The sequence below is a fragment of the Gorilla gorilla genome, chromosome X, assembly GCF_029281585.2.
Source record: "Gorilla gorilla gorilla isolate KB3781 chromosome X, NHGRI_mGorGor1-v2.1_pri, whole genome shotgun sequence".
In the NCBI taxonomy this organism is placed as follows: Eukaryota; Metazoa; Chordata; class Mammalia; order Primates; family Hominidae; genus Gorilla; species Gorilla gorilla.
The window spans coordinates 33,690,105-33,762,193 of record NC_073247.2 but is presented as its reverse complement, the minus strand read 5'-3'; the positions used below and the strand labels follow the sequence as shown (position 1 = coordinate 33,762,193).

General features: G+C 38.5%; 1 pseudogene; it reads right to left on the bottom strand.

Annotated features, from left to right (window-relative positions):
• Nucleotides 1-25,765: 25,765 nt before the first annotated feature.
• LOC101138496 (phosducin-like protein 2) lies at nucleotides 25,766-62,624 on the bottom strand (annotated as a pseudogene).
• Between the last annotated feature and the right edge of the window lie 9,465 nt (nucleotides 62,625-72,089).

The following is a 72,089-nucleotide window of genomic DNA, read 5'->3' as shown; positions in this document are numbered from 1 at the left end:
AGTGGAATTCACTACGTTAGCAAATGAAAACAGATATATACATTTATTCTAATCAATGGCAAAAGGAGAGATAGAATTTCAAAACCCATTAGTGATAAAATCTCATAGTGAACAGAAATAAAGATTCAGCAAAGATGGTAATTCATGCTGACAAGAAGTATTGCCATTGAGGCTGGATCTGAGACATGATGAAGATGCCTCTACTTCTCCTACTATTTAATATTGTACCGGAGGTCCTCATAATATGATACAACAGGGAAAAGAAATAAGAAGTATAAAGACTGTAACAGGAAAGAAGGCAAAATTTCATTATTTTCAAACCATTTACAGAAAATTCAAGAGGATAAACCTATGCTGTAAAACTAGTAAGAGAGTTCAGTCAGATTTCTTGAGATAGGATTAGTATAAAAAATTACTATTGTGCCCATACACCAGTAGCAACCAATTAAATAGGTAAGAAGTAAGATCCTATTCAGTATAGCAACAACAATACAAACCTAGTAAAACTACACAGCCAATCAAATATATACAATATCTTTAAGGAAAAAATATAAAACTTTGTTAAAAGACAAGAAAGATCTAAGTAAATGTAGATACAAGCTACATTATTCAGCTGGAACACTTTTTCCAAATGAATCTATGAATTTATTGCAATACCAAAACTCCCACTGAGATTTTTAATGGAACTGGCCAGATTCTACAATCCTTGTAGAATAGTAAATGGGCAGAAAAGACGTGTTTGTAAAAGGAACTTACCAAACATTAAGACACATTATTAAGTGGCTATAGTAATGAGCATAGCATGCTGTTGGTGCAGGAAGAGACAGGTAGATCAGAATCAGAATGGAGAACATGGAAACAAATGGAAAATTGTTCCAGGAGGAAAATGACATTAAAAATCAATGAAGAAATGATGAGCCATTCAATAAATCATGTTAGGAAAATGACTTTGACATTAAAAATAGACTGCTTTCTCACACCGTTCACAAAAACAATTCCAGATAAATTACATGTTTAGTTTTTTTTTTTTTAAAGAACCTTTAAAATATAAGAAATTGTAGTATATCTTTTTTTTTAAATTGAGATAGAGCCTCACTGTGTTGTCCAGGCTGCAGTGCAGTGGTGCGATCTCGGCTTACTGCAGCCTCCGCCTCCTGGGTTCAAGTGATTCTTGTGCCTCAGCCTCCCAAGTAGCTGGAATTGCAGTTGTGCACCACCACGCCTGGCTAATTGTATTTTTAGTAGAGATGAGGTTTCGCCATGTTGCCCAGGCTGGTCTCGAACTCCTGGCCTCAAGTGATCCGCCTGCCTCAGCCTCCCAAAGTGGTGGAATTACAGGCGTGAGCCACCACACCTGGCTGTAGTATAATATCTTTATGACCATGATGAATGGGAGACTTTAAAAATACAAATCACAAAAAGCACAATATGTAAAAAGAAAACAATATATTTGACTACGTCAATGTAGAGACTTTTGCAAGTCAAAGGACACTACTATATACAAAATTTAAGGAAAAACAACAGATGGGGAGAAACATTTTTACCATATGTGACAAATAATTAGTATCCAAAAATGCATAAAGAACCCCTATACCTCAATAAGAAGAGAAAAAATATGGAACAGAAAAATGGGCAAAGATTGCCCAGGCAATTCAGAAAAGAAATCCAAATATTTAATACATTTTGTGAAAAGAAGTTCATCCTGACTATTAACCAGCAAAATGTCATTTCTTCATTCATTGGAATGACCGAACTTTTAAAGTCTGAAATTACTCAGAATATGAGGAAACAGGTCCTCTGATGTACACTGCTGGTGAGCATGGAAAAGAATTGAAAAGGCTTTGGGTGGCAAAAGTTACAAGTGTAGAATACCTGAACCTTAATGACCTAGAAATTCCACCTTGAGCTACATGCCTTCTATGCTCACACTGGTGTACAAGGATGGAATAAAGATGCTCCTTTCAGGCCTATTTGTGCTAATAAAATATTGGAAACAAATGTCTGTTTAAAGAAGAACAGGCTGGGCATGGTGGCTCCTGCCTGTAATCCCAGCAGTTTGGGAGGCCGAGGCAGGCGGCTCACTTGAGGCCAGGAGTTCGAGACCAGCCTGGCCAACATGGTGAAACCCCCCCTTCTCTACTAAAAATATAAAAATTAGCGAGGTAATCCCAGCTACTCGGGAGGCTGAGGCAGGAACATCGCTTGAATCTGGGAGGCGGAGGTTGCAGTGAGCCGAGATCACGCCACTGCATTCCAGCCTGGGTGACAGAGAGAGAGAAAAAAAAAAGAAGAATAAATAAATAAAATGTGGTCTGTTTACAAAATGGCATAACCAACTGCAGTTAAAGGGAAAAGAAGTAGATATCTTTGTGCAATCAATGTGGTCAGATGCATACTAGCTCCTGGTAATGGTTGCTCTGTGGTAGGGAAGATGATGGGTATAACTGGGGTTGGAGACCCAAGGGGATTGTTTTTTAATCTAAATGTGTGTGTATTTTTTTTAAGAGGATATAATGCATATAATTTTGGTGCAGTGAAAATACTTATGCTTAGGAAAAAAGAGAATGCAAAATGAAAACTAGATTGAATTTAGAAAGTGCTTTTACTTGCTTTGTGTCATTTGAGCTCTACACTGCCTTGAGAAATAGGCACTAGTTGTTTTTATGTTCCAAATGATAAAATGGAAGCTCAGGGTGCACATGACATGGCTAGGGGTTTGTGGATAAGAGAAGATTCCAGGCTTTCTCTTTTTTCCCTCTAGTGCTTATTTTCCTGAAGTTGAGTCAATTGTTGCCGGTAGTGGAGTTGGCGGGGGGGGGGGGGGGGGGGTTCCTTTGTACGCTCAGCTGTTTTCCATGATGACCATTGGGTATGTGAGTAGGGCTGTGCTTACAGGTGGGAATCAAGTTGGGAGGCCCATGTAAGGACCAGACTTCCAACACCCTTTTCTCATCCGCCCGGTTACAGAACAATTGGTGACAAACAGTGGTTGATAAAAGAAACATGCCTGGTTTCCCTTTACACCTTATTTTGTCAGACTTCACAAATTTCAGTATAAATGTGGTAATAATAACTAACATTGGTGAGAGCTGGCAGAGCATACTGGTAGTATTATTTTTTAAGAAGCACGTGCAAGTGCTTAGAGGAAAGAGCAGGGAAAGGAGAGAAGCTGAAACTTATATTTGTAGATGGTAAAAGAAGCTTAGGAAAAGAGAAGCTAGAGTTTCTGGTTACCATGAGCAACTCTTTAAGTTATACATTTCTCACCTTTGAGCCTGATTTTCCTCAGTAGGAGGTTTAAGTTTCTATCAATAAAGGAAATAGTTCTGGAAAGATTCTGCACTTATCAAAGTGTATAGTATTGTAGGCAAAATTATAGCTATGAAAGAATTTTAAGAAATTTTATAATGCATTTAAAATAAAAATAATTTTGACTAATATGTTTTCTATAATTATACATTGTTTTAAAGAAGAACTTTGAACTTTTTTGAATTGAAAGAAAAAGGGCAGAATCTAGTGGATTTAGAGTCTGGTAAAATTTCAATGGACTATATATATATATATATATATACACATATGTTATATTCTCCCTTCTTTGTGAATAAGGCATATATTTTCTCTCAAGGGGTTTGCACTATTAACCTATAAAAATTATTAGACCCAAGAAAGCATTTTAGAGAAAAAATAAATATTGGTATATGAGCTTCTTATAAATGTCTTAATGAAAGATTTTTCATCTGTAACATTTGGCAAGGGGAAGTGGCCAGAAATTCACTTTGAAATGAAAGAAAAACTTGCCAGCTCTGAGTTTTATTAAATATAATTTTATTTCAATCTATGTGACCACTTATGACACATGGAAAAAATGATATATAATCTGTATCATGAGCCAAGACTTGTCAATGAATAATACATGGCACCTTATGAATTTAAAAAGTTATATTTAATAAAAAGAATATAAAAATTTATTTTACAGTGCAGATAACTACTGTATTAGTATCCCACACAAAGTGATTAAAAATATGCCATCTCATGAATACAGTAATGAAAAGTGAGAGAAAAATTGTAAGACATAACCTGGTATAATAATTTGTTCAACAACCTCAAGAACATTCAAATTTTTCATTTATTTGTTTAAAATTATTCACAAACAAGGGATATTGAAGTACATAATGCATGTGAAGTATCTGAGAGGGGAAGTTAGATTTTGCTAACTCATTTGTTAAGATATATTAATTAATTCAATTAACTTTTGTTTTGAGTAGCAATTCTGTTCCTGGGGTGAAACTGGAGGGCAAAAGTGAACAAGATAGAGTCCCATGAGGAGCTGAAAACCTAGCAGGGAAAATTTTTTATAGATACAAGCGATCATAATTCATTGTGATAAATATATATCCTATGGCTTCCCCATTTAAAAGCAAAATAAGCAAAAGTCAACTTTAAAGCATCCATTGTACTTAAAAAGTCCTACTTTCCTTAGATTGGCTTTCCAGACCCTTCTCATAAATCTCTCTCTTCTGAGGTTCTTCTCCAACACCCCACCCTCTCTCCCATGGCTCCTCCCTTTGCTCTGGAGGGAAACACTGTATCTCCCAAGGCTATTTGCTGTATAGCTCCAGGACTAGGATGAGGCAAGTGAAGTGCCCAAGACTCACCATTTTAAAAGTGTTTGCTCTGAGGTGCTGACGATTCTGGGCCAGTTGAACTAGCACAACCTGGAAGCATGTGCTTCTTTTATTTATTTATTTTTCTGGAGACAGGGTCTCACTCTGTCCCCTAGACTGGAGTTCAATGGTGTGATTATAGCTCACTGCAGCCTCGACTTCCTGGGCTCAAGCGATCTTACTGCCTTAGCCTCCCAAGTAGCTAGGACTACAGGTGTGCACCACCGTGACTCTTTTTTGTTTTTTACATTTTTTTCAACTTTTATTTTAAGTTCAGGGGTGCATGCACAGGATGTGCAGGTTTGCTACACAGGTAAGTGTGTGCCATAGTGGTTTGTTGCACAGATAATCCCATCACCTAGGTATTAAGCCCAGTGTCCATTAACTATTATTCCTGATGCTCTCCCTCCTCCCACACTCCCTTCTGACACGCCACAGTGTGTGTTGTTCCCCACCATGGGTCCATGTGTTTTCATCATTCAGCTCCCACTTATAAGTGAGAACATATGGTGTTTGGTTTTCTGTTCCTGCGTTAGTTTGCCGAGGATAATGGCTTCCAACTCCATCCATGTCCTTGCAAAGGACATGATTTGGTTCCTTTTTTATGGCTGCATAGTATTAAATGGTTTATATGTACCACATTTTATTTATCCAGTCTATCATTGATGGGCATTTAGGTTGATTCCATGTCTTTGCTATTGTGAATAGTGCTGCAATGAACATATGCGTGCATGTATCTTTACAATAGAAGGATTTATATTACTTTGGGTATATACCCAGTAATGGAATCGCTGGGTCAAATGGTATTTCTGCCTCTGGGTCTTTGAGGAATTGCCACACTGTCTTCCACAATGATTGAACTACTTTACACTCCCACCAAGAGTGTAAAAGCTTTCCTTTTTCTCTGCAACCTTGCCAGCATCTGTTATTTCTTAACTTTTAATAATAGCCATTCTGACTGGCATGAGATGGTATCTCAATGTGGTTTAGATGTGCATTTCTCTAATGATTAGTGATGTTGAGCTTTTTTTTCATGTTTGTTGGCTGCATGTATGTTTTCTTTTGAGAAGTGTCTGTTCCTGTCCTTTGCCCACTTTTTAATGGGGTTGTTTGTTTTTTCCTTGTAAATTTAAGTTTCTTGTAGACTCTGGATATTAGACCTTTGTCAGATGGATAGATTGCAAAGATTTTCTCTGATTCTGTAGATTGTCTGTTCACTCTGATGCTGTGCAGAAGCTGTTTAGTTTAATTAGATCCTATTTGTCAACTTTTGCTTTTGTTGCAGTTGCTTTTGGTGTTTTCATCATGAAATCTTTGCCCGTGTCTGTGTCCGGAATGATAATGTCTAGATTTTCTTCTAGGGTTTTTACAGTTTTGGGTTTTACATTTCAGTCTTTAATTCATCTTGAGTTACTTTTTGTATATTGTGTAAGGAAGGGGTCCAGTTTCAATTTTCTGCATATGGCTAGCCAGTTCTCACAGCACCATTTATTAAATAGGGAATCCTTTCCTCACTGCTTGTTTTTGTCCGGTTTGTCAAAGATCAGATGGTTGTAGGTGTGCGGTCTTATTTCCGAGTTCTCTGTTCTGTACCATTGGTCTATGTGTCTGTTCTCATACCAGTACCATGCTGTTTTGGTTACTGTAGCCTTGTAATATAGTTTGAAGTTGGGTAGCATGGTGCCTCCAGCTTTGTTCTTTTTGCTTAGGATTGTCTTGGCTATTCAGGCTCTTTTTGGCTCCATATGAATTTTAAATTCTTTTTTCTAATTATGTGAAGAATGTTAATGGTAGTTTAACGGGAATAGTATTGAATCTATAAGTTACTTTGGGCAGTATGGCAATTTTCATGATATTAATTCTTCCTCTCCATGAGCATGGAATGTTTCTCCATTTGTTTATGTCCTCTTTGATTTCTTTGAGCAGTGGTTTGTAGTTCTACATGAAGTCCTTCACTTCCCTTGTTAGCTGTATCCCTAGGTACTTTATTCTCTTTGTAGCAATTGTGAATGGGAGTTCATTCATGATTTGGCTCCCTGCTTGTCTGGTGTTGATATATAGGAATGGTAGTGATTTTTGCACATTGATTTTGTACTCTGAGACTTTGCTAAAGTTACTTATCAGCTTAAGAAGCTTTTGGGCTGAGATGATGGGGTTTTCTAGATATAGTATCATGTCTTCTGCAAACAAAGATAATTTGACTTCCTCTCTTCCTATTTGAATACCTTTATTTCTTTATCTTGCCTGATTGCCCTGGCCAGAACTTCCAATACTATGTTGAATAGGAGTTGTGAGAGAGGGTATCCTTGTCTTGTGCTGCTTTTCAAGGGAAATGCTTCCAGCTTTTGCCCATTCAGTATGATATTGGCTGTGAGTTTGTCATATATGGCTCTTATTATTTTGATGTGTGTTCCTTCAATACCTAGTTTATTGAGGGTTTTTAACTTGAAGGGATACTGAATTTTATTGATGGCCTTTTCTGCATCTATTGAGATAATCATGTGATTTTTGTCTTTGGTTCTGTTTATGTGATGAATTACGTTTATTAGTTAGTATATGTTGAACCAACCTTGCATCCCAGAGATGAAGCCAATTTGGTCATTGTAGGTAAGCTTTTTGATGTGCTGCTGGATTTGGTCTGCCAGTATTTTTGAGGATTTTTGCATCAATGTTAATCAAGGATATTGTCCTGAAGCTTTCTTTTTTTGTTGTATCTCTGCCAGGTTTTGGTATCACGATGATGCTGACCTCATAGAATGAGTTAGGGAGGAGTCTCTTCTTTTCAATTTTTTGTAATAGTTTCAGTAGAAATGGTACCAGCTCTTCTTTGTACCTCTGGTAGAACTCAGTTGTGAATTTGTCTGCTCCTGGGCTTTTCTTGGTTATAGGCTATTTATTACTGCCTCAATTTCAGAGCTCATTATTGGTCTGTTCAGGGATTCAATTTCTTCCTGGTTCAGTCTTGGGAGGGTGTATGTGTCCAGGAATTTATCCATTTATTCTAGATTTTCTAGTTTATGTGTATATAAGTGTTTATGGTATTCTCTGATGGTTGTTTGTATTCCTGTGGGGTCAGTGGTGATATCCCCCTTATTATTTCTGATTGTGTTAATTTGATTCTTCTCTCTTTTCTTCTTTATTACTCTAGCTTGCAGTCTATCTTTTTAATTAAATTTTTCAAAAAACCAGCTCCTGGATTCGTTAATTTTTTTTTTTTAAGAGTTTTTCGTGTCTCTATTGCCTTCAGTTCCACTCTGATCTTGGTTATTTCTTGTCTTCTGCTAGTTTGGGGGTTTGTTTGCTCTTAGTTCTCTAGTTCTTTTAGTTGTGATGCTAGGGTGTCAATTTGAGATCTTTTTAGCTTTTTGATGTGGGCATTTATTGTTATGAATTTCTCTCTTAACACTGCTTTAGCTGCATCCCAGAGATTCTGGTACATTGTCTCTTTGTTCTCATTAGTTTCAAAGAACTTCTTGATGTCCACCTTAATTTAATTATTTACCCAAGAGTCATTCAAAAGCAGCTTGTTCAATTTCCGTGTAGTTGTGTGGTTTTGAGTGAATTTCTTAATCTTGAGTTCTAATTTGATTGCACTGTGGTCTGAGAGACTGTTTGTTATGATTTCAGTTCTTTTGTATTTGTTAAGGAGTGTTTTACTTTCAATTATGTGATCAATTTTAGAGTAAGTGTTATGTGGCGATGAGAAGAATGCATATTCTGTTGTTTTGGGGTGGAGAGTTCTGTAGATATCTATCAGGTCCACTTGATCCAGAGCTGAGTTCAGGTCCTGAATGTCTGTTAATTTTCTGTCTTGATGATCTGTCTAATATTGTCAGTGGGGTGTTAAAGTGTCCCACTGTTACCATGTAGGAGTCTAAGTCTCTGCAGGTTTCTTTTTTTTTCTTTTTTCTTTCTTTCTTTTTTTTTTTTTTTGATACGGAGTTTTTGCTCTTGTCACCCAGGCTGGAGTGCAGTGGCATGATCTTGGCTCACTGCAACCACTGCTTCCTGGGTTCAAGTGATTCTTCTGCCTCAGCCTCCCGAGTAGCTGGGACTACCGGCACCCGCCACCACGCCCAGCTAATTTTTGTATTTTTAGTAGAGACAGGATTTCACCATGTTGGCTGGGATGGTCTCAATCTCCTGAACTTGTGATTCGCCCACCTCGGCCTCCCAAAGTGCTGCGATTACAGGCATGAGCCACCATGCCCGGCCTGTCTCCGTAGGTTTCTAAGAACTTGCTTTATGAATCTGACTGCTCCTGTATTGAGTGTATATATATTTAGGATAGTTAGCTCTTCTTATTGAATTGAACCCTTTACTATTATGTAATGCCCTTCTTTGTCTTTTTTGATCCTTGTTGGTTTTAAGTCTGTTTTGTCAGAAACTAAGATTGCAACTCCTGCTTTTTTCTGTTTTCTATTTGCTTGGTAAATTTTTATCCATCCCTTTATTTTGAGCCTATTTGTGTCTTTGCACGTGAAATGGGTCTTTTGAAGACAGCGTGTCAATGGGTCTTGGCTCATTATCCAGCTTGCCATTCTGTGTCCTTTAATTGGGGTGTTTAGCCCATTTACATTTAAGGTTAGTATTGTTATGTGTGAATTTGATCCTGTCATCATGATGCTAGCTAGTTATTTTGCAGACTTGTTTCTGTGGTTGCTTCATAGTGTCACTGGTCTGTGTACTTTGGTGTGCTTTTTTAGTGGCTTGTAACAGTTTTTCTTTTCCATATTTAGTGCTTCTTTCAAGAGCTCTTGCAAAGCAGGCCTGGTAGTGACAAATTCCTTCCATTTGCTTGTCTGAAAAGGATCTTATTTCTCCTTCACTTATGAAGCTTAGTTTGGCCAGATATGAAATTCTGAGTTGGAAATTATTTTCCTTAGGAATATTGAATATTGACCCTCAATCTCTTCTGGATTGTAGGGTTTCTGCTGAGAGGCCCACTGTTAGTCCGATGTGTTTCCTTTGTAGGTGACCTGGGCTTTCTCTCTGGCTGCCCTTAATATTTTTTCATTCATTTCAGCCTTGGAAAATCTGATGATAAAGTGTCTTGGAGTTGACTGTCTCATGGAGTATCTTATTGGGGTTTTCTGCAGTTCCTGAATTTGAATGTTGGCTTGTCTTGCTAGATTGGGAAAGTTCTCCTCGATGATATCCTGAGGTATGTTTTACAACCTGGTTCCATTCTCACCGTCTCCTTCAGGTACCCCAATCAGTTGTAGTTTCAATCTCTTTACATAATCCCATATTTCTCAGAGGTTTTGTTTATTTTCATTCTTTTTTCTCTATTCTTGTCTGCTTGTCTTATTTCATAAAGATAGTCTTCAAATGCTGAGATTTTTCCTCCACTTGGTATATTCTGCTATTGATACTTGTGATTGCATTGTGAAGTTCTCATGGTTTTCAGCTCATCGGGTCAGTTATGTTCCTCTCTAAACTGGCTATCAGTTCCTCTATTGTTTTATCCTGATTGTTAGCTTCTTGGCATTGGGTTATAACATACTCTGTTAGCTCAGTGAAGTTTGTTGTTACTCACCTTCAGAAGCCTACTTCTGTCAATTCAGTCATCTCAGCCTCAGCCCAGTTCTGTGCCCTTGCTGGAGAGGTGTTGCAGTCATTTGGAGATGAGGCACACTGGCTTTTTGAGTTTTCAGCGGTTTTGCATTGATTCTTTCTCATCTTTGTGGGCTTATCTACCTTTGACCTTTGAGGTTTCTGACCTTTGAATGGGGTTTTTGTGGGCTCTCTTTTGTTGATGTTGTTGTTTTCTGTTTGTCTTTTAAGAGTCAGGCCACTCTTCCACAGGACTGATGCAGTTTGCTGGAGGTTTGCTCCAGACCCTAGTTGCCTTTGTTTTTCCCATACCTGGAGGTATCACTAGTGAAGGCTGTGAAATAGCAAAGATGGCAGCTTGCTTCTTCCTCTGGAAGCTCTGTCCCAGGGGTGTACTGACCTGTTGCCAGACTGAACTGTGCCTGTAGGAGGTGCCTGGAGACCCCTGTTGGGAGGTCTCACCCAGTCTGGAGGAACAAGATCAGGGCCTGCTGAAAGAAGCAGTCTGGCTGCTTTTTGGTAGCACAGCTGTGCTGTGTTGTGGGGAAACCTTCCTCATCTGGACCATCTGGACTCTCTAGAGCCAGCAGGCTGGAACACCTGAGTTGACCAAACTGCAGAGTTGGCAGCCGCTCCTCCTCCTGGGAACTCAGTCCTTTCACTAGGCTGGCTCCAGCCTGTCACCGCTGGCTGGCTGGAATTCTAAGCCAGTGGGTCTTAAGTTATGAGGTGCCATGGAAATGGGGCCCACAGACACTTCTTGGCTCCCTGGATTCAGCCCCCACTCCAAGGGATATGTAGGGATGAATCTTCTGCCTTGTCAGGAATCCTGAGGCAGGATTATGCAAAACTCCTGGGCCTCTGTGTGTGCCTGAGCAGCTGCTCTGCCAGGATACCACACAGCTCTTGTATTGGACCCAAAGCCCTGGTGGAGTGGGCTTATGAGGGGATCTTCTGATCCGCTGGTTGCAAAGATCCATGGGAGAAGTGTGGTTTCCTGGTTGGATTGCACAATCACTCACTGCTTCCCTTGGCTGGGGGTGGGGGTTCCTTGGTCTCTGTGCCACTCCTGGGTGGGCTGTCGCCCCACCTGCTTTTCTTCATTATCTGTGCCAACACAACTCTTTAAGCTTTGAATCCTAGATGCCACGCTTGCTTCACTCTAGTCCTGGCTCGGTATTAGACAGACATCCTTGAAAAAAAGTTTAGTACTAAAGCTGTTGATGCCTTTGCGCAGAATGAAATACTCATGAAGAATTGTTTCCCAACCATTGGCAAACCTCTAGTTATAAACACATGATGTTTAAATGCCTCTTACCTCTGCACCTATGAACAAGGCCTCTGATGCTAATACTTTGGGAATGACAGAAAATCCTTAGAGTTTCCAAATATATTTCAGGTTTCCATATGACCCAGCCATTTCACTCCTAGATATTTATCCAAGATTAGTGAAAGGATATGTCCCTATAAAGACATGTATGTGAATGTGCATGACATTTTAGTTTTTTAAATATTTTGGTTTTAATTGACACATAATAATTGTACATATTTATGGGGTACAGTGTGATGTTTTGACAAATACATACATTGAGTAATGATCAAATCACTATAATTAGCATTTCCATTACCTCAAACACTTGTCATTTCTTTGTAGTGAGAACATTCAAAATCCTCTCTTCTAGCTATTTTGAAGTATATGGTACATTGTTGTTGAATATAGTAACCCTATGGTACAATAGAACTCCAGAACTTATATCTCTTATTGAACTTTAACTTTGTACACATTGATCAATCTCTTCCCCATTCCCTCTCTACCACCTCCCTTGCTCAGCCTCTGGTAGCCACTATTCTGCTGTCTACTTCTACGAGATCAACTTTCTGAGATTCCATATATGAGGGAGATCATGTAGTGTTTGTTTTTCTGTGCTTAGCTTACTTCACCTATAATAATGTCCTTCAAGTTCATCCATTTTGTCACAAATGGCAGAATTTCCTTCTTTTTCTATAGCTGAATAGTATTCCATTGTTTATATATACATCTTTTTTAATCCATTTATCCATCTATGGACACTTAGGTTGATTCCATATATTGAGTATTGTGAATCGTGCCTCTGTCTAACTGAAATTTGTACCCTTTGACCAGGGTCTCCCCTTTTTCTGTGTACCCCCTCATTTCTAGTCCCTGGTAACTGTTACCCTCTAATCTTTACTTCTATGAAGTTTGATTTTTTTAGATTCCACATATAAGTAAGATCATATGGTATTTGTCTCTTTGTGCCTGTCTTATTTCATTTAGTGTAATGTCCTGTAGGTTCATTCATGTTGTTGCAAATGACAGAATTTCCTGCTTTTATAAGGCTGGAAAGTTAGTTTTCCATTGTGTGTGTGTATATATATATATATATATATATATATATATATATATATATATATATATATACTACCTTTTAAAAAGCCATTGTTCATTGATGAGCACTTCTGTTTCTGTATCTTCACTATTGTGAATAATACTGCAATGAATATAAGAGAGCAGACATCTCTTTAACATACTAATTTCAATTCCTTTGGATATATATCCAGAAGCGGGATTGCTGGATTGTATGATAATTTTATTTTTAGCTTTTTGAGGACCTGCCATACTGTTTCCCAAAATGTACTAATGTACAATATTACCAACGGTCTCCAAGGGTTCCCTTTTCTCCACATTCTTGCCAAAACTTGTTATGTTTCATCTTTTTAATAATAGCAAATCTAACAATTGTGAGGTGATTTCACATTGTGATTTTATTTTACATTTCTCTGATGATTAAATATGTTGAGCATTTTTTCATATATCTCTTGGTTGTTTGTATGCCTTCCTTTGAGAAATGTCTATTCAGATCCTTTGCCCATTTTTTTAATAGAGCTATTTTGTTTTCTTGTTATTGAGTAGTTTGAGTTTCTTGTATATTTTGGATATTAAACCCCGTTATCTGAGGTACGATTTGCAAATATTTTCTCCGAATCTGTACGTTGTCCCTTTGCTTCAATTGTTTCATTTGTTGTGCAGGAGCTTTTCAGTTTGATATAATCCCATTTATCTATTTTTGCTTTAGTTGCCTGTGCCTTTGGGGTCATATCCAGGCAATCATTGCCCAGACTATTGTTATGGAGCTTTTCCTCTATGTTTTCTTCTAGTAGTTTTATAGTTTCAGGTCTTATATTTAAGTCTTTAATTCATTTAGAGTTGATTCTCATTGAAGGGGTGAGATAAAACTCCATTTTTGTTCTTCCTCATATGTAGTTTTCCTAACACCATTTATTGAAGAGACTCTCCTTTCCCCATTGTGTGTTCTTGGAAGCTTTGTTGAAAATCAGTTGACCATAAATGCGTAGGTTTATGTCTGGGCTTTTTTATCTTATTCCACTGGTCAATATGTCTATTTTTATGCCAGTATTATGCTCTTCTGATTATTATGTCTTTGTAATATATTTTGCCATCCAGTAGTGTGATGCCTCAAACTTTGTTCTTTTTGCTCAAGATGGTTTGGCTATTTGGGGTCTTTTGTGGTTTCATGTGAATTTTGAATTTTTTCTATTTCTGTGAAGAATGACATTGAAATTTTGGTAGGAATTGCATTGAATCTATACAATGCTTTGTATGATATAGACATTTTAACAATATTAGTTCTTTCAGTCTATGAACAGACATCTTTCCATTTATTTGTGTCATCTTCAATTTTTTTCATCACATAGCAACGTTATTTGTAATAGCCCCAATAATTGAAAGATGTGTTGGTTTTTACCAACACATCCATCAATAAGTGAATGAATAAGAAAAATTATGGTCTATCCATACAATAGAATATTATTCAGCAATAAAAAGGAATGGACTATTGATATGTTCATGACTAAGGTGCCAGAAAGGAGCCAAAAATACTGTATCTTTCCATCCATACTTGGTCTATCTACCATATGATTCCATTTATATAAAAAAACTAGGAAACTAGTCTATAATGATAGAAAGCAGATCAGTGGATTACAAAGGGACTGGGGAAATTTTTAGAGGTGATGGAAATGTTCTTTCCCTTTATTGTGTTGATGCTTTCATAAGTGTATACACATGTCCAAATTTATAAAATCATAGTCTTTAAATGTGTGCAGGCTATTGTATATCAAGCATACCTCAATCACGTTGGGTTTTAAAACTGATTCCTTAAGTTCAGAACTGGAGGAAAAGATGCTTGACATGCCCCAAGGTTCAGAGGAGAGTTAGCTTACCTACTACCTGATGACTTCTTCAACATTGTGAGCTTTTCTAACTTGTATTTGGAATGAACTTCTACAGAGTTGAAAGATTAGTTTATATGAACAAAAAAAGCAGCAATGTGGGACTTGTAAATGGCTCTTAGTGATTCATAGCTTGTGTGAATTAGCATGGTCAGATTGGTTTTCTCCTAAACCACTGCCTGAAAAAACAAGGCCCTGTGATAAGGGTAGGAGTATAGATAACTTTGGCAACATGGAGCATTTGGGGCAGAGAGGAAGTCTGAGTTGGAGCTTAGCATAGAAAAAAAATGCTGGTATTCTAGAAAGTAATAGAGAGGAAGATGGAGACGTGTTAAAGATAGCTTATCAAAGTAATGCTACATGACCAATATTATAGGTACCAGATAAATATTTGTTATATGAATGAACAAATGGATGAATATTGCATTAGGGCTTATCTAGGGCAAAGGAAAGATGAGGAGATGCTTTTCTCTTTACATCTCTAGGAAAGTAGATTGGTTGGATTTTCTATAGAAAATATATTCTAACTTCCAGACAACTGACTGCTTGAAAATTACTTGGATTCCAGCGTATTTATAAAGTAGAAACTATGTCCTATTTATAATAATCAATACATTTTTATTGTATTGTGCTATATTCTAAGACTAGTACCACTCAGAGCCATGGGGAGCCATCTGTAAGAAATGTTCACTCTTGTTAAGGGCTATGAGACAGTTACCCAATCAATGTTGAGAACACAAAAGCTAAGCTAGGTTCTTGTTGGATTGACTCTCAACTGGGTTTCAGAAAAGGAAAGAGTTCACTTTGAGTTGAATTGCATGAAGAAAGTTGGTTATGAGCTTGGTGTTGAAGAATGGATTGTAGTTGGATTAGCAAATGGGAAGAGAGAGGGCATTCCAAGAGCAAAGACATGAAGAGAGTAGTATGGCCTGAGTTGAGGGTGCATGTTTTTAAAGGGTTGGTAGGCAGATGGGATCCAAGATAATAAGGCCATGGAAAGCCATGCAGAAGAGTTTCGTTTTTATCTAATAGACAATTGAGAGTCTGTATAGGATGCATTTTATCTTCAAGTAACCCAAAAGTGACTTTAACAAATAAAGCTTTATTTTACTCACATAAGATGTCTGGTAATGCCACCAGTGAACCAGTCCTGAGGATGTTGGCTTGTCATATTAGTCATAAAATGGTATTACTTCTACATTCATATTGGAAAGAAGGGGAAGTGGTATTGCCAGCCAGCTCTATTCTCACACCTGACCCTTTCTAAAGGGAACAAAAGTTTTTCCAAAAGCCTCTGTCAGACTTCTGACTTTGTTTCACTGGACAGGACTGGGCCATATGCTTATCCTTTTAGGCAAAGGAGGATGGGAAAGGAAGTATTGGGCTTTCCAGCCTCTCTAATTGAGGTGTCAAGGGAGAAAGGGGTTAGTGATCACTGTTGGCTTGTTTAATAAACATGTACTACAGAGCCATTGCAGTGTGGCTTTTGAGCAGGAATATAGCATGTTGAAAGCATATGTCCTACTCCAAATTATTATTTTTTAATCTTATCTAGAGAAACGGAGAGTTGGGATGACATAGATGATTATTTAGCAAATCTTCACTTTCTTCTCTCTGCCACTGTTGGCATGTATTTCTCCACCTCATTGATGTTGGGCTTGGCCACATGATTTTCTTGGAGCAATGGAACATGGATAGAAATGACAGTGCACCAATTCTGAACCTAGGCCTTAAGAACCCTCTCACGTTTCTGCTTCTCTTTTTTGTGCTTTTGCCACTGTCTTGAAAACAACATGCCTCCCCGGTAGCTCACTGATCCCAGAATAAGAGGTATGTGGATCAGAGTCACCCTAGCTGACCCACACACGTGCAACATGAAGCAGAACAACCCTAGCTGATCTGTAGACTCTCAAGAATGAAGTTAAATGGTTATTGTTTTGTTCTACTGAGATTTTGTGGCCTCTTGTTACAGAGCAGTAATGAGGGATACAAGGGTACTTACAGTAAAGTAATTACACTAAAGCATTGTTGTTATTAAAAACTCAAAATAATACTAATGTAAGGCATTTGTACTGTGGTTGCATATAAATGGCAGCAATTGATATAGTTTTTCCTGGGAGGAAAGTAGAATAAATATCTTTGTCTACATTTTAGAGACTAGAAAAAATTATTTGGCCAGTATTTGGGAGACCACCGCTCTTTTTGGCTTGAAGTCCATTATTTTTTCCACTATACCAATTACTCTGGTAACAGGGCTACGAAAGTGTCCGTTTCAGCTCATAACGTATTTTCAGGTCCTAGCACTGTACCTGGAATATTGTAGGCATTTAATTAACATATTGAATGGATTAATGAATGAATGAATAAGTACTCAAGAAATCTATTTGTAGTTAGAGGGTAGAAGCTTTCCTAATTTTTTCAGGTATAAAATGAGTAAGCACTTCCGTTTGTTATATCCTTCCCAGTTTCACTCTGCAAATCAAAATCCATTTCCTCAGGAAGAAATCTCAGTAAGCTGATTCCCATCTATGCTGCTATAGTTTGGATATACTTGTCCCACAAGCCTCATGTTGAAATTTGTTCCCTAATGTTGGAGGTGGGGCCTAATGGGAGGTGTTTGAGTCATGGGTGTGGATCCCTCATGAATGGCTTAATGCCATCCTCATGGTAATGAATGAGTTCATTATCTATTAGTTCCCACAAGAGCTGGTTGTTTAAATCAGTTTGGCAGCTCCCTCCCCTTTGTCTTGCTTCCTCTCTTGCCATGTGATTCCTGCATACACGGGCTCCCCTTCACCTTCTGCCATGAGTGGAAGCAGCCTGAAGCCCTCCGCAGAACCAGACTCTGGTGCCATGCTTCTTATTTAGCCTGCAGAACTCTAAGTGAAATAAACCTCTTTTTTGTAGTAAATTACGCAGCCTCAGGTATTCTTTTATAGCAACACAAACAGAGTAAGACACATGCCCTTATCACAGTTTTGGGGAAGCAAAGAGGTTACATTAGTCAGAATATTAAAAGAGGATACAGAGGAAGTCTAGTAAGACTAATAAGACTCAATGGTAATAAGCATGGAGAGAGTGCCATATGTACTTGGTGTTCTATCCTTGTACATGTTACTATAGCATCCAGGGAGACAGGAACAGTGGAATTTTTAGTAGTTGGGCCCTGAAGGTCTTCTGAATCACGTACATGGGCCTGCTTATATACAGACAATAGTAGGACAATAGAGGCAATGAAGACAAAGTTGGGGCAGAAAAAAGGAAGTTATAAACAAACAAAGAAATAGTACTCTTCTCTTAAGTGGAGCCTCAGTAGAAAGAGGGCAGACACCATGAGAAACATAATTTTTATTTCCATCATTTTAAAATAAATCAGCAAAATTTGATGTGTAACTATCTGCCTAGTGTACTGAAAGCCCCACTAGGTATGGGCAAGGAGGATAAAACCAATTTTGTTGGTATGTACACCTGGGCTAACACTGTAGTGAGATATAGGAAGAAGGTCATTTTGGGGTCTCTGAATACAAAGTTACAGGGGCCTCAATAGCTTCCTGTTATTCTTGGGTCAAGGCTAAACTTCTTGGCATGGTTCTCAAGGTCTTTCAAAGTCTGATCCTATTTCTTATAACATAATTTCTGGGTACTTCTCGTATACAGCACAGAAATATTTTAACAACAATCATTTGAATATTGCGGGGAGTTGAAAACAAAGTTATTTTATGACTTTGGCTAATGCAAATTTGATGTAAGAAAACTTCCCATACTATTGCTACATATATAGTATGTCATATCTTGGAGGCAGAGAGGATATGAAGTTCCTTTTGTCTTTAAAAAAAGAAAATTTCCCATATTGCAGATAGAATTAATTTTTCCAACTCTTCACTCCCTCCTTGCAATAGAATTATACATCTATGCACTTACTGTGTGCTATGTCCCACTAGAGGAGATAGGGTTTATTTCCCTGCTCCATTGATACAAGGTTTGGCCATGCGTCTTGCTTTGGACAATGGAATATTAGTTACGGATGAGCAGCAGGTTTAAATGTGCTCAGATGGTTTGGCTTCATTCCTTGCAATTCTACCATCCACCATTGAGAAGTACATTGCTCAAGTAGCTTCTGATCTCAGAATCTTGAAGTTATGCATTACACGTATGAACGTGAAGCCTGGAGCCCAACCTGTCACAGCGAAACCCAGTCAAGATGAGCTGAAGTGCAGTCTATCCACAAACCCATGGGCAAGAAAAATAAAGTTTGTTATTGTAAGCTATTGAAATTGAGGATTTTTTCCCAGTATTATTACTGCAAGAGTTGTCTAACACACCCTAGTTATTTGCACTGCCATTTGGTCATGGTGTTATAGAATTCTAAACTATGGAAATTTTTGCCTAAGTTTTGTTTTGTTTATTTCCTCTTTCTCCCAGAAATAATGTTTGGGGCAGAAATATAATACTTTTATAATTTTAAAGCACTTTACAGTGTATTTTCACATAGATTACTGCGTTTAATCTTTACAACTACTCCATGAAGTGGAATTTATTAATGTCCCCATTTGATGGATGATGGGAACACTGAAAATCTGAAACAGGGCTCAGTTAATTTAGAAGGTTTATTTTGCCAAGGTTGAAGATGTGTGCCCTTGAGAAAACTTCAGGAGGTTATGTGTCCTGACAACATGTGTCCAAGGTGGTCAGGGCACAGTTTGGTATACATTCTAGGGAGACATGAGACATTAGTCAACATATACAAGATGAATATTGGTTCAGTCTGTAAAGGCAAGAAAACTCGAAGCAAAGCAGGGAGGGGACTTCCAGGTCATAGGTAGATGAGAGACAAATGGTTGCATTCTTCTGAGTTTCTGATTAACCTCTCCAAAGGAGGCAATTGGATGTGCATTTATCTCAGTGAGCAGAGGGGTGGCTTTGAATAGAATGGGAGGCAGGTGGGCCCTATGCAGTTCCCAGCTTGACTTTTCCCTTTAGCTTAGTGATTTGGGGGCTCCATGACTTCTTCTCCTTTCACATTTACTCCCTTCTCTTTTCAAAATTTTTTTTGAGAAGCATTTTAGAAGAAAACGAGTCTCTGGTATCAGGTTTCGTTTGATCTTTCATTATTGGGATGGTTTATTCCTAGATTGGCAGGTCCCAAGTTATTAGGAAAGCTCATTTTTAACAGGTTGTAAAGTCTCATGTACTATGAAGAGAAAGTAGGGGGAGGAAGGGAGAAAAACAACAACAAACAAAAGAACAATCCTGGAAAATTGGTATAGGCCACATTACTCTGGAGTCCATACATCAGTTAGCAGGTATGAAAGTGGCTTACGGCCAGACCCCATGGCTCACGCCTGTAATCCCAGCACTTTGGGAGGCTGAGGCAGGTGGATCACAAGGTCAGGAGTTCGAGACCAGCCTGGACAATATGGTAAAACCTTGGCTCTACTAAAAATACAAAAATTAGCTGGGCGTGGTGGCATGCACCTGTAGAGAGGCTGAGGCAGGAGAATCGCTTGGAACCGGAAGTCGGAGGTTGCAGTGAGCCAAGATCGCGCCACTGCACTCCAGTCTGTGCAACAGAGTGAGAGTCCATCTCAAAAAAAAAGAAAAGAAAGATAGTGGCTTATGTTTGTAAACAGGTTGCTGTTATCTGCTTCTGAAGTTTAAGTTGTCTAGCTTCAGTTTGCAGGGCTTTACACAAGTACAGCTTATTTTTCAGTGATTTCACATTAGGAAAAAATGGGAAAAAGGAAAATAAATAAGAAAAAAAGGAAAATATTATTTTTAAGACTTATAGCTAGGAAAAATTAGAATTCAGCCCAAACTGTAGACAATAATAAAAATTGAAAAACATTAGGCAAGACTAAAATCTAACAACAGGTGTGCTATAGTTTTGAAATATAATTTTTCTCTCCCGTTTTCCATTTTTACCAAAGACAAATCATGGTCGGACTGGTTTGCTTTATTATACTTGGCCTAATAATTTGTATAAAGTGCAGCAAGAATAACTATTTTTTTACATAGGCTTTTAAATTGGCTTCAGTGGAACTGTGTTTCATAGGAGGAATCTCAGATAAGACTTTTTTAAAGTCGAGCCCAGCCATAAGTTTGTGCCATCAAATACCTATGAGTTGGGTGATCCTCTGCTCTTGAGGTTCCAACATAAACTTGGGGCTCCTGGGCCTGTTAGAAAGTGACATTCTTTACTTACCACAGGTCAGGAACCCTGTACAGGGGCTGTGTAAACAAAGGATGAGGCCAGTTTTAACCACAGGGCTTTTATTGGCTGCATAAGTCAAGTTTGATTCATTAAAGGAAAGCACATCATTCTAATCAAAGTCTTGGCAAAATAACCAGTTTCTCCAATTGTGTTCTGTTACAAATGAAATTCTTATTGCACTTATGCAAATAACTGTATTGTTGTAAGTTAAGAATACCCACAAATAATAGTTTCCAAATTCTGGAGAAATCAGGTAGAGCGAAACAAATATGCTCCAAATTTTGTTCATAGGAGTGTATTTTACTCAATTGCTAAAGGTATAAATAAGTTAAAAGAAAAGTTTTCTTGACTCTGAAAAACAAAACAAAGGCTCAGCAACGTTTTAAGCAAAAAGTTAAAAAAGATTACTTTAGTCTTCTATCAGTTTGGTGTATGCAGTTACTTCCTGTTCTGCTTGATATTCATGAACATTTCAGCTCTCCATGAGAGTCCTGAAAGTTTTTTCCTCTATTCTAATGTTACAATCTCCAAAGTGATCAGAAACCTGTATTTAAGAACACCCGTTAGAGTTCTATAGCTGATTATAAAACCACCTTCTAAGGAAGACCAAAACAAGACAACAATTGTCTGTGGATGACAAAAGGTTTTAGGATAGCCATAGTTAAAGATGACACAATTGACAAGGAAATTTGTTACCTTTGTGGCACATAATAATTTAACATAATAATTATAATTATTACTGATAATGTACATTAAGTCATATCAGAATTATAGGAGTTTCCCATGATTTTGGAACACATACCAATAACATATTTATACAAATACAGCCTAAAGAAAAACAAACACCATTTCACATTTGACAATGCTTCCTGTGTAATTTTTATACCAAATAAGCCAAATAATTTCATTTTTAGACTTTTGGGAACCTAATATCTTAAAGGATTAATTAGGTCAGAAAAAGACATAATTTATAATTTGATTTTTGGAAAGTTTGTCAAATATCAAAGGTTTAAAACACTTGATATCACAAAATAGGATCACAGGTCATTCATTGTAAAATAAGTCATTCGTTTAACCAAAGTGATAACTCAAGGATTTCAGAAAAGGTGAAAACCTTCATTTTTTGAGAGAGGAGATTTAATTTTCCAAACAATAAGCCCTAATAAAAAAACAGCATGAAACCATTTAAATTTGTTTTTGAAAATGTTATAAACAACCTATAAAATTTTAATCTTGACCATGAGATATAACTTCCATAAGGATTTTAGAAACTTTATAGCCTTTATTAAGCAGTCAGTTAATGCTTCAAGAAAAATCTTGTTAATCTGACACAGGGGCTTATATGCTGGTCTTACATCAGTGTGCCTTTGACATTCATGATTAATTTATAGAGAAACTGAACCTATTTTATCTTTAAAAAATTGGCCCTCACAATCTCATGCACCTACCTCTTCTGCAATAGTTCCTGGGCCTTGAGGAGTTGAGTAGCTTTAATTTCTGGCCCTGTGTCTTAGGAATATAGTTTATTCTGACTGGTATCTTTTATGCGGCCTGAAGATGCAGCTTTAATTGCTGTCAGTGTTTAAGATTTGGCAGGATTTGATGTCCTTTTTAGAACTCAGGAATGAAAGCCCTGTAACTCAATGTCACAAGGACTTTAAAAGCACATACAGAAAGATACATGGATGTAATAACCTTAGTTAAATTTTTTAATATCAGTTATTTCTAAGCAAACCAAAACTTAATGATATATGAATTGTTTTGATAAAATGTAAAATCTGTTAGGCCAGTTACCAAAAGGCATGAGAAAAGACCTTCTGCACTGCACAGAATATTATGTTGGAAGAAAACATTTCCTTTAGACCTTTAAGAAAACATTGCTAGCACTGGGCCACTGCAACAGAACTCCAGGAAAAAAAACTTACATAAGCTGAAAATAAGTTTAAGGAGAGCATTACTATTTTGTGCCCTTTAAAAGGGGAGAGAAAACCAAAAACGTAGAGATGCAATAAAAGTTGAACTTTGGGTTAAAAAAAATTAAAATCTTTTATAATATATTAAGAGTCAATCAATCCCTTAAGAAAATTTCATTGTTCTAACCAATTATTTAGTGTATAAGTGTTTTTAAACATCAAACACAATCTCTAGAAAGACCATTATCATTTCTCTTTAATTATAGACAACTTAACTATATAAGTTTTTAAAAATATATCAATCCTTTTATTGTGACTTACTTAGACCATTCATGACATGCTTGAACTTTCTGGTTTGTCCTGAACATCTCTCTTTCTTAAACAACCAGTCATTTTATTCTAGGTCTAAATTTACCATATAAGATTCTTTCTCATATAAAATTATTTCCCTTTAAGCTTTCTTACCAAAAAAACCTCTTTATTTCTGTAACTTTCTTTACATTTCTCTTATTTCCTGGTTCCTTTTACCTTGTTTTATACATAACCTTTAAATAACCTTTGAATTAGACAAAAATTGTTCACCCTTTTAAAAAGGACACTTTTTTAAGAAAGAATGTTTTTCTACAATATATTTTTATTTGAAAATACCCAAATAATGAAATATCTAGTATTTTATTTAATATAACTTTATATTCTAAATTATGACAAGGTAGTCTACAAGTATTTATCACAGTACATTTACCGAATTATTTTATTTTAATTGTTTACCTAGATTATTTATGAAAACTGCAATAGTCATGATTTAACATTGTGAAACTGCCATTGCAAAATTATAACTGAGACAGTGAAAAAGATTTGATGTAACTGACTCCATCTTGCTTTTAACCTCCAAGATGTCCTTGTTCATTCCTGGGCATAGGCTGAACTAACTTTGGGAGGAACTTAGTTTATAGTTTAGCTTTGAAACAAAGGCAATAACAAGCCTTATTGCCTGTGGACTAGACCACCTAAAGCCACAAGATTAAAGTTATGGTAATCTTACTAAATTTAAGATGTAGCTATTTTTATTAAACCAATATCAATGTCTTACTTATTAAAGATTACACAAGCAAAGATCGTTCTGCTTTGGGCTGGGTTTATAGTTTTGTTTTTTGTTTTGTTTTGTTTGGTTTTTGAGACAGAGTTTTGCTCTTGTTGCCCAGGCTGGAGTACAATGGTGCAATCTCGGCTCACTGCAACCTCTGCCTCCCAGGTTCAAGCAATTCTCCTGCCTCAGCCTCCTGAGTAGCTGGGATTACAGGCATGTGCCACCATGCTCGGCTAATTTTGTATTTTTAGTAGAGACGGGGTTTCTCCATGTTGGTCAGGCTGGTCTCGAACTCCCAATCTCAGGTGATCTGCCCGCCTCGGGTTTAGAGTTTTGTAACCCCCTATGCCAAATTTTGACACCTTGTAGTACTTGTCAGGGATAAGCATGAAATTGCTTAATTAATAAATGCAAACAAAAATGTCTGTTGGCAAATTCTTAAGACATTTCTAATGTTATTTTACTAAATATTTTAAAAGCCAGCTTATTTATTAAAGAGTTTACTTAAGTCACGTGAACTTGAAAAGCATTTGACAAGTCTTTTTTTTAGTACCTGGCTTAAGCACTTTTATTTTTTTAAAGCTAATTAATTAGAGCTCTTTTATATATTTTTAGTAGTGAAACATTGTGTACACAACACATAAATATATAGACGTATTAGGCATGCCGATAGAAGTACATCTTACAGATTCATAAAGACCTCCTTTTTTTCCTTTTTTTCCCCTATCTTACCCAAGGCAGTTGTCAGCTAAATAGCCTTAAATTTGCATAAAAGAAATAACTCTTACATGAAAAATCAGATAGCAAAATTTATATCTCAATGTACAGAGAGAAAAAGTTTGGTGATCCTAGAGGGAGATTAAAGACGGATGCCAAATCAAACATAAAATTACAGAAATTTATTTTAGGATTGTATAAGGAGACTAATTTTATTTAGATAGGGACTACCTATTTTTTTTTTTTTAACTGGATCTCTAAGCTCTGGGCAGAGCTCACACTGAATCCTGGGTCTCCAAAAAGAGAGAATTATAAGACTAGACCATGTGATGCTTTTACAGTGCACGTCAAAATTGTTTTAAACAGACATTTTTAAGTTTCCAAACTACACTCTTCCTTAAACACAGTAGCTTCTGTTGCAATAACTATTTTAATTAAAACATCAGGCTGGGCACAGTGGCTCACACCTGTAATCCCAGCACTTTGGGAGGCCGAGGCGGGTGGATCACGAGGTCAGGAGATCGAGACCATCCTGGCTAACATGGTGAAACCCCGGCTCTACTAAAAAATACAAAAAATTAGCCAGGCGTGGTGGCGGGTGCCTGTAGTCCCAGCTACTCAGGAGGCTGAGGCAGGAGAATGGCGTGAACCCAGTAGGCGGAGCTTTCAGTGAACCGAGATCACGCCACTGCACTCCAGCCTGGGTGACAGAGCGAGACTGTCTCAAAAATAAATAAATAAATAAATAAATAAATAAATAAATAAATAAATAAAAAATAAAAAAATCAGGCGAAAACAGAATTCAGTCAACTGAGAAGAAAAAAAACTTTTGCTCAAAAAAAAAAAAAAAAAAAAAGACAAGGTCCTAGGAGAGAAAAATAACCAAGAAAAACATGAAAGCCTTTTAAATGCAAACATGCACACATGCACACATACACACACACATCTTGGATGTTAGCCTTTTAATTAAGCTGACTTTTAACCATTGATCTCCTTTAAAAAAAAATCCTTTGAAATTTCATTGCCATATTTTAGCTAGGAGAAATTTCTGCTATTTCAGAAGTTCCAGGTATCAAACCAGGAAGGCCTTGATTTATGAACCAAACCCAGGCTGTCGTGGTAAAAAAAAAAAAAAGAAAAAAAAAGCAAGGAGCTTAGCTGTCAAATTGCAGCATGGGATGACAGCCACTGCTCTTTCAGTTTGGCCTCGCTAGCAAAACGGTGGCCTTGTTATGTAAATAAAGCCCTTTAAGTAGTCCAAATAAAAAATCCATGTTTTTTTCCTTTTGCTGGTTGTTTTTCTCCCCCTGCCACACCACTTTTGTGTGTGTGTGTGAATTTAGCCCCTTTAAAGACCTTGTTCCCCATAACTTGGAACTTGCCTTCGGATTTGATCACGTCGAATAGAGTCGGTCAAACCTAATGGGAAAAAGACCAAAACAACAACAGAAACAGAAATAAACAACAACAAAAAAACCAGTTAAGCAAAACAAACAATCGCACAACTTATTTGATTACTGAGCACTCTACTGGTAATGAGAAATTAAGACCAGCTGGTTGTTAGTCTTAACTTTAGCCAAGACAAACCTCAATTCAGTTACTTACCTAGGGATGGGTCTCAGGCTGTAGACTGCTCTCTACCAACCCAGAAGCAGGAAAAAAAAATCTCATCTTCCGTGTTGGAAGTGAGCTCAAACTCCATAAAGGAGTTACCTGTCTTCCATCGACATGGAAACAGGAAGTCTTGCCTTCCTTGTTGGAAGCAAGTATAACTCCAAAAAAAGTGGAGTTGTACAGCAAAATAAACTTTATATCTCGTCCAAATGTTTGGAGATGAGGGATTCTCTGGAGGGGGTGCTCTCAGACCTCAGCAAATTGTCCTGTTGATTTGAGCCATAAAGTTAGCTCATGCCGGTACCCAGCACTGATAGGTCAAAGGTCAGGGGCATCTCCACTCAGAATCCCTCCGTGGTTACCGAAATGTGAAACCAGAAAATCTGAGACAGGTCTCAGTTAATTTAGAACGTTTATTTTGCCAAGGTTGAGGACGCTTGCCTGTGACACAACCTCAGGAGGTCCTCGCGACCTGTGCCCAAGGTGATCAGAGCACAGTTTGTTTTTATACATTCTAGGGAAACATGAGACATCAATCAACATATGCAAGATGAATATTGGTTCACTCTATAAAAGCTGAGCCAAGATTCCAGCATTTTATTCCACCATTTTAAAACAAATCAGCAAAATTTGATAGTATAGATCTATGTTTGCCTAAAGATAATAATAAAATTCATATGCAGGCCTTTTCATGCTAAAAATTCTCAGTGGACACACTTACTGAGAATCTGCTACAGGCCTAATAGTTTATTAAATCAAATACCAAACAATGTAGAAGCAGAAAATGGAGTTTAAAGTATAAGGTGTATTATAAGATGAAATGAAATATTTTTCCCACTTGATTTTTAACCCCCAAATACCTTATTTTTTAAAATTATGATTGTATACATAGACTCTGATAGAAGACTTATATTTTGGAAATTAGCTTGAATGCTAAGTTAATGCCAAATGCTTTTGGACGTGAGCTGAACTCAGCTTATATGTGATTTGTCTTATAATTTATATGATTTTCTTTTGTTTCTCATCTCTTTTTTATGTTGTTTCTCTTTGGCTCAAAGCAGGGAGGAGAAGCAGTGTTTTGTCGGAAAGAAGGACTTCAGATCAGAAAACTTGGCATTGAGTGCTGTGTCAAGCACAGTTTACATGCTTCAGCAAGTTGTGTAGCTGCTCTGAACTCAGTGTCCCCATACATCAAATGGGAACACTGATAAATCTCACTTCATAGAGTAGGTGTGAAGATCAAATGTGAAAACATGCTGTGAAGTGCTTTAAAATTATAAAAGTATTATATTTCTGGCCCAAACATCCTTTCTGGGAGAAATAGGAAACAAAATGAAACAGAAGATTTAACTGTTGCCTCCTCTTAAAGGGCCATATGTATCTGTAATTAAGTTTTCTCCAATCATACAAAATCTCTTTTGTTGTTTTTTTCTTCTCATTTTGGTTTAATATTTTATCCTTCCCTGTCTTGACACTTGAATGGAGCCCAACGAGAGGATGAGCTTGCTCCATTTTTTTCTCTTATGATTGGTATTGTTAACTCCTCAAACATTAGTGAAGTTAATTAATAAATCTGTCATTTGTTAGTTTTACCAAACTCCAGATTCAGCAGTCTTTTAGCTAGTTCCATAGCATCAACAGAATGTAGTATTTTAATAGTCAAATCAAACAGAAAAGGGTTTAATCACAGGCATGTTAGGCCGTTCTTGCGTTGCTATAAGGAAATACCTGAGGCTGGGTAATCTATAAAGAAAAGACGTTTAATTGGTTCATAGTTCTGCAGACATTACAGGAAGCATGGTGCTAGCATCTGCTCCTGGTGAGGGTTTCAGGGAGCTTACAATCATGGCAGAAGGCAAGGACGAGCCAGCATGTCACATGGCAAGAGTGGGGGCAAGAGAGAGAGAAGAGGAAGTGCCACACTCTTTTAAAACAACCAGATCTTGTGTGAACTTACAGTGAGAATGTACTCATTACCATGGGGGATGGTGCTAAGCCATCTCTGAGGGATGCAGCCCTGTATTAGTCCGTTTTCATGCTGCTAAAAGGACATACCCAAGACTGGGTCATTTATAAACGAAAGAGGTTTGATGGATTCACAGTTCCACATGCCTGGGGAGGCCTCACAATCATGGCAGAAGGCGAAGGAGCAACAAAGGCATGTCTTCAATGGCGCAGGCAGAAGAGCGTGTACAGGGCAACTCTCCTTAACAAAACCATCAGATCTCATGAGACTTACTCACTATCACGAGAACAGCACAGGAAAACCCACCCTGAATGATTCAATTACCTCCCAGCAGGTCCCTCCCACAACACATAGGGATTATAGAAGCTACAGTTAAAGATGAGATTTGGATGGGGAACAGCCAAACCATATCAATCCCCATGATGCAATCGCTTCCCAGCAGGCCTCACCTCCAACATTGGGGATTAGATTTCAACATGAGATTTGGAGCGGACAGACAATCAAATTATATCTACAGGTAATGTGTTTTAATGGTAAAACAATGGCTTTTGAAGTCCATCAGTCCTACAGTTCAGTCTTGGCTGCTTCACTTACAACCTTCTCTTAAACCTTTCTGAGCCTCATTCTCCTCACTTGTAAAATAGTGATAATTCCTACTTCATGGGGTTATTCAAAGGATTAAATGAGGTTCATAAATTGACTACTCTTCATTTTGAACTTTGAAGCAGAAAAATCTTATAAACACTGTAAATTATGGTCTCCAGACTGCAAAGCATGGCCTTTTAATTTTTTGTTGGCTTATATTTGTTTACAATCCAGAGTAAGTTTTGGAAATGCTTTTGAAATTGTTTCATTGGCTTCTTTTCAGTAGTCGTCTTTGAATTTACTCTCTACAAAGTGAAGAAGCAGAAGTCAGGTGATAATGACACAATGCACTTCCTTGGCTCCGTAATGGAACCAGCCCATAAATCCAAGGGACTTATTTAAGAAAATGCAATGCATTTGAGTCCCCTCTCCTTAATCAGTGGTAAGTTTTCTTGGCCTTTCTTCTCAAGGACAAAAAGTAAAATTTATTCATGTGGGGAAAAAAAAATACTTGTGTTAAAAGTCTTTCTGATTAGATCTCTCAGTGTAACATAACATTCTTAAAGTGACAATTTTAGTGGAAAAAAACATATTTTGTTTTCTTTACTAACATATACTTTTCAAATTAAAACAGTATCTTATTTTTAGAGAGAAAAACCTAAATCCAAAGTACATGTCATTGTGTAAGTAGTTATGGAAAGTCTGCCAAATCTATCGGTGTAAATCTCAGAGATTTCACATGCATTAAAGAACTATAACCAAGCCTTTGCCCCTCTTTTAAACAAATAAGACAGCATGGCTAGTGCAGTTTCTGGAATCTAGTAAGATGTTCCAGAAATATTCCAGGCCCACGTAGTTGTAGCAATTTTTCATGCTAATGCGTTCAGACTTTTGTATTAATTCACATACATCTATATTCCTAAACTTTAGAGTTTGAGATTTTAGAGCGTATTAATGGAGGCTCGAGGATGATAAGGGTTTGTTGGTTGCACTTCTGAGACAAGACCCACTTAAAATATCATTGTGAAGTAAACTTTCCATTGTCTGGCTGATTTTGTTGCGGACTCTCTAAGAAGGAGCCCAGCTTCTTTTCCATCATGATGCCTCCCCAGCTCCACTCCTCAGGTATATTTGGTCAGTCCTTCCCCACGGCTACCACGGCACTCCTACACTCTCCACTGTGGCACCCTAGTGCTGTATTGTAAGGACGTATATATATCTCTCTTGTATCTCTTATATATCTCTCTCACTGTTTTTCTTTGTGCATCAGTGTTTCCACAGCGCTTAACACATAGCAGGCACGTAGTAGGCATCCAATATTTGAATTGAGTTTGTTGGATGGATGGATGGGTGGATGGATGGATGGATGGATGAACAAATCTCAAGCAGCTTGAAGTATCACTGCTTTTCACTGGATTCCTCTGATTCCCTCATCTCTGAACTATCTTCCTGGCATCTGGAGACCATTAAAAACAGGAAAGAAGGAAAAGATTCAAGGAACCAGAGTCAGCTGTCTTCTTACCCGTCACACATTAGAAAAGGTCGTGTAAACACAATAGTTATCTTATCCTTACTCTACCATCCACCCAAGGAAGGTGTGAGACAGAGTGGGGTTCCAGTTGCTGAGGAGAGAGACTGGCAATTTTTGCCATGCCGTGGGTACCACACGTCAATTGGATAATGATCAGAATACAAAACTAGAAATCCTTCAGATTCTGCCAAGGTGTTTCTTTTTCTCCTTTCAAGTTATTGTGAATGAAAAAATGCCTTCCAAGATCATAATAAAATAATTCAGAGATTGTTCACGCCACTGTTCCCTGATTACTGAAGTCAATTAAAAATCCATTTTTTGTCAATATGTTACTACTCTATTTACTCAGCCACATACCTAACAGGGTCTTTGATTAAACATATGATTTGAGATTCAGAGAATATTGTCTCATTCACTTAGTACACAGGTATCCCTTTACCAGTGACCCTCTAAGAATTCCCCCTGAGCACTTCTCATTGGAAAGAAAATGTAACTCAGCTTTACAGGCAAAGAAACCTTTCTATTCTAATTGCTTGTATCGTCCACTTTCCAGTCATGTTTTTCTTTGTGTAGTTCAGTTTACAGAAGGTGAATGCAGTGCTCTTGCCCATATGTGTTCAAGGTATTTTTTTGTTGTTGTTTAAATGACAATTCATTTGTTACTTTTATGGTAAGCTAGGGAGTGTGGTGTTGATAGCAGCTGTTACCCTCTGTTCTTGCAGTTGGCAGCACAGATTCATCAGGGATCACCTACCCTGTTTACCCTCAGGCCCACAGCTGGAGAAAACTGCTTTTATTGTTATAGCTCTTCAGCTGCAATTGATAGGGCACCTGAGAATTTGCAAACTTTTTAGTCCGTTAGTTGCTGCAGTGTTAGTGACTGTGGACAAAGTTTGCTGTGTCCTTGTAATGACCTAAATTTAATTTATCCTAAAGTAGGATTGGCTGGCTTTTTTCCAAGTTTTCTGTGGTTTTAGAATCTCAATGACCTTACCTTGGGAAATATCCTGGGTTTTTTTACTTTGTTGGTTAATAACACCTATCATGTCCAAAAATTTGCATTGACTGTATTTATTTTAAGATTATTCTACATTCTATTTTCCTATGGAGTTTTGATACTTAGTTACAAGATTACGTGGTAGAAATCATTAATATAATGGGGATAGAATGAGCTCCTTGATTATCAGGGTATATACTTATATTGGTTATGTATTGCCACAGTAATGCTGCATCACAAACCTCCTAGGTGGCTTACAACAATGTGCATTTATTTAGCTGATCTGGGCAGGGCTCACGCCTGTGTCTGCAGTCAGCTGCTAGTTGACATAGGCAACTTTCCTGATACTGGCTGGGCTCACATATCTCTGGGTATGCTAGCTGTCAGCTGATCTGAGATGGCGTTGGCTGGGAAGATAGGAGCACCTCAGCTCAGCTCAGAATGTGTCTTTCGTTCTCCAAGCATGTTCTCATAGCAGTGGTAAAGGGCGAGAGCAAGCAAGTCTCTACTGTCACAGGCACTTGTCAAGCATCTGGTTGCATCACATTTGCTAATATCCCATTGGCCAAAGCAAGTTTGTGGCTGAGTCCAGAGTTGGAGTGGGTGGGCACTTCAAAGTTACAAGATAGAGGGCATTGAAATAGGGAGCAGTGACGAACTGGAGCAGTTCCGGCAATTAGTCAATTGCAGAATCTTCCATTCGAAGCCTGTGTGAAGCCTGTTTCTGCTTTCCATGGATTCTGCATGTTTTCCCCTTTGCCTTCTTCCTCACAGATTGAAATAAATTGTTCTCTTCTTTTTTGATCCTGGGCTCATTTTCTTTCTTTTCTTCTTTTCTTCGCTCGTTTTCCTTCTATGTTTTCTTTTTCTAGCTTCCTTTCTCTTCAGTCTTTACCTCCTGTTTCTGTTTCCCTTCTATCTCCCCTCCTTCCTACAGAGAAACTAAAAACAAGCCTGAAATTCTCATGTACGTGGATAATTGTTTGAAAGGAGTACTTTGGGGGGCCCCTGGAGATCTTATTACTGATTAACTCGTTAGAAAAGGAAATGCCGAAACCTCTATTTCTCCAGAAACTTAACAGTGTGTGTGGGTGGTTCTGGTGTGAGCAGGAAGAGAGAGAGTCAGACTTAAGTTGTTCTGAAAGATAACAACAACAACAACAAAACTCTGTGAAGCAAACACAGAAGCCAAAGCTAAATAGATTTCCCAACATTTTAAAAAAAGTTTTCTGCCAAATTTACCAACTGGGAATTTGAACTGGGCTTTTCTTGTTAATTAAGGGTCTAGAATAGACGTGGATGCAGGTGGTATTTTGGTTGGTAGTATGTGGTGATAATCATTGTTGCCATAGCTACCCGAAAAGTGTTCAACAGAATATCACTTCATGTTGGAACTTCAAATAAAGGCTGTAAAAGTTCTATGCTCCACATATAGATTTTATTTAAAGGAAAAAAGTCTTCTATATTCAGGCTAGAATCTGTTTCTTAATCTGTCCCTGAAAATATGGCTCAGTGTTCAAAACAGGTCAATTCAGGGGTAAGTAAATTTCTTTAATAGGTTTACACTGCGTTCAGATAGCTCCTACCACAGACTTGGCTTACATTACACTAATTGGGTAACAACTTAGCAAAGTGAGATATATTAAGGGGATTTATTATGGTAAACATGTATGAGATTTTTGGCTTCTGACTGGTTTCAGGGGAAAGACTCCTGTCATTATATCAAGCTCTTACAATGTGCCAATCCTTGATTCAGAAACAAAATGCATCTGTAAAAGCCTCACATACGATAACATGTACTTCAAGAAGGTTCAAAGGCACTCTCACAAATTCAGTTTTTATTAATCTGCCTTGGGACAGCCTGGGCTAAGTTCCACGTGGTTAATTCAATGTGAAATAGCAATTTTGCTTCTCAAAACGTATTATGTACTAAATTTAACATAGTGGAGAGTTCGATATTATTTTCTAGCCTTGTGACCCAAACCTACTTCTCTGCAATTTAGATTTCTTTTCTACCTACATGTCTGTTTCAGTTGATCATTTCCTTATCAATTAGACCCTCTGATCCTAAATATCCTCATCTGTAAAAGTGAGGCTGTAACATCCACTTCCCAATGTGGTGAGGATTGGAGGTCAGTGTAAATGAAGGCAATTAATAAGTTCTTAAGTGCCATACAGATATAATGCCTTATAACCAATAAAGATGTTATGTTAGGCCCTAGGAAAACTCAGATTTCTCCTAAGGAACTTTGGTCAATGGTATGAATCCTTGGTGAGGACAGAATTAATGGACAACAATTAAAGATAGTGAAATCTGATTTGTTTTCCATTTCCATAGCACAGATTTCAAGGTCTTCACGGGCAGATGTAGTCTCTAACAAGACTTAATTTTTAGGGCCGGGTGCGATGGCTCACGCCTGTAATCCCAGCACTTTGGGAGGCCGAGGCGGGTGGATCACGAGGTCAGGAGTTCGAGACCAGCCTGACCAACATGGAGAAACCCCATCTCTACCAAAAATACAAAAATTAGCCAGGCGTGGTGGCGGGCGCCTGTAATCCCAGCTACTCAGGAGTATGAGACAGGAGAATCACTTGAACCAGGGAGGTGGAGGTTGCAGTGAGCTGAGTTCGTGCCCTTGCACTCCAGCCTGGGCTACAGAGCAAGACTCCATCTCAAAAAAAAAAAAAAAAACAAAAAACTTAATTTTTATATTTTCTTAGCTCAAAACCCTAGGGATAGGAAGATTTGAAGATGTTTGATGAAGAATCTGAGTCTGTAACATGAGAGAAGTTTTAAAATGGAGGCTGAACAGTGATTCCATGATCCCTTTGAAATTATTATGCCCTATCAGTTCACTTACTTTCTCATAGTAGCTTTGAAAAGGAGCTACATGGCATGTGTCTGTAAATTAAAGTAAGTTTAAAGTAATTTTGATTGGAGAGATTTGTAGAATTTTTGAGATTTCTTGAGAGCCAAAGTAATCACCAAAACAGGAGTTGAGATACTTTGGAGACTGCAGCAAGACTTGATGCTGGGTTATTTACCGGTGGGATTCTGGGTGTCTACTAATGAATGATTTGGATGTTCATGCTGTTGCTTTCCAGTCCCTGTTCAAGTGGAGCAAACAGTGCTGGTCCAACTGATGCACACAGATGGTTATGTTCCTCCCTGGAGAGGAGATTTTCAGCTCCTAGGTGACTGGGAGAAAAATCTCTTCAGTGTTTGACATGGCTTTCTTTACAATTACATTATTATTATTATTATTATTATTTTAAGTTAAAAACATAACTCCTTGTTTATGTAACATGGGATTCATGAGATGATTAGGGGATGGATGCATTTCTGTTTTGATGTGGAGGTGACCTAGCATAGCTAGAGAGATTTTGAAAGGTATCTGCATCCTGTATGTATACATTATATAAATGTTCAAGGTAGGCAATATAGAGCTGCACTGTTCACTACTGTAGCCACTAGGCACATGTGGCTATTTAAATTTAAAACTACTTAAGATAAAAAATTCACTTCCTCAGTCATTATAGCTGTATTTTAAGTGCTCAGTAGCCACACGTGGCCAGTAGCTACTGCTGAGTTGAACAGTGCAGAATCAAAACATGTTTGTCGTTATAGAAAGTTCTATTACATAGTGATTGTATTAAAAAAAAAGATGGGAATATTTTCCTCTGTTAACCAAGATGTGAGTTATCCTAGGAAAAATATTAAGAGGCTTTAGTATTTTGTATCCTTAGAGACAAATATAAAATATCCCATTTACCTGCTTCAAAATTAAGAATATGAGTCATATAACTTAATTGAATAGCTACAACAAATTGTAAATGCAAATACAGTTTCCTATTATAGTGTACAGAGGGAAAGAGATTGGGGACAATAAGAGAGGGACAGAGGTGAGCTCAGGCATCTAGTTACCCATACATATGCACACAGAAACAGATGGGGAAGGAGAACGATGCATAAACATGGAGGTCCTGAGACAGAAAGGAATAAAGAAAGGGGGAGGCTGAGGGGTGGGGAGAGAAGCAGGAATCAGAGGAAAAGACCAGAAGGATTTCACAAGCTATAGGTGAGAATTTGCTGAAGGTCACAGATCAGAGCTCAGTGTTGCTGAGAGTTAGGATCTTTGTCTTCTGCCCTATGACATATTGATGGGCCCCTGTTCCCAGCATTTGAAATGCTCCGAAGTGGACTCCTTGGAGCAGATCCTTTCAACCTGGTCCATAGAGTCCTAGAGTGGCAGCTCTCAGGGAGTGGTTCCCAGACACAGCAGCGTCAGCATCATCCGAACCTGTTAGAAGTGCAAATTCTCAGGCCCAAGTCACCCAGACTAATGGAATCAGAAACTCTGGGGGCCTGTGCTTTAAGAAGCCCTCCAGGGAGGTTTTCATGCACTCTGAAGCATGAAAGCTACTGTTCCAGAGTTACAATGGGAGGGTCTATAAATTTGAAATGCGGTTTTTGTATGTGTGTGTGTGTGTGTGTGTTTTGAGACAGGATTCCTAACTTTCATCAAGTTCTCAAAAAAAAAAAAGGCTAGGCACAGTGACTCACGCCTGTAATCCCAGCACTTTGGGAGGCCAAGGTGGGTGGATCACGAGTCAGGAGTTCGAGACCAGCCTAGCCAACATGGTGAAACCCCGTCTCTAGTAAAAATACAAAAATTAGCTGGGCGTGGTGGTGTGCACCTGTAATCCCAGCTACTGGGGAGGCTGAGGCAGGAGAATGGCTTGAACCCAGGAGGCGGAGGTTGCAGTTAGCCGAGATCATGCCACTGCACTCCAGCCTGGTTGACAGAGCAAGACTCCATCTCGAAACAAAAACAGACAAAAAAACCTGACCCTGCCAACTGCCTGCCAATTTAAAAATGTTCTCCTGTATTCTACACTATGATAAGCAGACACCTGGGTTAAAGTAAAAGGTCTTCTTTTGTGTTTTGAATTTTAGCTGCAGTGACCAGCCATCATTACCTGAGAGGCTAGATGAAGAGAACTGGCTCAGGTTGGGGGCTGACCTTCTACTCTTCCATTTTAGGAATTTGACCTGATTTCCATTCTCTGAAAATCGTTTTTAGATCCTGGTGATAAAGTGGTTATGTCCAGAGTCAAGGTGTACAGGTGCCTGACTTAGGTATTAGAATAGGGCAGACTTTAGGGAAGGAAAAAGCTTCTTTTGCTTTCATATTCTACCTTGAGGAGACATGGAGGCATTTGAAGGATCTAACTGAGAAATCTGGTCTTTCTCATCTGGCATATTACAATACTTTCCTTGGGTGGATGGGAATTTTCTAGGTGTAATTAGTTAACATCTATTAAGTAAGGCCATTTATTAAGCACTCCACCCTGTGGGACCTTAATACACTGTAATTGATGTTGACAGCAGAGGCAGGATCTTCTTCAGTTGGTGCAGTCTCTGAGTAGGCTGTTCTTCTATTGACTCCATGGTGTTCTGAAACTTATGGGAGTTGTTATGCTTGGGGATATAATGCCTAATAGTGATTCCTCAGAGTTTTCAATTTGGAGAGCGATTGGGTACACTCCAGTGGTTCAAGCAGCTGTTGTAATAGTGACTTATCCAGCTTAACATTAATCCCAGCTCTGTAGGACTCCAGATCTTCAAAGGAGTACTTAATCAGTATATATGGTATTAGCACTGGTTAACTATAAGGACTGGGTTCTCTATGTGTCCAAGTATAGAGATATATTACCAAGCAAAAGAAATGATTCCGTTTTCTTTTTTTCCAACTCATCTAATATTATAATAGCTAACACACACTGAACCATTTTAGTAGATGGTATTTATTGATTGTTCACTGTGTGCCAAGCATTGTGCTCAGTGTTGTACATTTTCTTATTAAATGTCACACCAATCCCCTCAATTAGGTGCATTGTTATTCTCAGTTTACTGATGAAGATACTGAGTTTAGAGAAGTTCTAGTAACTTTAACACTGTCACACGGTATATTTATTAATGTAGACCAATAGCTGTAATAAACAACTGCAATATATCTGTGGTTTTAAAATTTCTACCTTGAACACATTCAATCCTGTGTAGGTTAGCAGGGATGTTGAGAATGGGAAATAGAGTTTTGTTCCATGCAGTTATTCAAGGTTGCTTCTTCTTTCCCTCTTGTGCCTTCACCCTCCTCTGAGTCCTCAGATTCCTTTACTCATAGGTAGCGGATGGGGAAATAACATGAAGAATTACAAATGGCAGATTTTGATGGGCCCGGCCTAGAAATGGCATGCATCACTTCTATTCCAGACCTCAGTCACAGGAATGTGGTCCTACAATGGAGGCTGAGGAATGTAGTCCAGAGGTGGTGCTCCGGAACAAGCGGAGAATAAGAAGACTGTTGAGCACCAGCAGCTTGTTAGCAACAGAGCTGGGCCCCATGCTGTTCTCGTGATAGTGAGTGAATTCTCATGAGATCTGGTGGTTTTATAAATGCTAGTTTCTTCTTGCCTGCTGCCATGTAAGTCGTGTCTGCTTCCCCTTTTGACATGATTGTAAGTTTCCTGAGGCCTCCCCAGCCATGGGGAACTGTGTGTCAATTAAACCTCTTTCCTTTATAAATTACTCAGTCTCAGGAAGTTCTTTATAGCAGTGTGAAAATGGGCTAATATAGGTATAGAACATGTTTTGCAGTTAGGGGGAAAAACCACTCTGTACTCTATAATTAATAAAAAATAATAAGGCCACCCCATCTAGTTCTCTAGTTCTGATCTTACACTGGATGGCACCTTGCACATTTCCTGTGTGCCTGGACTCATCTGGCTAAAGCACCTTTAGCTGTGACTTTGGCAATGCTGATGTCTGAAAAAATGGTACAACCTTTGTGGATTTGATCACATTAGAAAGTTGCTGTTTTTCTACCATGAGCAGACTGATGGCAGTCTTACTTTTTTTCCCATTAAACACGCACACATTTTTCAAACCATTCCTTTTGAAGTCTGACTCTCCTGTATTTTGTTGCAAGGAAACTTACTTTCTAAATGCTTTTGTCTTTGAGTGTTTTTTTGACATCACATCAGTTCTCACTTTCAAATTTCTTTATTTTCTTGATAATCTTTTCAAGTATTTAACTTCATACACGTCGTGTTTCTAAAAAATTCAGCACAAAACAAATTATTTTCAAGTTGGATTCATTTTTAATGCAGTGGAGGAGCTCACTGTTTAAAGAAAAACTCCTCTTCATATTTTCCTTGGCTGACAAGTGAATAGTTCCTACATAATTTGTGTGTCATTATGAATATCAGAAATTTATCATTCAAATGCCTTCATATGTCATGCAGGTACCAAATATGCGAAGTGGCTACGTATAAAGCAATAGGGAGTGGTAGGGACTATGGGTAACTAAAAAGTACATGACCGATTTAAAGGCATACAAAATCAAAATTATTAAAATTACTTGTATAGTGAGGAACATATAGGCTGAATTGAACGGATACACTTGAATGTAATGTAGCATGATGTTATTTTCAACTATTTTCTAAAGCCAAAATACATATTTCATAAGACATCTTAATCTATTATAGAATGACCAAATTAATGCTACAAAATTTAGTTATGAGTTTAATATCCTTTTTTTTTTTTTTTTTTTTTTTTTTTTTTTGAGACAGAGTTTCACTTTTGTTGCCCAGGCTGGAGTGCATTGGTGTGATCTCGGCTCACTGTAACCTCCGCCTCCCAGATTCAAGCAATTCTCCTGCCTCAGCCTCCCGAGTAGCTGGGATTACAGACATGCGCCACCACACCCGGCTAATTTTGTATTTTTAGTAGAGATGGAGTTTCTCCATGTTGGTCAGGCTGGTCTCGAACTCCTGACCTCAGGTGATCCACCCGTCTTGGCCTCCCAAAGTGCTAGGATTACAGGTGTGAGCCACCACGCCCAGCCATGAGTTTAATATCCTTTTTTAACTAATACAGGCATATCCCATTTTATTGTACTCCACTTTATTGCACTTTGAAGATACTGCATTTATTTTTATTTTTATTTTTTACAAATTGAAGGTTTGTGGCAACCCTACATCAAACAACTCTGTTGGCACCATTTTTCCAACAGCTTGTGCTCACTTTGTGTGCCTGTGTCATATTTTGGTAATTCTCAGAATATTTCAGATTTTTTCATAATTATTATCTCTTTTAGGGTGATCTGTTATCCATGACCTTTTATGTTACTGTCGTTAATTGTTTTAGGGCACCATGAGCAGTGCCCATATAAGACAGCAAACTTAATCAGTAAATGTTGTGTTTGCTCTGACTGATCTACCAACAAGCCATTCTCCTGTCTCTCTTCCTTTCCTCATGTCTCCCTGAGAGACAACAATATTGAAATTGGGCCTATTAATAACCCTACAATGGCCTTTAAGTGTTCAAGTGAAAGAAAGAGTCACACCTCTCTCACTTGAAATAAAAAGTTAGAAATGATTAAGCTTAGTGAAGAAGGCATGTTGAAAGCTGAGACAGGCCAAAAACTAGGCCTCTTGCACCAGTTAGCCAGGTTATAAATGCAAGGAAAAAATATTGAAAGAAATTAACAGACTTACTTCTGTGAACACACAAATAATAAAAAAGTGAAACAGCATTACTGCTAATACGAAGAAAGTTTGAGTGCTCTGGATAGAAGATCAAACCAGCCATTACATTCCCTTAAGCTAAAGCCTAATCCAGAGCAAGGTCCCTACGTGTCTTCAGTTATGAAGGCTAAGAGAGGTGAGGAAACTGCAGAAGAAAAGTTTGAGGCTAGCAGAGGTTGGTTTCTGAGGTTTAAGGAAAGAGGTCATCTCCATAACATGAAAGTACAAGATGTAGAAGCTGCTGCAGAAGATCTAGCTCATTGATGAAGGTGGCTACACTGAACGACACGTTATCAATGTAGACAAAACAGCCTTCTATTAGAAGATGCCATCTAGGACTTTCATAATTAGAGAAGAGAAGTCAATGTCTGGCCTCAAAGGTCCAAAGGACAGCCTGACTGTCTTATTAAGGGCTAATGCAGTTAATGCCTTTTTAGTTGAAGCCAGTGGTCATTGATCATTCTGAGAGTCCTGGGGCCCTTAAGAATTATGCTAAATCTGCTCTTCCTGTGCTCTATACATTGAACAACAAAGCCTGAGTGACAGCACATCTATTTACAACATGGTTTAATGAATATCTTAAGCTCACTGTTGAGACCTCCTGCTCAGAAAAAAAAAAGATTCCATTCAAAATATTACGCTTATTGACAATGTACCAAGTCACCCAAGAGCTCTGATGGAGATATATGAGGAGATTAATGCTGTTTTCGTGCCTGCTAATATAGCATCCTTTCTGCAGCCTACGGATCAAAGAGTCATTTTGACTTTCATGCCTTATTATTTAAGAGATACATCTTGCAGGGCCATAGCTGCCGTAGATAATTATTCTTCCAATGGATTTGGGCAAAGTAAATTGAAAACCTTCTGGAAAGGATTCACCATTCTAGATGTTCTTAAGAACATTTGTGACACACGGGAGGAGGTAAAAATATCAATACTAACAGGAGTTTGGAAGAAGTTGATTCCAGCCCTCATGGATGACTTTGAGGGGTTCAAGACTTCAGTGGAGGAAGTCACTGCAGATGTGATGGAAATAGCAAGAGAACTAGAATTAGACCTGGAGCCTGAAGATGTGGCTGAATTGCTGCAATCTCATGATCAAACTTGAACCGATGAGGAATTGCTTCTTATGGATGAGGAAAGAAAGTGGTTTCTTGACATGGGTTATACACCTGGTAAAGATGCTGTGAACTTTGTTGAAATGATAACAAAGGATTTGTAAGATTATATAAAGTTAGTTGGTAAGGCAGCAGCAGAATTTGAGAGGATTGAGTACAATTTTGAAAGAAGTTTTACTGTGTGTAAATTGCTGTTCAACAGCATCACGTACTGCAGAGAAATCCCTCATGAAGGGAAAGGTCAATCGATGTGGCAAACTTCAATGTTGCCTTATTTCAAGGAATTGCCACAGCCACGTCAACATTCAGCAACCACCATCCTGATCAGTAAGCAGCCATCAACATCGAGGCAAGACCCTCCACCAGCAAAGAGTATGAATTGCTGAAGGCTCAGATAATCGTTAGCATTTTTAGCAAAGTATTTTTAAATTCAGGTATGTAGTTTTTTTTTTTTTAGACATAAGGCTATTTCACACATAATAGACTACAGAATAGTGTAAACAAAACTTTTATATGTACTGGGAAACCGAAAAATTCATGTGACTTGCTTGGTTGTGTTATTCATTTTATCGTGGTGGTCTGTAACCAAACTTGCAATATCTCTGAGTATGCCTGTATGTAGCTTGTGGTGATTATCTGTATTTACTTCTTTAAAATTCTATTAATAGTAACTCCCTTTTCCAACATTTAACTTTTTTGAAGGAAATGCATAAAGCATTTAAAACCTGGGGCCAGGAACAAGACCCATCACATTAATTCTTACTTTTTCTCAGGAACAAATCCATTCTTGTAATACTTCTCTGCAAGTAGAGTAGTCAGTTTTCTGTGGTGGAGCATAGTTGAACCACATGTAATTGCCAATGTTCAAACACTTTTTAAAATTTATAAAACCAGCAATTTGCTGTAGTTCTTGTAGCAAAGACATCAATATTCAAAGAAAACTTTTAAAATATGCGTTCCTCTCTCTACCCAGGAGTTACTGGCTTAAAATTCATTAGCCCCAATTTAAGAAAGCTAAATGGGCTGATTTTAGCAAATAGATCCACAAATTGGGGAATAAAGGACATATTGCAATTCTTACCTTCTACTATGAAATGTTGTTAGTTGCAGGAACATCATGATCATAGTCAACAACCAGGTCACTTAGGCCTGTGTACATGGCAAGTGTCATTTTCTGTATCTCAAAGTTTGAGGACAGCTAGCCTCACCTGACCTTTAATTGGGAAAGTTTGCAATATACCTTAATGATATTGCCACAGGGTTATGAAAATTTGCCTCCTAAGGGCAAAGCATTCTTTGAGACTTAGTGGGCACACTACTCTCTATTAGGTAAGACCACTACCATATCCATGAATTCCTAATGAGTGGAGAGATGGAGATAATGGTGCCATATACCGTAATCACAGTGGTGGACCACATACAGTGCAGATAATGGAAAATGCAGTGAAAAAGATTCGAGTGCTGACGAGCTCTGTTACGTTCTTTGAGATTCAGTGGCTAGGAAGAACACAAATATTGCCAATTGGAATAAATTGATGGCTTTAACACTATTCACCATGAAACATTTGTGATTCTGGTCCTGGAGAGTATAGCAACCCCACTTGGGCCACTCCTGGCTGCTGTCACTGAGCTTTGTTGAAAGTAAATAAATTTGCACAGGTAGTGAAACACAGTGTGCTACTCTAGAAAAATTAGAGTAGGATACACATATGCATACACCATGACTTTGGAGTTCTAAGAGGTTAACAATCAAGTCTACTTGAGCTTGTGGAAAAACCAGTAGGGAGACCAAACCAGTAACTCCAGAGTTCTGAATTGAATGTATCCTGGAAGCTCAGATTTTGAGAAACAGCTGTTAGCATGGTACTGGCCATGGGTATCTATGAGAAGGAATACTAAAGGTGTGCCATAACCTTTTAGTTGTATATTTCTAGTCTGAAGGCAATATTGCCTGTTAGGCAATGCAGGACTTGCCTTCACACAAGGTTGACCAGGCCCCAGTGACTTCCACGGCCAAGAAGAAATAGCACACACAAGAATTGGCTAAATCAGTCACCACAGAAGTTTCTGTCCTCCAGAAAAGTGCCAGATTGTGTGTAAATGGAAGTGCACTGAAGTCTTCCAAATCTCATACCCCTCAAAATAACCTTGGCTGTAGAAGAGGAAGAGCAGGCATAGTTTACTTATGGGGAAGCCAAGTGTCTTCATAGTGCATGCTATTGGAAGGCAGTGGACACTCACCGCATAATTGATGCCCTCTCACATATGGGAAGACAAGGAAATCAGCTCAGTGGACGGAAATAAGTATTATACATTGGTTCTGTGGAGAAGCTAGTTAAGAGGAAAGTCAAACACCATGATGTGTAGGTATTTGGGCTGTCACAGTGGGTTTGATAGAATGGCTGGAACCTGTAAAACTCAGGGATGAAATAGGAGAAACTTCTCTTTGGGCAAGAGCTATGGCAAAGCCTTAAATAGCTAACCAGCATGCTGAATTTATAATACAGCAAGTTACTGCACTCCAAACTAAGGCCAACCCTTTGGTTCACAGATGCTCATGTATTCTTTCTTGCCTGACAGGTTGTGAACAATCAGGATAAAGAGGATGTGTCACGATGTTGCTTTGGCTTCAGGATCACATGGTTGTAATATTGAAAAATAAATAGATGCATGATTGGAAGGTGTCCTACAGGTCGACAGTCGTGACCCAATGTAAAGCATCAGTATGACCATCTATTGAATTGAGGGATACATAAATAATTCCAGGTCTATATGGTTACCAATAGGGTCTAACCACAGTAGGCATCTCGTACAGGTGGAAAAATCTAGCTCATATGCAACTGTAGAAGCTGTGAAGTCCATTATCAACTATGCTTTATTCTCTTTGCATTCCCTCTGTCCAAAAGCAATCTCTGCATTTCTCTGCCCTACTCTGTGCCTCAGAGAGGCTGACCTCTTTGAACGGTACCTCCCAGCCTCCCTTGCTGTCTGGCTTCTACCAAAGACTGCCCCCATAGGAGGTTGGAGGGTGGCAGAAGAAAGTAATTTGGCCTGCCTCACTTGCTTATTTGAAATCTGTGGAGAGTGCGCTTGTAGGCTAGGCCTTATACTTAGTGAAATAGTTCATTTGTTAAGAGACGTGAAGGCAGCATTGCTCTGAATGCTTTTTCCTAATGGCATCCATGACACACTGTGATATTAACACAGTAACACTCTTAAGTGAAATGCATTTAGAAACCCTGTGGCTTTTCCTATCTACAATGGCACATATATTCTATCTCTCAGGGTTTTAATATTTGCCTGGGTATAGTTAACAAGCGTCAAGACTGGTAGTGCATGGCTTACAGCTGAGACAATCTTAACATTTATTCATTAATTCAACACAGATTTATGAAGGTCTTTCTATGGGCAAGACAGTGCACTAGGCATGGTGGGCAAGACAGTGCACTAGGCATGGTGGGAAAGACAGAGATGAGTAAGACAAATACTGCCCTTGCAGAAACAATAATCCATTAATATAAAGGTGGACAATTAGGAATGGGAAGAGGAAACAGTCCACAGACATTATAATACAGTGCTCGTATATGTCCTATGATTAGAATAAAATGATAAAATTCAGAAAGAAAGTTTAAAGGATAATGGGATTTAAAAGGAGAGTGAAATAGCCACATAAGAGGGATCAGGAAGAAAAGATAATTAGGAAGTTGTTGTTTATCTAGGCTTTAGAAGGGATTGGTGTGGGGGAGAGAATGTTCAAGACACTGGAAAATATGGGAAGGGGCAGTTAGTAAAACAGAGTACATTTAGGAAGGGCAAAGGGAGGCAGTGTGTCTGCTATGAGCAAAAGAGAACTTTAATTAGGTCTTGAAATTCCAATCAAATCCAGAAATGTGTAGAAACATGCAGTTACCTCAACCACAATAACATGCTTAGACAATGGCTGGGAGAAAATGGGCCACAATATTAACATAAGTTATTTTTTTTATGTGGAAGGATTTTGAGTGTATTTTTTTATATATTGTTTTTACTTTCTGATTGAACTTCAGCTTGATACAATTAAGTAGAATAGTGCTAATAGGAACATTTAGAGAGGAGTTTAAATTCAACGTTGATAAAGTATGTGATTTTTACTTTTTTTACTGTTAAAATGAGAGGTATATCATTGTTGATACTGTGTTTTGAAGAAAGAGGAGTTATCTGTATTAGTCTGCTTGGACTGCCATAACAAAGTACCAAAGGCTGAAATTTACTTCCTTATAGTTCTAGAGGTTGGAAGTCTGAGATCAGGATGCCAGCATGGTTGAGTTCTGGTGAGGGCTCTCTTCCTGGCTTGCAGACAGCCACCTTCTTGCTGTGTTCTTACATGGAAAGAGAGAATGAAAGCTATCTCTCTGCTGTCTCTTCTTAAAAAGGCACTAATCGTCTCATGAGGGTCCCACACTCATAACCTCATCTAAACCTACTTACTTCTCAAAGGCCCCATCTCCAAATACCATCACATTGGGGACATATAACTTTTGGGGGGACAAAATTCAGTCCATAGCATTATCTAAGGTGGCATTGTACTACGCCTATATTGAGTCGCCTGTTGAACTTTTCATATGAGTTTCTGAAACACTGGATTCTAATGACTTTTGGATGGCATTTTGGATATCTCTTGTGAACCTCCTCCTTCCTCTTTGCCCACTTTTTCTTCAGCCATTGCTGTGGCAACCAGTTTTTGGCACATGTCACCTAATAGCATGTGGCCCTGGCTACCTGGAGCTTGCCACTTGGTTGGCTGCATTGCTTATATATGTACAACTAGGAAGTATGAGGGAAATAATCTCTGGGGTAGACTTTAACAAGTAGGGGATGGGAGCCAGTGAGTAAATGCTCCTCTCTTCTATTTCCCAGGCAGGCTATTCTGAAGTGTGTTCTAGATAGGTCCTCAGTGGATCCCAGTGGGATTAAGACTCAGTTGCCTACTATGGTGTCCAGCTTGATAATACACCCTTGTATGGGCTCTTTTTAATTTCCTATTTTACTCTTCTACATCTCCCTTTCCTGCTGCCTGGGAGCACGTCCCCAAATGAACTACTTGTCTCAGATTGCTTCCTGGAGGGCTTTTTGGGGAGACGCCCAGGCTAAGACAAATATGCTATTGTCCCCACCTACCATATTTCAAGCATGACTAATGTACTTTGTAACCAAGATTTTTTTTTGACTGTCCGCTCTGAAAGAAACTTGTATTTTTTTTTTCAGATGATCATTAGCATTTTTGTTTGTCTGTTTTTTTTTTTTTATTTTACTCTAAGTTCTGGGATACCTGTGCAGAACGTGCAGGTTTGTTACATAGGTATACATGTGCCATGGCATGATGGTTTGCTGCACCTATCAGCCTGTCATCTAGGTTTTCAGCCCCGCATGCATTAGGTATTTGTCCTAATGCTCTCCCTCCCCTTGCCCCCCACCCCCCGACAGTCCCCAGTGTGTGATGTTCCCCTCCGTATGTCCATGTGTTCTCATTGTTCAACTCCCACTTATGAGTGAGAACATGCAGTGTTTGGTTTTCTGTTCTTGTGTTAGTTTGCTGAGGATGGTGGTTTCCAGCTTCATCCGTGTCCCTGCAAAGGACATGAACTCATTCTTTTTTATGGCTGCATAGTATTCCATGGTGTATATGTGCCACATTTTCTTAATCTAGTCTATCACTGATGGGCATTTGGGTTGGTTCCAAGTCTTTGGTATTGTAAATAGTGCTGCAATAAACATACGTGTGTGTGTGTCTTTATAGTAGAATGATTTGTAATCCTCTGGGTATATACCCAGTAATGGGATGGCTGAGTTAAATGGTATTTCTGGTTCTAGATCCTTGAGGAATCGCCACACTGTCTTCCACAATGGTTGAACTAATTTACACTCCCACCAACAGTGTAAAGGCATTCCTGTTTCTCCACATCCTCTCCAGCATCTGTTGTTTCCTGACTTTTTAATGATTGCCATTCTAACTGGCGTGAGATGGTATCTCATTATCGTTTTGATTTGCATTTCTCTAATGACCAGTGATGATGAGCTTTTTTTTCCATGTTTGTTGGCCACATAAATGTCTTCTTTTGTGAAGTGTCTGTTCATATCTTTCACCCACTTTTTGATGGGGTTGTTTGTTTTTTTCTTTTAAATTTGTTTAAGTTCCTTGTAGATTCTGGATATTAGCCCTTTGTCAGATGGGTAGATTGCAAAAATTTTCTCCCATTCTGTAGGTTGCCTGTATAACCAAGATTTTTTATTTTGAAACCTACTCTTCTACTAACCTGAGGTGGTTTGCTAGGGATATTAGGAATGACAAAGGAAGCCAAAGTCAAAGCAAATGATTTGTATTATTAGCACCTGAAAAGAAAATCTTAGTTTAGAGATCAGTGAGTCTCAAGTTTGTCTGCAACCTGGAATCCACTGAGGAGCTTCCAAAATTATTGATGCTAGTATCCTCAGGAGATTGTGACTTAATTGGTCTGGGGTATGGCCTGAGCACTGAAAATTTACAATGTTCCCTAGGTGATTCTATGTGCAGAGAAGTCTGGGAGCTGATCTAGATTAGGGATTGGCAAACTTTGCCTCGTAGGCCAAATCTGGCCCATTACCTGCCTGTTTTTGTACAGTCTGCAAACAAAGAATGGGTTTTACAATTTTAAATGGTTAAAAAATTATCTAAAGGAGAATACTATTCTGTGGCAGTTCTCCATAATCAGTGGCCTTACAAGATTGTAGTTCCTGGGGAAAAGGGACACTATGTTGGCTGAATGATATGGTTACCACATTTGATAGTATATGAGAATGTCAGATCAGATATTTAGTGTTAATTAAAGATTAGTAAAAACAAGCTACCCACATGTGCCTGCTCTGCATACATGCTTTTCCTTAGCAAAAGCAAAACCATAAATGAATATGGTGAGAAAAATAGCTTTTGCAGAGCTTTTGCAAAGCTAAAGAAGATAAAGGAATTTTCCAGCATGGTTCTTTTTAGGTAGTCTTATATATGCATGTGTAGTTTTAGTTTCATCACAGTCAGTGTGCATAATTCTTCATGACAAAAGCTTTAACATGGATTGCTCTAGCTTTTCCCAGTGGTAGTGGAGGTGGGAAGGGGAGTAGATGGGTAGTCTTTAGAAAGCTAAATCTATGGTAGTTTATACTAATTGTGTGAATGAATTACAAGAACAGTCACACCATGTATTTGACCTTGAGCTGTATGAAGTCACCAAGCTGGATGACAATGGCTAACAACAGTGTTATCATAATGAAATAAACTCAAGTCTACTCAATCAGTACTGTGAAGTGAATTACATTATTGTTTAAAAGCCATTGGAAACCACTGCACACTAGTGGACTGGTTCAGAGCCTTCTTTCTTTATGCCATGGCACCTTTCTTTCTATTTATATCACTGCTTATGAGAAATCTGGAAATAAAGATGTAATCCAGCTACAATCAATGATAATTATCTTTTATTATTAATCCATGCCTGTAGGGCTAATTGGATGTAATATGTGCTTCTTATAATATTCAGATGCAAACACTGAAATGGAAGGAAGCTTAAGGATTTGATCACAGAAGCAATGTCAAATGAAAGAGCCAAAATAGAAGTCTTCCCATTGCACAGCTAAGTGCACAGCACTCCTTCTGTTGGATATTTTATTATTTTAACTCCAAAGTTTTCAGAGTCCTTATGACTCTATACAGCATATTGAATCCAAATTAAGTGATTAGGGGCAATAAAATGAGCACATGACAGGACATTTGTCTATGAATAAGTGACTGGCAATGGTTGATATAATAAAATTGGTAGTTTCAAGTATGGTGTTTAAAAACCTGGTTAAATGTGGTCTCTAAATTTCATGTACAAATTATTACTGACTTTGATACCACAGCCTGCTTGAGAATGCTGCCTTGAGTTGAGAGAAGGGTTTTTGGCTATATATATAAGCAAGCTTTAAAGTTTAAATTTCCTTTTCTAAAAAGGATGAATGTGTAAAAGTGGTAAAAAAAAAATGAAAAATACTCCATCCCTCTTGAGATATGAAATGGTTGCCCCCGTTCACCTATAACATTCTGAAAGATGGGGAGAAGGGGCTGCAATAAGGAAATAGTCCTCTCCTTGTTAAAACAGACTCCAGGACTCCGAGGTTTAGCTCTGGAAAGTGAATCTCTGGTGTGGGTGCAGTGAGGGAGAAGGGATGGCTAACTCAATGGCCTGATATGTTCACCTGAATTTCACCTTCCTCTTGGGTTCTTTGGCTTGGCTTCCTGTTCTTGTGATCACATTAATGCTAGGTATGTATGATGCTTCCCTCTTAAACTATTTGGCACAAGTAGCCATTGGTTGGAATTTACTAATAAATTTTTTGCTAGAGAACAGCAGGGACATACTACAAGATCCAAGGAATGTTAGGTGTCTCGCTTACAGAGCTCTTCTGTGGCCACAGCCAACCTTGTTTCATAGGCTTTCAGATCCCATCCTATCCCACATTGGGCCCAAGGACCTAACCTCTTTTCTCTCTTAATCCCTTGGCCCCTTGTTTTTCTACCTCCTCACCATGTTCCTTCCTTTGCTGAGGCTGATACAAACTATCAGGGGTGCTGTGGTTCTTAGCTCAGATCCTCCCTTCAGAGTTGAGGCCGTCATTCCTTAGCTGGTGGGGCTGTTGATTGCTGATAGTTCTCATCTTACATCCTCTTCAGGCATTGCCCTTGGCTGAAGGCACTGCCACACCCAAGGTTATGTCCTTTCCCCAGGGGTAGCTTTCACCCATTGTTTAAAGTAGATGTAGAGCTAGAAAGGTTTGGTCCCCTTTCCTTGACTCCGGATAATTCATAAGGGCTACTACAGCTCCAGTGTGCCCCCGCAGGATTGGCTGAGGCCTCTGTTGTGACTACATCATGGCTCAACTTCTCCCTCTGCCCAATCTGGCTTTCTTTACCTCCCCTGACTAGCGGTGTTCCAGAGAGCACTGTCCAATGAGAGTACTGCACAAATCTCTGTCTCAAAGTCTGTTTCTAGGGAAACCTGCCCTAAGACATAGACACACATGTATTTGCTTTAAATTGTGGATAGTACTCACCCTTCAGCTAGGAAGCAGTTCACAATTTCCTTATTTTATAGATTGAGAAACTGAGATGTAGAGAGAAACTGAGATTGCTAAGGTCACGGAGCTAGTAAACAGCAGAACCAGGTGTCTCAAACAAATTCCCGTGTTCTTATCTACCCTGACATATTGCTTGCATACTTTTATCAAAAACTTGTGATTTTTTTCAAACATATAGAATATAATTAAGTAGACACACATACCAGCCAGATTTGATGGATGTTATTTTGCCATCCCTGTCTCAAATCTTTTTTTAAGAAATAAAATATTGCAGGTATAGCGAAAGCCTTCTCCCTAATCCTTTTCCTTCCATTGTTTCCTGATTTTTTAAAAAAGAATCTATGAGTCAAATAATAAATACATATGTATAAATAAAAATGATACTCTTACTGTTGAAGACTTTTTGCTGAGTTGGCTTACTTGCTAGAAGAAGAAAATGTAGCCATATTTTAAACTTAAATAAATGTATCTCTCTTAATAAATTTTGTACATTCAGCATAACTCAAGAATGTTTTGCCAAATACCTCTCCTTATTCTCAAGTTTCACAACTACATTTAATTTGAGGGAAGTCAGTTCCCATATGTTTCTAATTAATAGATACTTTACTACTCATCAGAATGTTGTTTTGTATAGGCAAATGACATCTGAAAAAGCTTTTTCAGCTTTTATCCTTAGGTTGAAGAGGCAGAACTTGTCAGCAAGAAATAAAATTGAACTAAATACTTTATTTGGATGGTGAACATAAATATTACAAAGTTCCAACTCATTCTGAACTTAGGAAAACATGGTCTTGTACTGCTTGCTTATGCATGTATTCTTGCTTTTCTCCTCATTTTTTTCTTCCTCACCATTTTTTCTTCCTCTATTAAGGATTTGAATGTGGGATGCAGCTTAGGGTGTTAGTGGCTTTAGGCTAAGGTAGCCTGATGTTGCCTTTGACTGCGGTAATACAACTAGCACCAAAGACATCAAGAATTCCAGGATGGAATCCCATTAATGGGGAGAAAGGCAGATAGGATTTGACAGTATCAAGCACAAAATAAATTAGCGTTTGTGTTCACATCCCATATGACCGTATCAGAAACTGACAGAGAGTCAAGAGGTTATACAAACTAGACTGTGTTGGATAGGATCGGCAGGAATGGTGTCCTGGAATAACATCTGTCCACCACCCCTGAAGTACTGATGCTATCCATCTTACCAAGGGCCTTGACTATTGAGCCAAAGATAGCAATAGGATTCTGGAGAGTCCTGTGGAGGGGGCTGTCACAAATTAGGGAGTAGAAGAAATGCTTTTGTGATGCAGAATTTCAAATCATTACCTGCTGACACATCCCAAGCATCAGTAACACTACCCAAACTAGTCATTAATGATTTTAATTTTAATGTGTGATTTAACAGCAGCCAGGACATGTGACTCAAGGGACAATATTTGATTGAGGTATTGGTGGGATTGGGGTTTGGTGGTGATGGTGGTACTGGGAACGAATAGCCCTAGATTCAATCCGTTATTTAACAAATACTACGACATTTACTGTGGGCCAGGCAATTACCAGTCCCTGATCACATGGAGGTTAAAGTGATGAAACAATTACAAGGCAGTGAGGTGAGGATAGGCTGCTATGGGAACCCATGCGAACAGGTACTTAATCTAACCTTGGGGATTAAGGGAAGTTTTCCTATAGGAGATACTTTGTAGGTGAGTCTCAAAGGATGAGGAGTGATCTAGGAGAAGGAGATACAAATACAGGTGAGAAAGGGTATTTTAAGGAGATAGCAAAGCAACGGTAAAGTCCTGGAGGTGAGAGAGAACATGGCCTATTTGGAAGATTTCAAGCAGGGCAGTTTCCTTTTGTACTTAGATAGATGAAACTTATTTTTAAACCTAAAATATAAATAAAGTAGCAGAGAACGGATAAGATAAAGGCCAGATTTTTTTTTTTTTTTGATTTTAAGTTCCAGAGTGCATGCGCAGGATGTGCAGGTTTGTTACATAGGTAAACGTGTGCCATGGTGGTTTGCTGCACAGATCAACCCATCACCTAGGTATTAAGCCCAGCATCCATTAGCTGTTCTTCCTGATGCTCTCCCCCTGAAACGCCCCCCAACACGCCCCAGTGTGTGATGTTCCCCTCCCTGTGTCCACCTATTTTCATTGTGCAGCTTCCACTTATAAGTGAGAACATGTGCTGTTTGGTTTTCAGTTCCTGCATTAGTTTGCTGAGGATAATGGCTTCCAGCTCCATCCATTTCCCTGCAAAGGACATGATCTCATACCTTTTAATGGCTGCATGGTATTCCATGGTGTATATGTACCACATTTTATTTATCCAGTCTATCATTGATGGGCATTTAGGTTGATTCCATGCCTTTGCTAGTATGAGTAGTGCTGCAATGAACATACACGTGTATGTATCCATATAATAGAATGATTTATATCCCTATGGGTATATGCCCAGTCATAAGATTGCTGGGTAAAATGGTATTTCTGCTTCTGGGTCTTTGAGGAATTGCCACACTGTCTTCCACAATGGTTGCACTAATTTGCACTCCCATCAACCATCAACCATGTGAAAACATTCCTATCTCTCTGCAGCCTCACCAGCATCTGTTGTTTCTTGACTTTTTAATAATCACCATTATGAGACCGGTATGAGATAATCCAGGAGTTTTGAGCAGAAAATTTAATTTAGATGTATCAGTAATTTATAAAGCCACAAACAAAATTCCTTGCTACAACTATGCATACACTATGAAAGCCCCTCCATGATAATAACAAGCGTACCCCACAGAACGCCTCCTGGTTATTACAGGCTGAGCATCCCTTATTTGAAATGCTTGGGATCAGAAGTGTTTCAGATTTTGAATTCTTTTCAGATTTTGAAATATTTGCATTACTCTTACCAGTTGAGCATCCAAAAATATAAAATTTGAAATGCTCCAATGAGTTAACCTGTATTTTCCTGGTGGAACACTTCCTGCTTTTTAATACCTGACTTCACAGAACACATGTATTTCTCAAGCCAATATTTTTTTCCGCCCATATGCTCTATGCTAAGATTTCTATCTCATCCCCCAAACCCTAGACAGTATTACTTAAAAAAAGTATGTGGAGGAAAAATCTTGATATGCATTCCAAATTCATCTGGCATGGTGATGAGCCTTGGGTGCACATTGGATTTATTTATTTTTGAGACAGAGACTTGCTTTCCTGCCCAGGCTGGAGTGCAGTGGCACCATCACAGCTCACTGCAACCTCGAACTCCTGGGCTCAAGCAGTTCTTCCATCTTAGCCTCCTGAGTAGCTAGGACTACAGGCATGTGCGCCACCAAATGCAGCAGATTTTTTTAAAAAATTTTTTATAGACACAGGGTCTCACTATGTTGCTCAGGCTGGTCTTGAACTCCTGGCCTCAAGGGATCCTCTTACTTTGGCCTCCCAAGGTGCTGGGATTACAGGCATAAGCCATACTGTGCCTGACTTGGAATCATTTAATAGTGATGTCTAGGATCCCATGCAGAAATTCTGAGCCAATTGGTCTGGGGTTTGGCCTGAGTATAGGGATTGTTAAGAGTTGACCAGGTGACCCTAATGTGCAGCCAATGTTGAGTCGCAGAATATTGGTAGAATGTCAGACACACGTGTAGAGGTTTGGTTACATGCACCAGAGTGTCAAGAAAAGAGATATGCTTGCTTTACGTTACCTGTGCTAAGAGGGATGTCAGTGTTAATGCACACAAAGAAGCTCTGTTTTAACAAGTCTATGAAAGGATGATCATAAAGCAAGGATCTGAACATTGTGCATCCTGTGTGATATCTCTCTGTGTGTATGCATTTTACTGTGTTTTAAGTACGTTTTAAGAAATTGGTTGGAGGGTTTCAGTTGTTACATATTTTCCCATTGGAAATAGTAAGAGAGCCCCAGATGTATAATAGGAAACTCAGGAATGGATTTCTGATGTTAAGCAGTAGATGCCTATATTCATTTAAGGTCAGAAGTATTCCATTTTATTTTGGGGCCTGTTCTATCATGTCGGTGGAGGTAGTTGAGGTGTGTAGGCTGCGCTTGAACTCCAGAGAAGTGGTGGAACTTGAGGTGGGTGCAGGTGCTCAGTGGAGAGCAAGGTCGCATACTTTGTTCAGCCTATGCTGCGAACTTGTCAAGTGTTGGTTGCAGCAGGCCTCGCCCCCTTGTGAAATGAGGAAAGTGACCTAGAGCAGCTCTGGTTTTCAAAGTTCAAAGGATCCCTTGGGTCCATCTGGTGTGGGGTGTCGGGATGAGTATGGTTCTGTCTGCTCCCTCCCTTCCTCTTATTTGTAAGGTGATCCTGAGACACACTGTGAGGAAATGAAGTGAGATTGGGAAGGGAGAAAGCCAATAAAAAGTACATTAACCAGCAAGTTACTGCTATGGGAAACATGGGATGAATTGTTCTGGGAAGCCTTTGAGAAACTCTATGAACCATACCTGAGAATTGTCCTGTTGAGGGGTGAGGAAGCTAGGGTATTTGTCCTCCATCCCCCACCCCACAATGATTGAGGGTGGCTTCTGGAGCATGGGTAACGCAGCACTCTAAGCCTGCCCCGGGCACGGGCCAAGCATGCTGCTGAGGCTGGAATATGTTGCCCATCAGTGAGTTGCAAGAAGCCACTGCATGTCAGAGAACTGTTTGAGGGACCTCCAGGGAGCCTGAAAGGGTATGGGTGGGTATCATCAACATTTGCTTTGTTCTACTTCTTACGTCACCAGAAAGGCCTTCTTTACTTCATTTGTAATTTGGTCTCCTATGTACATTTCTTTATAAGCAAGTGTCCCAGGGCTGGAAAATTCTTTGAAAAACTACTACTCCTTCCCAAGGAGTTTTGAATTTGGCAAACTCTGACCGGTTAAATTTGTTTTCTTAGGCCACCATTAGATGGAAACATACCTATTTTTTTCTAAAAGAAATTACTGTCGTCCGCCTGATTTTAGTACGTTTGAAAATAGTAACAATAATCATGGTTAATTTCCAAGTGTTACATGCTTAGTATAAAACCCAGATTTTTTTCTGTCCCAGATTTTAAGTCAATAAATATAGTTACTGAGACTACGAGTTCAGGATTTGAGTCGTTTATTATACTAGATGATCATGGCATGACTGATTATGGTCGAATTATTGAATCAATGAATTATAAAACAGTACATGGAAGTGATTAACTGAGATGCACTATTAGGTTTTGTTTGATTTTCATGAAGCATGAGGATAAACAGCTAGAAATCTGGTTCAGCAAAGTTGCCAAAAGTATGTGTTTATAGATAAAGTTGGGAAGATTCATGGTATGTAAATTGCCCAAGTGTTTTTCCAATTCCTTTTATCCCCCGCCCTTTTTTTTCCTTACCTCATGAAAAATTTAGCAAAGGTTTTGCAATTGACAGTAAATAATGGGCTTCACTCAGATCATGATCTTCACCGAGAAAAAAAAGACTAAGAAAGAAATGCACTGAAATTTTAATAGCTGCATTTCTCAGCTTTTCCATCTAATGCTTTCTAATTCACTTTGCAGCATCTTGTTGGGACCTCACTTCTAGAATCTGAAACAGAATAGCAAAGGTGGATAATGTTTGAGATGACCAGCTCTGGTCAGAAAACCAAGCACAAGTGTACTACCAATTTCACATGAATGGCCATCATCATGTGGCTCGAAACCAGAACATACACCTCAAGAGGGCCTACAAATGTGCAATATATTTACTTCATGCCCAAATTGCCAAATTGCTTTCTTTTTTCTGCCATTGTTCTCCAACATAACGACTAAAAATAATAAGATAAAAGAGTCAAATTAGAAGATTGAATTTTTTTTCTGATACCAGGGAAAATATTTCATTACTATTGGCCAAATTTTTTATAACTGTTTTTTAAAAATATGATCCATAAAGATATTGAATCAAATACTTGTAGACAGAGATGTTCTGAAAATGATAAATTAGGATTGTTTGGGTAATTTTCTTTTTGCCAGTGGTTTATATGAATCATTAACCAGATGGTTGCAAAGCTTTCAGTTTTGTTAAATTAAAAAAAAGGAGATGATTAGATTAACAGATTCACTGCCTCTTAATCTGAGTTGTCTTTAAGCAGAAAGTAACTATAATATTAATCCTGTATCTAGAACTATGTGATTGGTGTATTTATTAATATTTAGGAGATTAATCAAGTTTTATTTAAAGCATCATTATCATTATTTACTTTGAAATCTGTGCTTCCTTTTATAGATTAGTGAGTGAAGGTGATTCTTACCGAGATCCTGCTGGCCTTTCCTTGCAGGTTAGCCTTAGTGTCCATGTATTTATTTAGCGATGAAATTATCATGGTCCTGGAATGCCAACACAAGAACAAATTGAGGGAAAATATTTCTCTGGCTTCCCTTGATTAGGATTTCTCTCATGGATCCCTTATACAAGCACTTTCTGTTGGGGCAGTTTAAATGTGAAAGGCAGTCTTTTTTTTTTTTTTCTCTTTCTTATTATTTTTATTTTATTTTATTTTATTTTATTATTATTTAAGTTTTAGGGTACATGTGCACAATGTGCATGTTTGTTACATATGTATACATGTGCCACGTTGGTGTACTGCACCCATTAACTCGTCATTTAGCATTAGGCATATCTCCTAAAGCTATCCCTCCCCCCTCCCCCCACCCCACAACAGTCCCCGGAGTGTGATGTTCCCCTTCCTGTGTCCATGTGTTCTCACTGTTCAATTCCCACCTATGAGTGAGAACAGGCGGTGTTTGGTTTTTTGTCCTGGCGATAGTTTGCTGAGAATGATGATTTCCAATTTCATCCAGTCCCTACAAAGGACATGAACTCATCCTTTTTTATGGCTGCATAGTATTCCATGGTGTATATGTGCCACATTTTCTTAATCCAGTCTATCATTGTTGGACATTTGGGTTGGTTCCAAGTCTTTGCTATTGTGAGTAGTGCCGCAATAAACATACGTGTGCATGTGTCTTTATAGCAGCATGATTTACAGTCCTTTGGGTATATACCCAGTAATGGGATGGCTGGGTCAAATGGTATTTCTAGTTCTAGATCCCTGAGGAATCGCCACATGGACTTCCACAATGGTTGAACTAGTTTACACTCCCACCAACAGTGTAAAAGTGTTCCTATTTCTCCACATCCTCTCCAGCACCTGTTGTTTCCTGACATTTTAATGATCGCCATTCTAACTGGTGTGAGATGGTATCTCATTGTGGTTTTGATTTGCATTTCTCTGATGGCCAGTGATGATGAGCATTTTTTCATGTGTCTTTTGGCTGCACAAATGTCTTCTTTTGAGAAGTGTCTGTTCATATCCTTTGCCCACTTTTTGATGGGGTTATTTGTTTTTTTCTTGTAAATTTGTTTGAGTTCATTGTAGATTCTGGATATTAGCCCTTTGTCAGATGAGTAGGTTGCGAAAATTTTCTCCCATTCTGTAGGTTGCCTGTTCACTCTGATGGTAGTTTCTTTTGCTGTGCAGAAGCTCTTTAGTTTAATTAGATCCTATTTGTCAATTCTGGCTTTTGTTTCCATTGCTTTTGGTGTTTTAGACATGAAGTCCTTGCCCATGCCTATGTCCTGAATGGTAATGCCTAGGTTTTCTTCTAGGGTTTTTATGGTTTTGGGTGAAAGGCAGTCTTAAAAAGGATTGCTGAAAGAAAACAAGGAAAAAAGAATAACGTGATAAAACTGAATACTGAAGATATCTGCAAATCTACTGCTCATGTAGTAGTAAAGATGGTTTGTTTTGTTTTGAATTGTGATTGTTTTAAATGGCCAGCTGGGGTCTTTTGCAAGTGCATTTGCAGGGCTGGAGTTCCAGGTGAGAGGTCCTGGGGGATGAGGTGACACTGAATGTTACTAGTCTGAGAGCCATCCACAGAGTGGTTTAGGGGACTGGACTTGGATTATGCTGAGGCAGGTCCACCTGAGTTCTCTGCCACGTGGTTACTGCAGACTTAGGGAGTTAACCTCTTGACCAGGTTTCACCAGAAGAATTTGCCTTCCACTGCCACTTTTTTGTTTTTTCAGCACTCAGTGGAGCTGGTCAGTATTTATCAGACCTTTGATATCTATATGGCTATGCTAGTGGGGAACAGAGCACTGGATACAACCAGGATGTTTTCATAATCACAAAGCCCTGCTCTATCTGTCCCTCCTGGATGGAAAATAGCTGTGGGATGAATGCAGTGGCTGAAAACTAAGTGTTGTGGCCTTGATGGCTGCTGACAGATAGCATTGCCCAGTAAAATATAAGATTCCCAGTTAAATGTAAATTTCAGATAAATAACAAAGATTTGTTTCACGTTTTCATGAGACATGCCTATGCTGAGAAAGTATTTGTTGTTCATCTGAAATTCAAATTTAACCAGGCATCTTGTCTTTTTATTTGCTAAATCTGGCAACCACATGCTGAGATCTCTACCGGAGCTTGTGGTCAGTAAAGAGAATCACTGTGAGCCTGAAGTGGCCGACAGCTGCGTGAGGTCCAGAGCTCAACAGAGCTCTACTTAAGCAGATGGAGCAATGAGAATGATAGATATCACCACAATGGATGACTTTTCTGTGTCTACTTCTCCTTTCCTGGCTTTACTTAAGCCTCAGTGGAACCAAAACTTGACCATTAGGGTGGGGATTTAGAACCACATTTAATTTTATCTAGAAAAATAAGGGAATGTGACATTCTTGCACGTATGTTTTATGGAACAAATTCTCACTGACTCAACTTTTTAATGGATAAAATAGGAAAAATAAATATTACCTACTTTATAGCTCTGTTGCAAGAATTAAATGAGATAATGTAGTTGAAACCCATTAATTAGCAAATTACCTGTCCCTTAATACTCATTAAGGATTCACATATGTCTAGCATCATCATCATCAGCAGCAGCATCATCATCATCATCAGCATCATCATCATCATCAGCATCATCATCACTAGAATGAGGGACAGCTAAAGAGAAATTTCAGAATATCCTTAGAGCTATCCCTAGAATAGCTACCTAAAAATACAATAGCTGAGCAGTTTCCTTCCATACCTTAGGTATTTTGTGACTCTCAATTCTTGGCCCTTTTAAGCTCTCCAAGGAATAATGCAACTTTGGCTCCACTATTAGACAAATGTAAGCCCCTAAAGTATTTGAAGTATGGCTGTATCTGCCAAGAATCGAACAGGAAAAAAAGTTTCTGTATAAGATTTTTCTAAGTCGTATTATCCTAAAACTCTGAAACAAAATCTTCCCTGCTGCCTATGGGAGGAGAAGTCAGATGAAAACCATTGAGAGTTGAGTTATCATTAAAATAATCAACCAAAGAGAGCTTGCTTTAAGATAGTGCCTCAAAAGTTGATTTGAAATAGAATTTCAGATATAATATTGAGTGATAATCACATATAAATCTTAAGGAAATGAAAATATACCCTCAATATTGATTTAATTTTCTACCGAATTCTTCTGTCTCTCAATTGCTGAAAATCTTTTACTTGATAAAATAAACAGGCAGTAAGTGTAAAGTTTTTTTTAACCTTTTCATTTTAAAATACTTCTACATCTACAGAAGAGCTGCAAAGAGAGCAGGCTCCCATATATCATTCACTCAGCTTGTGAAATTGTTTTTACCCTTAAGTTATTACTGTTTCTAGAATTATCCTGGGTGCCAGTCACAGTAAATTAGGCACACCAATGCCAAGGAGACTTTTTTAGAATGAAACTTTCAAGAATGCCAACAGACATTTCCTACAAGCAGTGGGATTTCAACCTTTTCATCTTTTTTCTGTATAACAAACCAAGGTAAGAGCTGAAAGAAAAAGCAACCGTGTGTACTGTTGAACCACGTGAAAATCCAAGTGGTCCCCTTTGCCAATGATGAACAAGGGAAAACAGTCAGTGTGTTGACAATCTGGGATGAACCATTAAGCATTGAAGATCTGAGTCTCTGCTTAATACACTTAAATAAATTTAATGAGAAGTGACTTTTTTTAAACAGAGCAGATTGGTAATTATCAACTGACAAGTTTTCAAAACAACTGATCACATCTGTTGGACTGCCTTTTAATTTTTACCCCATCCTGTGGGTAACCATAGAGTTTTGATCATAATCACCAACAATATTTCTCTAGCTTCAGTCCCTGCCCCCTGCAAATGGGAATCTACCTCTTAGAATCAGCCCAAATAATTCTGAAAGAGTACAGGATGTTTCTCTCTTGTGTACCAAGTGCACACAAAAGTGCAAACCCATTGAATACTTTTCTATTCCGTCGTCTGCCATTTTCTTCTTCTTCTCTTGTGTACACTGTTGCTGAAAACATCACGAGTTATTGCTGATGAGTCTTACTGAAGGCTCTGTAGATTCTGGTGCCCACAAGGTGGTCACCCTCCCCTGATTCTGGCTGGTGTCTTCCCCAAGAATGCCTATGATAGTTGTGAAGGTGCTGTTATCTGTATTAAGGGCATTAGCCTCTTTTGCTGCTGAGACTAATGTCATCAAAGCAGCTGACAGCCTGCCCTGAAGTTCCTTTAGTATTCCATCTTTGGATAAATCAAATTTACTCCAGCATGGGGTGTGAGTACAGGGGAGCAGGGCCATGGACGATAATCTGAGTCAAAAACAGTACTCATGTCCCTCTACCTATTGTTTTGAACTCCTTAGTTCCACTTAAAACATACCCCTGGTTGTTTTTCCTTCTAAATTTTTCCTGTGTGTCCAAACTCAAGTTGAAACTTGGCTACAGTTCCAAAGAGGTAATTTAGTTGTCTAATCATTTCTTGTAGTTTCTCTGAAAAAAAAAAAAAATTCCCTGGAGAGTGAGAGTCTCAAGCTCAAATGCCTATAAGGACCACTTACCTAACTTAATGGAATGCAATGGATCGGGTGGAACCAGCAGCAAATTGCAGAGAACACATCGTATCTAACGGGTTCAGTAATTGTTTTTCAGCTCCCACTGATGGTTGCCAAGCATGATTGTTGGGGCAGTGTTGCCAGATTTTCTGATTTTTCAGAAGGAGCTAGAAATCTAGACATTTATATTAAATCTTCTGATTTTCAAATGTCATGAACTAATTTAACATTTTTATTGAGCACTGTGCAAATCAAACAAAACATTTGTTTGCTGCACTGGGTCCACAGGCCTCATGTTTGCTTGCTTTAGTGCCCTAAACATTTCATGTCAGCAAGAGAAAAGAGACCCAAGAATTAGATCATGTTTAGATAAATGCTTAGGTCATCAGCACCATTAAATCCTTAAGCTCATCTGAATCAAAGGGAATTACAAAGACAAACCGTAGTATTGGTTTTAATGAGCTTATGACCTTTATTAGAAAACAGTAATAACAATTTTAAAGAATCTTAAGTGTCAGACACTTTATTTTGTATTCTTTGTTTTTCCACATTTAAATTTTTTTTTTTTTGAGATGGAGTCTTGCTGTGTCACCCAGGCTGGAGTGCAGTGGTGTGATCTCGGCTCACTACAAGCTCTGCCTCCCGGGTTCACGCCATTCTCCTGACTCAGCCTCCCAAGTAGCTGGGACTACAGGTGCCCGCCACCATGCCTGGCTAATTTTTTTGTGTTTTTAGTAGAGACGAGGTTTCACCGTGTTAGCCAGGATGGTCTCGATCTCCTGACCTCGTGATCCGCCCGCCATGGCCTCCCAAAGTGCTGGGATTACAGGCGTGAGCCACTGTGCCCAGCCTGAATTTTTATTACAAAAGTGATAACGGTTGCTATAAGAATCTAAATATTATACAATTGTAATAAGTGAAACATTTCTTGCTTGCTTTTTTTTAAACTCACTTATCACATTCTTCCTTATCTAACTACCACTAAGCCCAATTGTACTCTCCAGATGTAACAAAGGTTAACAATTTAGAATCTACCTCTTTCTCTGTTTCTTTCTCTATCTACACACACACACACACACACACACACACACATACACACTCTCACTACTTGGCAGTGTTAAACGGACAGAACCTGTCAAATCCTGATTCTGCCATTTATTGCAAAGTGATTTTTTTTTTTTCCACGGTGGTTCACGCCTGTAATCTCAATACTTTGGGAGGCTGAGGCAGGAGGATCACTTGAAGCCAGGAGTTCGAGACCGGTCTGGGCGACATAGCAGTACCTCATTTCTACAAAAAAATTTTAAAACCTGGCCAGATGTGGTGGTGCAGACCTGTAGTCCAAGCTACTTGGAGGACTGAGGCAGGAGGATCATTGCTTGAGCCCAAGCATTCAAGGCTGCATTGAGCTACAATTGTCACTGTATTCCAGCCTGGGAAACACAGTGAGACCCTTGATCTGTATAGATGAATTATAACCCACACATCTTTTTCTGCATTTGTGACTTCATTCACTTACTGATTTCCAGAAATTTCTGTTAATTCTCCAAATTTTTGTTTTTTCTTAAGAGCTTTCCATTCCTGTAACCGCTTCTTTCTATGTTTCAATAGCTTGCATATCTTCTTCATCAAATTCATCTTCAGCTTCCTTTAGCTGTGCAAGAGTCATCTTTTCAAATGGTTTCACCATTGCTTCTTTCTGTAAACGTAAAACCATTTCTTCAATTTCATCTTTTGACTCTTCTTTAGGAGGAAGAATGCCGAAATCTCTTAAAATGTCATTCCATTCTGTATCTTCATTGGGATCCTGCATGATGCACTGCTCTGCCCCTCACCTGCAAAGTGATTTTGAAGTGTCAGACACTTTAAATACAGAATTGTTAGTTCTTACAACAATCCCACCGATTTTATATTTTTATCTCCAATTTATAGAGAATGATACTAAAACTCAGATAATTATTAGAATTTAAATAACTTGCCCGATTTTTAACTACACACATCTAAGAAGTTGCAGAGCTGGAATTAGAACCAGAGACCATTCACTTTCTATTCTGTCATATTGCCCATAACACTAGAACTCAATCTAGTGCATGGTGAGGACAGGTTACATAGTAACTCCCTTGTAGGGAGGAACCTCTCTTTTCAGTGATAATAAGTTAGAAGAATTTAATATTAACTTGTAGCATGGAGATGTATGTGTGTCAAAAGAACTCTCCAAACGACAAACACCATGAGAATAATTCTTCATTCCTATGGAGGTCTTCATCTTCTTGGATCTTTCTCTTCCCCTACCACTCCTCGTCTTTCATCTCTTCCATTAGTCTTTTAAGTTTTTTGGTACTGAGAATCATATTCTATTAATCATTTGATTACTTTGTAGGGAATCCTAGTATCATTTACTCATGCCAACATGTCACTCTTTCATTATTCCTGGAAGAATTTAAACGTGACTTTGATATTTGGTCACAGTAGAATCTAAAGGGATCAAAGGGCTGTTGAGACACTTAAAGACTTTACTGTACATTTTATTTTACCATGAAGGTTACAAAGTAGAAACAATACATTTTTATTTCTCTTCAAATTGTGTCAAAGAATCAATATAAATAGGTGGCTCTTTGTTAAAAAGTCTCACTTTAATTGAAATGTTATAGCTTGAACTCTTAAAGTTTGAATTACTTTAAAGTTATTTATGACAAAAATCTAGGTGTTGGGGATTTTGAAGGCACCTTTCTCCCCAAGTGTTGCTTTCAAGTGCACACGACCTTTCATTTCCTTAGACAAAGGGGGAAAGTATGAATTAGGAACTCACAAAGAGGGCAAGAAAATAAAAAGGTAACCTCCTAGTTGCCTTCCAATGCTGTGTTCCTCTGACACACATTTTCTCTTTCTAGATTTTGTGTTCATGCCTTTCCCTTTTGAGTTTCATCAATTTTGTTTTTGACAATGTTACTTTCTCACACTGTTTTTTAAAATAGTCCTTGCAGCACTTTATGTGGGCTTACTGTTGAACAAATCATAAAATTTGTAGACCCTTTTGTAACGATGACTTGGGACAGGATACAGATTTTTTTTTAACAAAGATTAGAAAGCTCTCTGTGAGGGAGAGATAAAGATGATTAAAAACTGCAGGAGGCCAGCATCTTACAGAATTGTAGACTTTGTTCATTCTTAGACATACCAGAGCACCCTGCACTTTTCATAGTAGACATTACTTCATGTTGCAACTCTCCATGTTACTCAATGTGGGGTCCATGGACCGGCAGCATTGGCATCTCACCTTGAAGCTTGTTAGAAATGCAGTTTCAGGCCTCACCCTAGACCGACTGAATCAGAACTCACATTTTAACAAGATCTCCAGATGCGTTATGTACACATTAAAGCTTCAGAAGCTCTGCTCCTACTACCTTACCAAGATGTCTTTTTCAGTCTTGCATTTCCAACACTGAACATGGAGCCTGGTGGATAGTCGGAACCTTATAAATATTTGACTGTTGAGTTGGTTCTTAGTACTTGAAGATCTAGTCTAAAGCTCCCATTTAGAAAAGTTAGGAAGCCCAGGAGATATAGTTAACTGAATGTAGAGCTTGATCTACTCAAGAGGTTCTCAACCTTTGCTGCACACTGGAAACATCTGAGAAGATTTTAAAATTTAATTTTAATTTTTCATTTTTTGGATGCATAGTAGGTGTATATATTTATGGGGTACATGAAATATTTTGATATAGGCATACAATGCATAATCATCACATCAGGGTAAATGGGGTATCTATCACACCAAGCATTTGTCCTTTCTTCGTTTTATAAATAATCCAATTATACTACTCTAGTTATTTTAAAATGTACAATAAATTGTTGTTGACTGTTGTCACCCTGTTGTGCTATCAAATAGTATAACTTATTCATTCTAACTATATTTTTGTACCTATTAAACATCCCCACTTCCTGCCCCCCACCCCTCCCCCCAGCTACCAAATACTGATACAAATTCCTGGCTATCAGTATTGATTTAATTAGTATAGGGTATGACCTGGACATTGAAATTTTGAAATCTCCCCAGGTGATTCTCCTGCGCATCCAAGGTTGAGAACTGTTGCCATAGAAATAGTTTCACAGAAAGCTTTTCAAATAATTGAATGACTAAGTCCCAGGACAAGGAACATATTGAAGCCATTAATGCATATAAACTTGAGTCTCCAGAGTATCTTGGGCCAGAACATGATGTTACTGGGAGTGAGTTTGTGTGTCCCAACAATTTTGGAGTATTTGGTATTTTTAGTAAGCAAATATGTTCTCTATATTTTCCTAAACTAATCATACAGGGGAACAGTAGAAAGATACAGGTTTGGTAAAGAGAGTGATACTTATGAATCTTGGGAGAAACTATAACTTTAAAAGAACGTTAATCAATCACTTTCAACTTATTAGTTGAAAATCAATAAAAGTGTTTTTATATTTCATCCAACTGTGTTGGTTATTTTGTTCTGTTGGAAGAGGTATCATGACCTGATTTATCAATTTTAAAGCTATTACTCCTGAATAAAACAGTTCTAAATTTTACCCTTCCTTTTGCTTCTCTCCTCTTTTAGGCAACAAAAATCCATCTGCTCTAGGATAGGAAACTATTCTGCTTATGAATATTTCTCTCGTCTTCCCTCCTTGGCTGATTCTCTTGAAGAGCATAGCCTTTCATTCAGATGGAGGCTTTCAGCAGGGAGAATTACATCATTTCAGATGATGTCAATGTAGCATGTGGCTAATTTGGTTGAACTGACATTATGAGCACATTAGAGATAATGTTTGATAAAGTTGAAGTACATTTCCTTATTGTCCTATTACAATTCTTAGCTCCTCGGGGGATTTTAAGCAAGCTTGAGATGTGTACTCAGTGGCTAACGTTCCCACAAAGTATTTCATGCTTCCCAAGCATCTCAAAGCTTATGAGAGTTGGAGATAAAATTGAAGAAGCCACTGAAGAGCGAATATGTGATAACAGTGGGAGATCTGGGTGTCAGAGCTGATTGCATCATTATAGTGTAGATGTGGAATTTGCTTAGAAATTCACTGTATAGTGATGTCATATCATGACATGCTACTGTGTAGCTGATTTCCTCTGTTTTTCTTTGAATACTGTATTAGAGTAAAAGAACAGTGTCTATAACCAAGAGAACAAAATACAGTGTCAGGACATTCATTCCTATTGAGCCTTGCCATTCAGGGGACTTTTATGTCATTGATCTTCCATCCTTTAAGACATGATCCTCATCTGCATAGTTGAAGCTACATCTTTGGAACACCCATATTTTTGCTTGCAGGAAGGAAGAAAAAAAATAAATCAATGGCAAATGATTTCTTTGAAGCAAGTGAGAAGGAACTCATACATATTCCTTATGTTCACATTTCATTGTTGAACACTTATCACATAGCCACATTCATCTACAAGGAAGGCTGGGAAATGTGGGCTTTATTGTGGCAATCATGTTTTTGTGTGTGTGTGTGTGTGTGTTTGTGTGTGTGTGACAGAGAGAAAGAGAGAGAAGGAGAGAAAGGCAGTGCAGAACATGCCTCCAAGTTATACCTCTGAGATGCAAGGAGCAGGGGTATTTATCTGAACTCCTGACAGTCATTGATTGAGGGCTGTTCCTGGTGACGAGCTAATTCCTTGACATTTCTAACCTGCCGTTTGCATGGAAAGAGTGGGCTTTGGAGAGCAGAGAAATCCCTCCGGCAAAGAAATATAGATATTGGCAATTGGAAGTTGGCTTTTAGGAACTGATGAGGGTAGGGGGGATATAGATGGGACACCAGCAAAATCTGTTATAGCATTTTCCCCAGGTTGTTGGCATCTCATTGATTTCACAACTTCTACCTCTATCAACTACCAGCTATTCCTCTACCAATCTTACATATTAAATACTGAAGAAACACATATATTCTGCCCTTAAACAACCTAGAGTCGTAAACACCCTTTTTTCTAAAATGAAGGTGACCAATTAATTGTATAACTATAGTTACAATTTATAAAATTTGGATGTGGGTTCACGTGCTTTACATAACTTGCATGAAGATGGGTGCAAAATAATTCTGGGTGAGTTGTTGTGTGCTGAAAGATGTAATTATGAGTTATTTAGAAGGAATTTTCAAAGGGTTTGATGGCTAAAAACTAACTTAAATTTAATTCTAATATTTTTGTTATTCTTTAAAGAATCTGATTGCCAACTCATTTAGCTTTACCTCATAAAAATGTAGTTGGTAAAGCTAAAGCTAGTTTATTTAGCTTTATCTCATAAAAATGTAGTTGGTAAAGCTAAAGCTAGTTTATTTAGCTTTATCTCATAAAAATGTAGTTGGTAAAGCTAAAGCTAGTTTAAGCTTAGAAATATATGTAAACAATTTTTGGTAGGACCAATGGATCCTTCAATTCTTTCTTTCCTTTGTTTCGTTTTGTTTTTGTTTTTGTTTTTGAGACGGAGTCTGGCTCTGTCGCCCAGGGTGGAGTACAGTGGCGCGATCTCTGCTCACTGCAAGCTCCGCCTCCTGGGTTCACGCCATTCTCCTGCCTCAGCCTCCCGAGTAGCTGGGACTACAGGTGCCCGCCACCACGCCCGGCTAAGTTTTTGTATTTTCAGTAGAGACGGGGTTTCACCGTGTTAGCCAGGATGGTCTCGATCTCCTGACCTCGTGATCCGCCCGCCTCGGCCTCCCAAAGTGCTGGGATTACAGGCGTGAGCCACCGTGCCCGCGCCCTGCCGGATCCTTAAATTCTTTCTAAGAATCACAGGTAATAGCAATACTTAGTCAATTACATGATATGTATGGGCTAATTTGAAAACAAATGTGTATGTGTATAAGTTTGCAGGACTATTGTTCTCTTTTTAATTGCTCCAGTGTGAATGTAGCCATAAATAGTCATTGCATGGAGGCAGAAGACGGGTTGAAATACCTTTTTCAAGCAGGAAGTTGTTCCTGTTTGAACTCACATGCTAAAATGAGAAAAAAAATTAATCAATTATTGAATTATGAGGTCTACATGAGGGTATTTTTTTCTTTTGTAGAATTGGAGGAAGTGAACGTTCCTCCCATGATTCCTTATCTATAAATAACTAAAATAAGTTAGGTTTATTTATTTTTCTCACTTTAGTTCAAATTAAGAGTTCTGCTAATAACCTAGTTAGGGAAAAAAAGCTATTTGGAAAGTGAATTTAATTCTAGTTTCAAATAGATTGACACGCAAACCTAGCTTATTCATAGATTTCTAAAATATATTCAACAGAACCTTTAAATAGATCTCTTATAATATGAAGGAGCTTCACCAGAGTGATGCCAAGCATATTTTAGACTGAGGCAACTTCAATATCTATCCAGTTACAGCATTATTCTACCAGATTTTGAAAGAACCTTGTAGAAGGAGATGCTGGAACCTGGCTCTGAGCCCTTGACCAGTCTTTCAGCAGAGGTCCTGATACTAATATTTTGAGCTCAAAATTTTTACCCCACCATTTTCCCTTTTTGTAGCAGCCCTTCAGGGAAGAAGCAGTTATTCTGAGAAGGTTTGGGAACTGAAGATGACCAATTCCCAAACCTTACAGAAAGCTAGTGCTAAGACACCAGGTTTAGCACTGGTTGTACAAGGTTGAAACACTAGATGCTGAATTTTCCCTCAGTCAGTCTAATTTCTAGGCAAATAATCTGGTCCCTCATGAAATTTGATAGGTCCTGAATGACTATTTCTGGACCAGAGACAATCAGGATTTGCCTATTGCTTTATACCTTTTTATGGCTCAATATTCCTCTGTGTGTGTGTGTGTGTGTGTGTGTGTGTGTACACACAATGCCTGTTGCTTTCAATTCAGCAGGGCTACAACAAGATTATTGGCAGAGCTCTTAATTTGAAGTAAAGTGGGAAAATAAATAAACCTCCTAACTTCTTTTAGTTATTTATGGATTAAGGAATCATGGGAGGACATAATGGGAAGAATGTTCATTTCCTCCAATTCTACACACTCAATGGGATGTTATTCAGCCATAAAAATGTGATTATATATATATTATAATATATAATGTGATTTTATATATATATGTAAATATATATATAAAACATTTTGTTTATCCATTCATCCATTGATGGACATTTGGGTTGTTTCCACATTGTGGTTACTGTGAATAGGATTGTTATGAACATTTGTGTACAAATATTAGGTTGAATTCCTGTTTTCAGTTCTTTGGTGTATATACCTTGGAGTGGAATTGCTGGGTTGTATGGTAACTCTGTGTTTAACTTTTTGAGGAACCAAGCCTGTTGCTTTCAGCTCAGACAGCAGGGCTGTAATAACCTTTGTTAATGATGCTTTGCCCAGTAGCACCATAAAGTGTTCATAAGTATTGATCTCTCTTGGCAGTGAAAATAGTAAATGAAAGAAGTTTGAGTCATACAGTGGAAACATTTTAACATTCACTCTGGTTCTTATATACGTGACCTAGCAGTAAGAATGATGAAACAACCTTGATTTTGAGACTTGTTCTAATGTGTACTAAAAATTACATTTGACTACTAAAAACATAGGCCTGAAATCACAGAGATTTTTTTTTTATTCCTGAACACACGGTTCTCAACCTCAGAATTATTGACATTTTGGGTGGGATGATTCTTTGTTGTAGAAGACTTTCCTGTGCAATATAGAATGTTTAGCTCCATCCTTGACACTTAAATACTAGGTGCCAGTAAACTTCTCTCTCCCCAGGTTGTGGCAATCAAAGATGTCTCCAGACATTGCAAAATATCCCCCCTGGGGTCGGGGAGAAAGAAGGGGGGCAATGTAAAAGAAGTCCAAGGCTGTTTTGGTGGCTGCACAATATAACTAATATCTTAGGTTCCGTCTATGTTTTGTGACTCTATCATCCTTAATGTGCAGCTGTTAATCTTGAGGTTACGTCCTGGTGGGAAGAGGGTTGCTGCAGCTCCAGCCATGTTTCAGGCAAGAAAAAGAAGAAGCTGAGTTAGGCTCCTGTAAAGAAACTTACAAAAAGTCTTGCTGAAAGACCTGTGTCTATATCTCATTGGCCACCTTTATCTGCAATGGAAGCTTGGACAAATATTTTATTTCTGGGTCCATTGCCACACCCAACAAAATAATTATTTTGCTACTAAGGAAAGGGGGAAGAATGTATATTGCATAGTCAACTATAAGTCTGAATCGCAGAATAGCAGATTTGTTTTTGATTGTTGAGACTATGGGAGAAGATTACGTTCTAATGAGGGGTGGTGCCTTCTTCCCTGAGGGCAATGGATGTTCATAGTGTTTGCTTCTTGGGAGGAGTTTTATCCTAAGACAGGAAAGGGGGTAGGTTATTGCCCTGGTATAGAAAAGGCCTTAAATTGGCTTCGACTCTGAAACATAAAGAGAACCAGCTGGCTGGGTGTGGTGGCTCACGCCTGTAATCACAGCACTTTAGGAGGCTGAGGCGGGCGGATGACTTGTGGTCAGGAGTTCGAGACCAGCCTGACCAACGTGGTGAAACCATGTCTCTACTAAATATACAAAAATTAGCAGGGCGTGGTGGCGTGCACCTGTAATCCCAGCTACTCAGGAGGCTGAGGCAGGAGAATCACTTGAACCCGGGAGACAGAGGTTGCAGTGAGCCGAGATCGTGCCACTGCACTCCAGCCTGGGCAACAGAGCGAGACTCCATCTCAAAAAAAAAAAAAACAAAAAAAATCAAAAAGTTAACCAGCATAATTTTGGTGCTGTAAGTCCAGTTCTCTTCTACATGGGGAGACAGATCCAGGTCGCTCAACTCTTTTCCTTCATTTGTCACTGCAGGCAAAGGTAGCAGTGGCAGCAAGAGGCCAGGGATTTAGCCAGGCAGAAATGTTGGAGCCCCTAGCCTCAAGTGGGTGTATCTGAGCTCTAGTCCCATCGGCAGTATGCCCAAACCTGAGGCTAGAATGGGAATTAGTAGCAGTCACCAGCATATGTAGCTGTGTGAGACAGACCGCTGTTCTCACAGAGATCAAGATCATTGGTACCCAGGGTAGCCATATGGTGACAGAATGGGAAAGCCAGAGCGGAAGTAAGGGGAGAACTTTTTCTGGAGGACTCTGCTTTCCAGACTACAAAAGATTGCTGGGACACGTAGGGCAAACTCATTAAGAAGTAGGTCTCTGTGGTAAGCAGGGAGTATAGCACTTGGAGTATATAAAGAGACATAACTTTATTGTCACTGGTTCATAAGGCTGGTAATTAATGCTAATATTACATTATAATATAATATTACAATTTAGTATAATATTAATACTAATATTAATTAATGCTAATATTGAATTGTAACCCTTCAAAAGACATGTCTAAGTCCTAAACCACGATACCTGTGAATGTGCTTTTATTAGGAAATAAGGAAATAAAACAATTAGGAAATAAGAGTCTTTGTCCATTGAATCAAATTAAAATGAGGTCATACTTTCATAGGGTAAGCCCTAATCTGACTTGTTTCCTTATAAGAAAACAGAAATGCGTATACAGTGCCATAGGGGAGAATGCCACACAAAGATAGAGGCAGAGACTGGAATGATTGATCTATGTGCCAAGGAATGCCAAGGATTTCTGGCAACCACCAAAAGCTAAGAGAGAGGCATGGAATAGACTCTGCCTCAGAGCCTCTAGAAGGAAGCAACCTTTACAACACCTTATTTTTGGATTTCTGGCCTCCAGAACTGTAAGAGAGTAAATTTTCTGCTGTTTTATGCCACCCAATTTGTGGTGCTTTGTTACAGCAGCCCTAGGAAACTAATATAGCTGAGACTTATGTCTGACACACATAAAATAAAAACTTGCATTTACTCAGAACCTGTCTAGTTGCATTTATCTTCTATATATTGTTTAATGTGAATTATTGTGATGGGCAATACAGATCCCATCTTGTTAATTTGCTCCTAAAATACCCTAAACTATTTCAGTTGTGGTGGCTTCTAACAAATGCTTTTTTTGATAATATTTATTGAATAAGCTTCCACCCGGGCATTTTCCATGAGATAATGTACATGAAAGCACTTTATCAGTGGTGAAATGCTGTGTGATTGTTAGCTATGGTTGTGTTGTCAGTGTAGTTTTATAATTGTGCACCTGAAAAATAAGTGGTCAGAGGAATGTCAACAAATGTAATTAGATTTTTAGCCTGTGTGATTCTAGGGGCAAAGCAAATAATAGTGAGAAATGAACATCTAAGAAAGGCCTCTCAAGAAACATTCAGTCCTTACAATTGCATCTTGTTGTAAAATTTATCAGTAAAATAAAA